This window comes from Lipophrys pholis, assembly GCF_963383615.2.
Source record: "Lipophrys pholis genome assembly, chromosome: 5".
Taxonomy (NCBI): domain Eukaryota; kingdom Metazoa; phylum Chordata; class Actinopteri; order Blenniiformes; family Blenniidae; genus Lipophrys; species Lipophrys pholis.
This window is the reverse complement of record NC_137628.1, coordinates 21878052-21949492: the sequence shown is the minus strand read 5'-3', so window position 1 is coordinate 21949492 and position 71441 is coordinate 21878052. Positions and strand designations below refer to the sequence as shown.

Here is a 71441-nt window from a genome sequence, read left to right as displayed (position 1 = left end):
CAGTTTGTAGACTTTCAAATTTCAGAATTTAAGATGAAGTGAAAACTTAATTTATAATTGGAACGAACAAGAACCATCTACTCAGAATGCACATGTGCACAATGATAATTCTTTGCTTTTATATCACACCTTTATTATATTATACCTGACTTACTACATTTAAAATGCATGTCTGACAGTGTGGTTGTGTTATCACTGAAAGGTCCGAGGCTTCATCAAGCAGGAGATCCCACAGCCAAATGGGCAGGAAAGCAAAGATGTGGTGGGCTGTTGCAGATTTCAGACTCTCTGTCAGAATTCGTGGTGAAATTTTGCCCAAACTTGTGACCTCTTCTTCGTCTTATGTGCTGTAGTACTACGCCTTTGGATTCAATCAGCCAGAACCTGCTGTCGCTGACCCTGTGGCTCCAGTTGTTGTTGCCAAAGCAGCCCCTGTTGCTCCAGTTGCTCCTGCTGCTCCTGCTGCTCCTGCAGCACCTGCAGCACCTGCCGCAGCTCCAGCTGCCCCTGTAAGAATAACTCATCATTTGCATTATGAGATATTTATAACTACAAGACCATTAAAAACTAACTAGAACAACTTCAGAAGAACTGCAGCAGGAAGTCATCTGAAGTTCAAAGTAGCAAAAAGTGCAACAGGTTCGTTCAGATAAGTGGGTGTTGCATCACAGTAAGTCTTCCAGGTTTTTCTGCTGAGTTGCTGAGAAACTCGACTCCTCAGCAGACATGTGAGACACTGCTTGTAGTCGAGGATGACTCATCAGAAGCCTCTGTCATTTCAGGCTGCCAAACGCTTGGGTGATGATGATGACGACGACGATGACTAAATAAACAGAGTCTGCACTCATCTTCACACACACACACACACACACACACACACACACACACACACACACACACACACACACACACACACACACACACACACACACACACACACACACACACACACACACACACACACACACACACACACACACACACACACAGGTACCGATAGACACAAAAACATCTAATCCACATCTAATCTCATGGAGTGCATGACATCAGTGACTATTTCAATACTCTTTGGTTAACATTAAAAAACAAAACAAAGCATCTGAGGAACATAAATGAGTTTCTTTTGTGGATGAATGCTCCTCACACTTTTATTTGCTTTTCAGGTGAACATTGGTGCAAAAGTAGCAACCTCCCCCAGTAAACAATGAGCAGCAAATCATGTTGTTTAATAAAAATTACTGAAAACATGCTATGGATTTGAATGAAAAGGTGCTCTATGCAATAGAAATGATGCAATAAAAATGGTGCTAAGCAATTAAGTGTGACTTTTTTGTGAGATCCTGCAAGCTGTTCCTCCAATATCTACATGCAAACACATGTTTTCTCCAATTGAGTCGGTTGTATCTGTCGTTATAAATCGAAAAGCTCTCATTCACCTTCTGTATTCTGATTCTTTGCTTCAGATAACTTAACAAACAAAACAAAACACAATTTGGAATTTTGCAATTTATATGTATATATATATATATATATATATATATATATATATATATATATATATATATGTATATATATATATTGTGCTGTCAATTGATTAAATAAATTAATTAAACACACAATTTTTTGTAATTAATTGCGATTAATAGCATTTTTTTCTTCTTAAGACTATTTATTTATGGATAATCATGGAATTAATGTATACTCAAATTCAAAGACTATTATGACAACTTCCTTTCAGCTTTGAGTGAACACTGTTTCTCTCCAAGTTCAGCAAAAAGAAAAAGAAACCATCATTATTAAAGTCACTAGCCGAGATAATATAGCAAAACCTAACGTTAGAGTGCAGGTTCACCACTTTGAGGATTTAAATATTTCGAGAAACAAAGTTGTAAACTTATCACATGAACAAAATGGCAATCATAAATTGTAATATCCACACACACACACACACACACACACACACACACACACACACACACACACACACACACACACACACACACACACACACACACACACAGGTTATATATATATATATATATATATATATATATATATATATATATATATAAAATGCATTATGTTGTAATGGCAGAAAGAAGAGGTGGCAGAGTGAAGGTGTGATCTGCTCTAGACAGTGTAATCAAACCCAGTCTGCTATTACGCAGAAAGTGGATTTGACCACTGGTCATTTAGTAAAGCTGGAGACTAGACACCTTTACTGCACCCACTCATTGGGTAACAGCACTCCTATCGACTGTGATTGGCTCTTAGGTGAGCACGGTCCCCTATAAAAAGTCAACGAACCTGGTGAAAGATACAACACGATCAGCTGGCATCATCCTGCTCATCACCTTCACTTCAGTAGTGTTTTTGGGGGGTTTAACAGCAGGTGAGTTATGAGGAACGTCCTTGTCATTTTCTCAAAGCTTTTCTGACAGGACGCAAACATCCACTGTGACTTTGACAGGAGTGATATAAATTCTAAAAAATGTATTTATTATCTGCAGGACCAACATGAAACTTGCTATCCTGTGCCTGTGTTTGGCGAGTACAGCCTGTGCTGCACCGGTAAGTACTAAATCGCCGATTTTCACTTTCAAAAGCATCTTAGATTCTTATTTTCCTTTTTTTTTTTTAATCATTTAAATGCTTCATAGGATCTCACTGTCTCTGTTTATGCTTGTTTTAGTTTCAGTACTTGCCTCATTACACGGCTTCCAGACCGGCTCCTCTCCCACAGGTGATAGCGCTCAAAGTGCACTCACTCTTTTAAAGTTCCTGTTCAGCCTCTGCTCTTGATTGTTACAATGTTAGAAATGGACATGAGACAAAATAGAACAACAACAATTTTGACAGATGTTTCATCATTTCAGATGAAAAATCCCTTCACTGCTGGATTCCCACCGCCTGCATTGCCTGGTGCTTACAGCGTGGAGCTCGTATGTCAAAAATCTTTATTCCTAAACGCTGCACTCATATTTTCATCTTTCACTCAGTAACCATGGCTCCTCCTGAGGTTTGAAGTTCTGCTCACAGTACACATGTGTATTTGTGTTTTCTTGAAGATTTACCCACACAGATTCGGTGCAGCTGCTGGACCGGGCCCAGCTCAGGTAACAACTCAACCATCCAGTAAGGTTTAGTTTGTATGAGAAGAAGGTGAAAGATTGCAGAAGTCAGTGTTTTTCTGCCTGGGTGACTGTCGGGGGATTCCAACGACCACAGGATGGGCTTGAGGCTTTGCCCACTTGGAACTCTCATAAATGAAACATGAATTAGACACTTTCCCAACAATCTAGAGGATATTAACTTTTAAAAGCTTAAATTTCAAAAACTCTTGAAGTGACCACTGCTTATACCTTTCATTTACTCTTTTGTTTTTTTACAGCCCTTTTCCTCCTATGGTTTAATCAAGTACTCCATTCCTCAGCCACCAGGCAGACAGAGCGTGGAAGTTGTAAGTGTTTATCGTTGCTTTATCTGTACAATACTGTGAACAACACAATACTACAAACAGTACAATACTTGTACGAGGCATTTTTCATTGATAATATTTTTGTATTTTTTCTCTATTGACAATTGCAGTACTACCCCTATGACTTCTCTCAGCAAAGGGTAAACTTTTCAGGCCTCGGTGTCAAATCTGTTTATCAAAATAGTAACAAAATTTGTTGTTGCAGTATTATTAACAAGCCTCTTTTCTTACAGATAATAACAAATCTTCCTCCCATGACAAATAACCCTTCCGTGCCAGATGTGAGATGTTATTTCTTCTAAACTCATTTCCATATTGTGGTGAAAACAGTTTTTATTACCCGCTTTAACTTTTTTTTCCCCTCAACAGATTCTCCCATTTGATTATCCTCCTCATGCAATTCCCCAGCAACCCCTGAATGTGAGCCGAAAAAAAAAAAACAGATCATATTTACCCACTGTGCTCCTCCTATGAATATTTTAGTTATTCTTCACTTTTTGGTCATATTTCATTTTCAAACTTTGTTTTTATTATTCTTCTTTTTTTTGTATAGAATCCAACTTTTGACATCAATACACTCCCATCCCAGGATCCTCTGCCACCACTCCAGGACCAGCCTATCCAGACAAGCCAGGTATGCATCGGTGTACATTTGCCAAGTATATACATCTAAGAAATACTGTGTATGTAACTCTATCAATAGTAACCATGAACTTATTTGTTATGTTTTTTCGTTTTTTTTCTGCACAGATGCCAACAAAGGCGTAAAGATGTAAACTGTTTTCAGGTGGAAGAAGCTTTGTTGAATTGCAAGTGAAACCATTACTAATTGCTTGAAGTAAATTGCTGAATTTATGATAAATCACATGATTTAATTTAAGAAACTCAGAAATTTGTTAAGTTATGACAGTATCGTCTGCATAGAATGAAACATATTTGTCAAGAGTGGTTTGCTTCTTTGTACCAGGAAAAACAATAACCGCTAACTAACTAGTAGTAAATGCAGATTAGTTTTGATGCTGTACATCTTTGTTAATCAATTCTGACCTGTTGTAATCTTTGAAGTAATAAAGTACGTTTTGAAGCATGTTTTGTTCACGTTGGCTGTTTATTTGTAAGAATCTAACCATGTGCAAATACAATGGCATGTGGTGAAAGTAGTACCTCGAGTCTCCTCTGATTCGAAAGCTCCATGACCATAGTTTTACTTTATCGAAAAAAATCTTTCCATCGGTTAGTATCGCCAGTTGGTTTAGTTTTTTTTCTTTTTTTTGTCAAAACCAAAAACATAACAGCAATGTCATCATAACACATTTAATTGTCTATCAATAATATATCATATAGTATGACATCACATGTGATGATATTATTGTCTGGTTATTGTCGGGTCATAACCATTTATCCTCTCTAATCTGGCACTCTCACCAGTTAACTGACCCCTGACACCACAAACCAGGAGTTATATTTAACAAGGTAACATCAAGCTTAGTACTGAGCTTTGAATATTATTAGCCTGGAAAACCTGTCATCACTGTCCTTGTCTATGTTTTTGGCTTTCATGAGACATCATGATTCAGTGACTTCTTCCACAGAAGCGAGGTGACAAGCAATGATCCTCACAGTCTTAAAAGCTCTCTGAGGCGACCTCAAGGCTGCAGCGCAGCAGCCAGTAAACCACACTGTGATCCAGGGAGACAGCATGTCCCCAATGGTGGATTAGTAGAATGATTTGAGCAGCTTTTGCTTCTGCTTGCTTTGATGGAGAAGTCTTGTGTTTTGCATTGGACCGATTTTAGAGAAAGTTGTAAATTTGACAGTGAAAAACACCTCCAGTCTCGCCTTTCTTCACAAGCATGGTTTGAAATTGATTCATCGCTACAAAAGTGGCATCTGTTAGAGTGATGAGTTGATCTTGTATGTATTATTCTACAATTACGGTACTCTACAGTAAACATATTTCAGTTGCACAATGATTATTTCCTTTCCAAGAACACTTCAGACAGTGCCATACCATCTGAATCAATGAAGCATAGAACATTAGACAAGAACAGTTTGTGATGTTAACCTGAGAACAAATCTAAGCTGTAAAGAACAAAATAAAAATCGCTCCTGGGAAGAATACCTCTCGTGATTATAAATGAACACTTTAAACAGATATAACACTAGCAGAAATACTAAAGTATTGTTTGTTGGTACAGTTCGCTCATTCAAAGCCATTCAGGTAGGCTGATAATAACCCCTGCCTATACACAGCCTGAATTTAATAATTGAAAATTGTTTTCTTTTCTACTCTAATTCTGCAATTATACTGTATCACTTACATTTCAATTTGGCCTGCAGTAAAGATTATCTTCAGGTATCATCATGTCTTCCTACACATTGTTAAGTTTTGCTCTTTTTAATTGAAGGTTTTGATATTACAGTCTATAATCAGGAAGTGGTAATGCGGGTTATCCTGGGCACTGGATGTTCTGTTGAGCTATCTAGACATTAACTATACTATGTTGAACCTCTTTCTTCATACAAACATCCAAACCCTAACCCAACATTTCAGTTCTTTATTTGTTTTCAATAATGTATGCCAGCTAAATATTAGTGTGATGAGCTTATTCAAAATAAACAAAAACACAAAATGCCCAAACCTTTAATGTGATGTTTATATAGATGATTGAAGTGAGCAAATTTCTGTGAGATTTTGTTTGAAAGCTTGGTGATTGTTGGTTTGGTTGGAGGAAACACTTTGGCCAACATGCAAGTGAAAAAAACCCTGCTCTCCACCAAAATATCCCTGAAGCACTATCCACAGGACTAGCACAGTACATGCGTTTCACATGACGTAGAAGCTTCAGTACATCACACAGCGATCATAAATCACCGCAGTGTTCATGTGAATTTCCCCACCAACACGTATCTGTCGCAGGAGGATAAATACCTGAAGGTTGGAGGATAAAATCCTCCTTATCATCGTTCCCCTGGGGACAAAATCCTGTCTCAACATGATGTAACACTTATCTCTTCAAAGCCACTTAAAATACATGTCGTCTCATGCTAGGATTGTCTCCTCTTCACATTTTTTTCCATCCTTGAAATTGAGATCCCATAAATTCGAAACCTAACATCGACTGCAGGAAACAGGGTGTTGAAAGTCATTCTGAAAGCTTCAGTTTAAATTTTAACAACTGCACTGTAATGGCCTTCTATGATCAAGTCATCCATGAATGTTTAGGAGAAGGATCTTCCTGTAACAGAATGCTGGGACTGACAATGGGACAATGTCTGTGTTCAGTCTGGTCTGCATGGCGAGAAAAGCACAACACAATGCAAAGTGATTCCAGTTCACGAAATGATCAAAAGCCAACTGACTGAGGCCCCGTTTACATGACAATGTTTCACGTGACAACATCTAATCCGTTAACAAAAAAGGGTGGGTTAACACTGCAGCAGCGGACACATTCACAACAATGTAGTTAGTATGCCGGGCCACGGGAGGGCGCTGTCGCTTGTTTTTGTAATGAAACAACACTAACATGTGCAGAAAACCATACGCTATAAACATGAACAAAATCGAGAGAACCCGACATTCATATGGAATTATGACGAATCGGATGCTAGAGGGGAGAGTCTCGACTATAAAACTACCAATGTGCACCAGGAACCTATAAAAACTAGAATACAAAGTCATACTACAGGTCTGCTATGTTTGTTTACTGGCGCATGAGTAGAAGGAACTATTTAAAATGTGTGTGTTTGTGTGTGTGTGTGCATGTGTGTGCGTGCGTGTGTGTGTGTGTGTGTGTGTGTGTGTGTGTGTGTGTGTGTGTGTGTGTGTGTGTGTGTGTGTGTGTGTGTGTGTGTGTGTGTGTGTTTGGGGAGGATTTTCACTATGTTATTAAAACAACTATACTTTGACTGCTTAAAAAAACATAAGAAGCTGCATATATATGCTTTAATGGATCACACAACAGGCCAACAACACAAATTAATGTAATTTGTAGCCCATCATGTCGATTATACTGCTTCAAAAATCAGCTGACATACTTTCTGAAATGTGTATTCTTCTTTATATTGCCATAAGCAGAAGTCTGAAGCTTTATTTGAAAAAAAAATTCACAGGCTACAGTCAAATCAGATCTCAATGGGTCCTTATACAAAAAAGAGGCTGCTGAATTAAAAAAAAAAAAAAAAAAAAAGAATATATACTGAAAATATTAAATATAAAAGTACCTTTCACAAATTCTATGTTACACAACTCGAAATTTGTTTTTGAAGAGTGCAATTTAAAATCTTCTTTGCCTCAGTGAGTCGTTTCAGATTTACTTTGGCATAGTCTGCTGCTTCTCAGGACGAAACGTTTCTGCAGTGGTCAGTGTGCATGTTTTCACAAACTCACTCAGTCAATATGGATTTGATGCTAATATTATTTTGGTTGATAGTTTTCACAGCAGAGTTTTGCAGCAATTGTCAGTCCAGCTATCGGTCCCATTGTTGTTTTATGTCTACTAAGTATTCATCTCTCTCACTGTGGCAGTGTAACCAATAGTGGACAACTTACAAATAGCACTTTTTATTACTGTAAAAGTAAAGTAAATGTCATACTTTACACTGCCTTGGGTCAGATTCAACCGTCTTTCAAACCAGATGTTCATTACTGTAAGTGTGACTCTGCTGGTTTGAAATAAAGAGAGATAATCTATAATGTCAAACAACAATAAGTGAAAAATATTTATCAAATTAAATCTAACTTTAAATCTTTGACTAATCATCTTTTTCTTGATCAAATTTGTATAATATTTACAGTCAGGGAACGTGAGTTGGGTTTTAAATATACATCTTAACTTTCCAATAACTGGCCCATCAGTTCAGGCCGTCATCAAGTTAATCTGTATAATCCAGCTCCATATGAGGGAAGTCAGTTTTCACAAGATTATAGTGTTTAGTTGGGGCAGTTTGAGGTGAAAACCTAAAAAGTTATTATTTCACAATATAAGTGGAACAAATGTCAACTCTGAGAGAGAGAGAGAGAGAGAGAGAGAGAGAGAGAGAGAGAGAGAGAGAGAGAGAGAGAGAGATGAAATGGGTTGGGGTTTTTTTAAGCAGAAATGTCTGAAACAGGAATGTCTGAGTTGCCATTTTAACGGAGTGAATCCTTCATTATCTGATTAGGAAGCAGGGAAAAAGTAAACAAAAGATTCTTCAGTGTTCAAAAATACCAGTGACATGCAACCACATGAGCTAAAATAAACACATAGATCAGTAAGAATCTGTGTGTGTGTGTGTGTGTGTGTGTGTGTGTGTGTGTGTGTGTGTGTGTGTGTGTGTGTGTGTGTGTGTGTGTGTGTGCGTGTGTGTGCGTGTGTGTGCGTGTGTGCGTGTGTGCGTGTGTGTTTACTATCCCACAATCTTCTCAAAAGTAAAGTTTACCCCATAACAGTAAATGTCATTGCTTCTATATTTCTATGTAACTATATTTCTATATTACATATAATAAAATTGTGCTTTTTTAGCAGGAGGTAATTGATTTGGCAGTAACTGTGACATAAAGTTTCCAGGTGGTGCTTCTGTAAAGGTTTCAAGTTGTATTTGGGGCGATGTTTGTTGGAAGAAACTGCACATATACGTCCAAAAACCTCTCTCAGGTTTTTATAGAAAAGAGTTATAAATATAGTAAACATTAAGATCATGCGAGGTTCATATGGTGAAAAAAAAAAAAAAAGGTCCCTGTGGTCTGAACTCCTTCCTGCTCCTTTCATCTGTCAGCACTCTCACTCTTTCTTCACTCCTTTTCGTTTTTATATATACATTTGAACTATTTTAAAGTCAACCTCAGTGGGGCCTCTCCATCATACCTATAGATGCCTATGTCAGCTTTGCTCCATCCCACTTGTTTTTCCTTGTTTGGTTGCAGGGCAATAAAGACAGGAACGTGTGTTCAGCAAACTTATGCAGTATGTAATTAAGTATAACAGGGGGCCTCAACCCTACATGCCTCCTCTTTTCAGTTTTGACATGCAAAGAGATTTCTTCAAACACATAGCTTTGCAGGTTTTACTGGATGTGATTGGCTATTACAGGGTGTTCCTGTGTATATATATATACGGCATTTTTGCGAGACATGGACCACTTTGCTTCAATCTCTGAAGAGAAACGGCTTCACCTTTTCTCTGCATCAGGAACAAAAACGGTACGTTTACTTCTCACTTGGAAACATTTTCCCACTCTATTACAGATGTAAATCCATACAAATAAATTGACACTAAATGTACATGTTTTTTTTTTGTTTTTCTTCACTGCATTTAAAAGACTTATATGTCTTCTTGAATATATATTTTTGCAGAAAGAGCCACCATGAAGCAGATTGTGTTTCTCATGTGCCTGCTGGTTGCTACCAAAGCTGCACCTGTAAGTCTTTCCTGATGTTACGTGTTATTCAGTCTGCCCACAAATCTCTGTATAAACTCCTAAACACTGTCTTCACGATGCTGTTTGGTAAGTTGCTGTTTCCTCACTTCCTTCTCTTAAATTGTAGGTCCCAGAGAGTGAAAGCACTGAGGTAACGAGAGCTTTTCTCTTCTTTTTTTTCTTCTTTCGGTGCAGTCTGGGGTCTGTCAGCTGTGGCATGTCATGTGATCTTTTTGTCATGTCATCAGTCACACACTATGATAGGCGTCTGACAGAGAGAAGATAATTGGCTTAATTGCTGCACATGTCTGGAGATGTCTGGTATTTATTCAGCAGGTTGCAGCACATGCTAATCAGGCCCTGAGGTGGATGGAGATGTACAGGCTGTACCAGCAGCAGGTAGTGGGGGTTCATCGATATTTCAATCAAACGTCAAACATCAGTCATAATCATGAATCTGTATTCTTTCAGGGAGTAGTCGGGAACCCCTTCCTTCCTGCTGCTGATGCGCCTGTAAGTTTGTTTGTGTTAGATTTGACTTGCAGGAGCCAAACTCTGCTATAGTTTGTGAAGTTTCTTTAGTCGCATATTCATGAATTGTTCATTTCTTTAGGTGGATCCAGCTGTGACTGCAGTGGTGAGGGGTTCAATCAGACATCTTAACATTCAGGCTGTCGAGACTTTGTCTGCAAAGTTTAAAATGATTATTTTTTTCCTGATGCAGGTTGAAATTGCGCCGGCCAAGCCAGCGGAGGTCCCTGCTGCAGCTCCCGTTCCGGTTGGCGATGCCTCAGAGGAAGAAGAAGAGGTGAGCGAGCATCTGCATTTAATCCACATGTACTCGTTACCCGTCTTGGAGCCTGTCAGAGCCCAAAGAGACAATCTTTGCACACATATTCCAACCTAAAGCCAATTTAGAGGCACCAGTTAATCCAACATGCAAGTGTTGGAACTGTGGAATTCAAAAAGAGAATTTGTTTGGCACCAAAACAAAGAGCCACTTTGTATTTGCCATTGCTTAAAAGTTTTCATGCTATCATTTTCCTGATCTGAAGAAAGTGAGATCGAGGGTGAGGTTATACGTATCCGGTATTGGAATGTGCTCGGAACCAACAGCACATCCTGGATTTCTGTCTTCATTCATAATTAACTGAAATAAACATTTACTTACATTTCCCTCCTTGTTTGAAGACTTTTTTTTTTGGCTCAGACACATATTGCTACCCGGTAATAACTCTATCTGTACAAAAGACACTACAGTTGATTCAGCTTGAGTAAAAAATTTAAAAGAAATGTAGAGTAAGATATAATTCATCAAACTCACTCCCCGACGGAATTAGCTGAGAAAACATGGGTGGAGGCTGCCTGTAACCACAGTAAAAACAAGCAGCTGGCAGAAGAGTAACAGGCCCACATTCATGAGCAGACACTGAGGCACTCTGCCAGCACTAAATGTAAGTTGGGAACATTGCCTAAAATAAGACTTGCAAATCCCCAAACAAAATTAGGATGTACTCAGCACCCCAGTGAGAAAATGTTTTCATCATTTTGGAGAATTTTGTTTTGAACCAGCAGGCACTTCGTCTCGTCAGGCAAGGAGAAGCACGGGCGCCGCTAATGACACTTAAGAGCCACGGCAGTGTGACAGCGAGCCGCCGTGCACAACGGCAGCACCCCTGAAGTCAAAGATTCAGATGTAATTTATTTCATTATTAACATATCAATTCAAATATGTTCCCCATATTCCCTGCCTCAGGATGGCGTCCCTGCTCCTAAAGCCGCCGCCGCCGCCGCCGCTCCCCTGAACTCTGACGAGGTAGAGGAGGCTGAGGAGGTGGAGGCGGCTGAAACTGAACCAGTTGTGGTGGAAGCCGAACCAGCCGAGCCAGCAGCAGACCCTGCGGCTGCACCAGCCGAGCCAGCAGCAGACCCTGCAGCCGCACCAGCCGAGCCAGCAGCAGACCCTGCAGCCGCACCAGCTGAGCCAGCAGCAGACCCTGCAGCCGCACCTGCCGTGCCAGCAGCAGACCCTGCAGCCGCCGTCGAGCCAGCTGTGGTTGACGTCCCCGTGGATGCTGCACCGGTTGACGCTGCTGCTGGTGTGGATGTGCCTCCCGTTGATGTGGCTCCTGTTGACACGGCCCCTGCAGCCCCCGAGGTGGTTGTTGATGCTGCTGCCCCTGCCGCAGCAGATGTCCCAGTTGCTGCTGACGCTCCAGCTGCTGACGTCGACGCTGCCCCAGTGGTTGCTTAGACTGATACTACAGGAAGGGCAGCAGACCCTGCTATACTGTAATCAGATAGCCCGTATTATCAGTACTTTGTTATCAGCTGTGAGAAGAGTAGATGAAAACGGCCACCGGTCATGTTGGTGAAAGATGTAAAAGAAAACAACAACAGTTGGATTGAGGCAACAGGCTAGAGAGACAATGGAAACAGTGACGTGAAACAACAGCATAGGTGAACCTTTCTTTTCTGCCTTTTCATAAAGTACTTTTCTGTATAAAAAGCATTACAGAGAGTCATATTTTTAGACTTTGGCAGCTCTGTAACCTTTCCAAGTGTTATTTCAAAGATTAAACATCTCCCACTGTAATGTGTTAATAAATGCAGAAATAAAACACTTTGTAATTCTGTATACTCTTATTGTGTCTGTGATTTTTTTTCTTTGTTTTGTTTAAATAAAGAGTAATTACTTTGGTGTTTGTATTGAGATCATTTTGTTTCAGCACCACAGTATAGCCGCCTATGTCAAGTGTGCAACCCATGCTGTTTTATTGAGCATCACATCTTTTAAAATTTAGTGACATTTCTGTTTTTGAAAAACCTTAAAGCGGAATTTGTTTAACAGGGTCACAGTATTTAAAAACCCTCACTTTATCAAGTAAAAAACATTTTCTGTTTTTACTTAATTTCTGCACAATGAGGCTCTGAAGCCTATTTTTACTCCTGCAACTGTAGGAGTAAAAAGGACAGAATGGTGCTATGGATATTTGCACTGCATTTCAAATCTATATGATTACATGTCATGTGCAAAATAAAATAATAGAATAGAATACAATACAATAGAATACAATACAAAACAATACAATAGAAAGACCCTCATTCTCCCCCACTCTGTCTGTCTGTCTTTTCTCTCCTCTATCCCCTCACCCCAACCGGCCAGCAGAGCGCCGCCACCTCTGAGTCTGGTTTCTGCAAGGTTTCTTCCTGTTAGAGGGAGTTCTTCTTTTCCACAGTCGCTATGCTAATTTACATGGATCTGTTGGGTTTCTCTCTGTAAAAAGCACCTAGATATTATTGTGTTGTGTGTTGTGTAACACTGGGTGTTATTTTTGATCAGGATCTGTCCTTTATTTCCCATGTTAAACACGTCTCCAGGACAGCCTTCTTCCATCTAAGGAATATTGCAAAAATTAGAAACGTCTTGTCCTTCAAAGATGCAGAAACAATTATTCATGCCTCTGTGACTTCAAGATTAGATTATTGTAACTCCCTAATGTCAGGAGGTCTAAACTCCTCTGCTAGGATCTTACAGCTAGTGCAGAACGCTGCTGCACATTTGCTAATCAGAACTGGAAGAAGAGAGCACATCTCCCCAGTCTTAGCATCCTTACACTGGCTTCCAATAAAGTCTAGAATAGAATTCAAGATCCTTCTGATCACATATAAAACTCTTCATCACCAGGCTCCGTCCTATATCGAGAAACTTCTAGAAGTGTATCACCCTCCACGAGCCCTTGGCTCTGAGGATGCAGGACTATTGGTAATCCCTAAAGTCCATAAAAGTAAAACAGGAGGCAGGAGTTTCAGCCATATGGCTCCTTTACTCTGGAATCAACTACCAGCCTCGGTCCGAAGGGCCCACACCATTAGTTTATTTAAGAGTAGACTAAAAACCTTCCTCTTTGATAAAGCTTATCATTAGGAATAAAATAGGAGCACTAAGTTGAGCTGCTCTAGGCCTAGACTGCTGAGGGGATTTTCTCTCTCCAGGTAAAGGGAGGAACTCTACATTTGGAGGCTCTGCTTCTTGTCTTTCTTTCTTTTTCTCTGTGTAACAACATTACTGTAGCCACCAGATACTGCCGCCGTCTGTTTTTCTCCCTGACAGGAGGGGAGCAGGATCCAGGGGATCAGACCCAAGACTCGCAGAGTGGAGTTACCACGGTCCTACTACCCGACCCCACCACAGCACCGTGACCCCACCGCAACGGCATGGCCCTTAAACTCCAGACTGAGATTGGTTCATCATCAGACCAACGCTCATCATAGACTTTTTTTAGTATTTGTATTTATCTCGCCTGTCTGCCATTCTCTCTCTCCCTCTTCTATTCCTCTCTCTCCCTGTCCTATCCCATGTACTTTCTCCCCCCAACCGGTCAAGACGGATGGCCGCCCTTCCAGAGTCTAGGGTCCGCCCCACCGTTTCTTCCTGAAGAGGGAGTTCTTATGAACTTTTCTTCCTGCGAGGGAGTTTTTCCTGGCCACTGTTGCTTGTTACATCTGCTTGCTTTGGAAGGGTTTAGTTGGAGTCTGTTGTACTCTATCATTGTAAGAGCGCTTTGAGATGTTTGTTGATGTGATTTGGCGCTTTACAAAGAAAATTGAATTGAATTGTTGTATTTGGTGCTATATAAATAAAGCTCAACTGAATTGAATTGAATTGTCATGATCCACCATAACTAATGGAGTAACTTCTCATGCAGTAGTGAAGAATAACACAATAAATAATCCTTTTAAAACAATGACCCCCCCCCCCCCCCCCCCCCCCAAAAAAAACAACAACAACCCAACAACAACAAACAAACAAAAAATCCTTAAAAAAACTAAAACAAACATGGCTAGACCGGCTACAATCTGCATAAAATTCTCAAGAATACGTACTGTCTATAGAGTCTAAATTAGGGTCTGGAGTAAATTATTGCACTTGTGGACAACAGTTAAACGCATGCTCAGCCACATGCTGGGAAATTTGCTGCTATAAAATTGCACACACTACAACAGCCAACAGGGAGAGCCACTGAACCACAGGACTTCTCCAGTGCACTGACTAATGGAAAAGGATCTCCTGAACACACCACTTATCACTGACAGAGGTTCGGATTTATTTTCACTCATGATTCCTATCCTTTTAATAGGAACCAGACCCACCTGATCTGAAATCTGTTCTACTGGGTACAACCTAATAGGATCAGAGCGGGATATGGATGAGAGTGCTGACTGAGCAGGAGAGAGGGGGAGAGAGAGAGAGAGAGAGAGAGAGAGAGAGAGAGAGAGAGAGAGAGAGAGAGAGAGAGAGAGAGAGAGAGAGAGAGAGAGAGAGAGAGAGCGCTGGTTTTTAAGTCTGCTTTTGCTCAATGAGAGAGAGAGAGAGAGAGAGAGAGAGAGAGAGAGAGAGAGAGAGAGAGAGAGAGAGAGACAGAGAGAGTATTAGCATATTGTCAGGACATACAGCTGTTTACACAGTTTTAATGTGGTAATGAAATGCAAGCCCCATGACGTAAACCATGAAAATTCAAAGTGAGGACATGTTTTACAGTTTAACAAAAAGTGGGGGAAGAGTTTGGAGTCAATCATGTAGTAGTTATGACTAACATTAGAGGGAACTGGCAAGAAATGAAGGCAAGTCAATGTAATGTCCCCTGCAGTGATGGACACTGGACTGTATCTATGTGGGTGTGTATATGTGTGTGTATGTGTCTGTCTGCATATTAAAACCTCTGCTGTTCCACAAATGAACAGGAAAATTACAGCCTGTTGCAGACAAGAAAATATAAAACTGTCAACCCCAGCGCTGTGGATTGGATGCCGACTAACAGGTTAACTGCATGTTGTCAAAACTTCCCTTGAAAGTATCCCATCTCTCCCTGCTGTGGATATATAAGGAGGATGAGTGACTGCCTGCCTCTCCTCTTCTCAGCCAACTCTAATCCTCAAATCCTCGTCAGGGTCACGGAGGCTCTATGACACAGTTAGTTAGACTCAATGCCTACAGGTGTCAGTTCCCAAGCTACATTTGGGATATTATTTTAATTACCAGGTCCATGATACCTGGTATAGAAATAATTACCTGATTCTGTGAATGGCTACCTTCCACACCTAAAACAAAACTGCACACGGATTAAAGAATAATGGACTTCATGCTACTTTGAGAAGTGGAACTGGTAAGTTTCATTATTGCAAAACTGGATCAGGTCATTGTTGTCATATCAAGTTCTCTGATCAGCATTTTCATTTGTGAAAATGTCTTTCCTGATCTGTTTTAATATTAATTAGAGTATAAAAGGAAGTTGCTTTTAACGTCATTCATGTGGATTATATTGAATTTAGTTTTATTCTCACAGCAATGATTCGTTACTGTATCTAAATAAATCTAAAATTGTCAGACAGGAAAATTTGCATTATCAAGAACGATAAGGAAGAAAGTTACAGTTGGTGTAACAGCGATGAAAATCTGAAATAAAATAAAATCTTTAACAAAGTTTTCAATTAAAAATAAAGTATGAAGCAGCAAACGGGGATTTAAGTTTCCATTTAAATACAAAGTGAGGATTTGATGCACTTTGCTGATTATATTCAAGAATAGCAGAGTCATGCAAGTACCAAAACTTTCCCAACAATTCATCCGAAAAAAAGAAAACATGGATTTAATGGTGTGACAAGTGACTGTTTTATCAGAGAAATTAAAAAAAAGAAACAAACAAACATGGAGTGCAACGTGGAGTAAAACCATTGTGCATGTGCAAGTATTTGACCTCTGGTTTGCCACCCAGCTGTCAACTTTGACTAAAATTTCCACTTTGGATTTGTTCCTGCAGGGTAGACTGCAAATCCAAATCTGCTGCCATGACCACTTCTACCGCCTGTCCCCACCTCGCAGTGCCCCCGCCCCACGCTGCACCACCACTCAGCACAGACAGTGAAGAGCACAGCGAGGACGATCTGTAAGCAAAACTTGAAAGACACTCTCATGCAAGCAGACAGCTCACAATGCATCAAGGAGAATTAAGACAATTGTCACTTAATTAACTTAATGTATAATGTTCTTTCCCTGTGACAGAAGTGAGCCTCATTCGAATCCTAATCGTCTGGCCAATGTGAATAACAGCAATAACAATGAAGAGTAAGTCCAATGTGAAGCCATGGAGAGATAAGTAAAGCCAATGTATTGCTGAGTCATTACAGGACGCTTTGTAAATATCCTAATTAATCCTGTTCCAGGGAGAAAAAGCAAAAAAGGAAAAAGGAAAAGAAAGACAAGAAAGACAAGAAGGAGAAGAAAAAGTAAATGTTTTTGTTTTATTTAAATCCTTTGAGTAGATTTGGTATGCGAAGAATATTTGAGAGTCACTTTTTCACCATGTCTCCATGTCCGTTACAGAAAGAAGGAACTGGAGAAGAAGGAGAAAGAAGAAAAAGAAGCAAAAGAAAAAGAGGAAAAGGAAAAAGAAGAAAAGGAAAAAGAAAAGCAGAAGGAAAAAGAGAAAGAAAAAGAAAAAGAGAAAGACAAGTAAAATCAACATTTTGAGGAATGCCCTCAAAATACTTTCAAAATACTGTTGTCAATGTGTTCATTTCTATTTCTATTCTTTCTTTTCACAGACCCAAAGAATTATTTGTCATTAATCCTGCTGGGAACTTGTATTACAACTGGCTATTCATCATCACAATGCCGGTCATGTATAACTGGACCATGATCATAGCCAGGTGACTCCAATAAATCAGTCATTCTTTCAACACTGCAGGTCAAATGTTCATATTATTCCATTCAGTAACAACAAGTGCTGCTCATATCTTTGTCCACATGGAGTTCTAACATATCTATTTCAGGAGCAGCTTGGCTTCGTGATGAACAATAGCTCTGTTCTCCTGAACCTAAGTGGCAGTTCGATTTGTCTTGAGCTCAATGCAGCGGCGAATGTTATGCGTTAGAAATGGATTCCACTTATCTAGTTCCCTTTCCATGCTTCAGCAGTCTCAAAGCCCAAAAGACTAGTCATACTCAACTAGTCACACACACGAGTGACGACTGCCATGCAAGATGCTCAAACACCAGATCTGATGATCCATGTCTTGCTCACTGGACTGGGCCAGAGGAGAGTCTGAACCTGCAACCTTGCGACTGCAGGATGAGCAACTCCACCGACTGAGCTACTGACACAGTTCCCCGTACTATGTTAGAAGCAACCATAGCAGACAAGCTACACGGACTTTGGCTGCAATACTACATGATATTGTGGTGGTATTGTTCAATATTATTAATTTAAAAACCTTTTTAACAGCTCGTGGTCTTCTGCTCCACACAGGGCTTGCTTTGAGGAGCTGCAGTATGATTTCTTGATATACTGGGTCATTCTGGACTACACCTCAGACCTAATTTACCTGGGTGATATGTTCTTCAGGACCAGAACAGGTAAAAAGAAAATGTCTCCTTTTAAACTGTGAAGTAGGTTGATGATGTCTATTTGATGATTAAATATGATGATGTCACTGAATATTCCTTCACTCAAGCAAACCAAGCACGTGTAAAAAAACAAACAAACACTAAAGCGTGGATTTGGCCCAATATTGACTTAAAACACATTATCATTTTAGTTTGACAAATTTTGCATAATTTTCAGATTTTCTTATTCAGAAAAGTGCACTTTATAAATAAAGAAATACAATACATCTGGATGACAAGAAGAAGTACAACACCCACCAAAACAGTTTTATTGTGCAATAATATACAAATGTGTGCCTTTTGGTGCAGATAAAAAAATATTTCCTCTCATGTGTGAAGAGACTCTAAATCGCCCAAATTGCAATCATTATTCAGCAACACAACAGAAAATAAAAGGCATGTAGAAATGTGGAATGGAAATAAATCCCATGGCCATTGACAATGTTTTTTGCGATGACTTGCTTATTACTGGTGCACCCAACTGATCACCTTTGAAGAATGCAAAATTTTCAGATTGAATACTTGCTATATTTTTTCTATTTAATCTCAAATCTAACATGCATTTTAAGCAGTGAATTACAAGGTTTTTCTGCCTGTTTTTTTTATTGAATTTTTTTGCAGGGTACCTTGAGCAAGGCTTGATGATTAAAGATGAGAAGATGCTGAGGGATCGCTACATCGCCAGCTTCCAGTTTCGTCTTGATGTTATCTCCATGTTGCCCACTGATTTTTTGTATTTCTTCCTCGGCCTTGATTACCCCGAGATCCGCATTAACAAGCTTCTGAGGATTGGTCGCCTGATGGAGTTCTTCACCAGGACCGAGACAAAAACCAACTATCCAAACATCTTCCGCATCGGAAACCTGATCATGTACATCCTCATCATCATCCATTGGAATGCCTGCCTATACTTCTCTTTTTCCAAATACATTGGTTTTGGGGCTGATGACTGGGTCTACCCAGCTTTGGATGATCCTGAGGAGCCTGCGTTTGGGCTGCCCGGGAGGAAATATGCTTTCAGTCTCTACTGGTCCACACTGACATTGACGACCATCGGAGAAACTCCGCCACCAGCCCTAGACTCAGAATTTTTTTTTCACGTTGTGGACTTCTTAGTTGGCGTCTTAATCTTTGCTACCATTGTAGGTAACATTGCCACAATGATTTCCAACATGAATGCAGCCCAAGCCCAATTTCAGTCCCGAATAGACAATATCAAACAGTACATGCAGGTCAGTGAAAACTCATTCAGAAATATAAGGAATTACATGATAATTTTCAACATTTGCTAAAACATGTGATTATTCTATCAATGGTACTGATTTCTTTTCTTTTGCAGGTTCGAAAGGTGAGCAAGGACCTTGAATTGCGAGTCATCAAGTGGTTTGACTATCTTTGGAATAACGGCAAGGCACAGGACGAACGCGAGGTGCTACGGTATCTTCCAGACAAACTAAAAGCAGAAATTGCAATCCAGGTCCACATGGACACACTGAAGAAAGTCAGGATCTTTGCCGACTGTGAAGCCGGCCTGCTGATTGAGCTGGTGCTCAAACTCAGACCTCAGGTGTTCAGCCCCGGAGACTACATCTGCAAGAAAGGCGACATCGGTCGCGAGATGTACATCATCAAAGATGGAAAACTTGCAGTTGTTGCCGATGACGGTGTCACACAGTTTGTAGTTCTTGGGAGTGGCAGCTACTTTGGTGAGATTAGTATCCTTAATATTAAAGGTAGTAAAGCAGGCAACAGGAGGACAGCCAACATCCGCAGCATCGGATATTCAGACCTCTTCTGCCTGTCCAAGGATGACCTAATGGAATCGCTGTTGGAGTATCCTGATGCCAAAGGCATGCTGGAAGATAAGGGTCGTCAGATTCTGATGAAAGACGGTCTGATAGATTTGGATCCGGCCAACATCAAGCCTGAGGTCAAAGAGCTGGAAGAGAAAGTCAATAAGTTGTACAACACGATGGAGCTGATGCAAATAAAGCTGAAGAAGATTCTTGGAAGTTACAAGAACACCGACAAAGCTCTGAGGCATCGCATTGCAGATCTGGAGCGCCTCACAGGAGAAGAGGTCGAAGATTCGGAAGAAGAGGAGGGAGAAGTGAAAAAAGAAGAAAAAGAGGAGAAGGAGGAAAAAAAAGATGAAGAAGTGGAAGATGGTGAAGGAGAAAAAAAGGAGGATGGGGAAAGATGTAGTGAGGAAAAGAAGGAAGAGGAAAAAACTGACAAAGCAAAAGAAGATGACGGAAAAGAGGAATAAAGATGCAGAATTTACCGAGGGGAAGAATGATTAAATCCATTGCTTTTATATGACAACAAGCAGTTTTTTTTATGTAATTACAATTGACTCAATTGCAAAAATATGTTTCTTACTGGATTTGTTTCAAAATCAGCTGAAAAATGTAAATTGAAGACAGAAAATCTGTTGAACAAAACTGAACAGATGGACTAAAAACATTGATACTACCTGATTCAAGAAAATTAAAGGGTGTTACTCTTGTATATATTGTACATTACAATGTTTACATAATGGGCGAGTGTTGCAAATGACAAAGTTGAATTTCGGTTCAAATAAAATATTGTATTAAGTTGCCGTCTTTATTGTGATTTATACAGCCACTGCAGGCAAACATTCAAAACAAGCCTGACACTCCCGACGGTGCGGTTCACATTGCCAATATGAGGATAGTACATAGCAGGGATTTACAGCTGATCACATGCTGTAAAGTAGCTTAGACTTGTAAATCATTGAACCTTGGAAGCTCTGAGATTGTAACACACAACGTGTCACGGTCCACCATGTCAGCACTGGCTGCATAGCTGCATGTGGCCGTGAGCTGGGCAGTGTTGTGTGAAGCTCACAGCAATCAACTGATTGGACTCATCTGCAGAAGGGACACACTCAGCCGGGCTTCACTCACTATATAAGTCAGTCTAGAGCCACAGCCATGGATGCTGGATCATAGACTCCTGTAACCTTCCTGGCTGCATTCTGCCCTCCCCAGTTTCAATTCCTGCAGTTCAGTTCTCTGCTCTCCTCCCGAGTCAATCGTGTGTGTATATTTGTTTCGTGCACGTTAGAGTTTTGTTTCATATTCTCCCGACTCTGTGCTTATTTCGTTCATACATTTTTTTTTAAATTCCCGAGTGTAGTGACTTCCTGTGTTTTTGTAGTTTTGGTAATCCTGAGTTCTGGTTGGCGTCTCCTTTCATGTGTAGTCTTGTGTTTTGTATTTAACCTCCTGCCCACTAGTTGGTAGTATTGAGTCTTTGTTGATATACCTCAGTAGAATTTCTTCTTGTTCCTTTTTTCTGCAAGCCTTGTGTTTTTGTAAGATTTAAAGTTTTGTAGATAAGCCTTCATTTTTTGTGTTTACCCATCTGTGTGCTGTGTTTTTTTGCTTTGCATCTGGGTCTCAGTACCGCCCGCGCAGCGCAATGATGATGTGTTTCTTTTTTTTCTGCAAAGACATGGTTAGCAAAAACATTCAATGCAATGAGAGAAGCTGAATAGCCACAAAGTCATAATGAAGGTTCAAAATGGAGTTAATTAGGAACTGTGAAAAACATATTGTTGACTAAAGTCTGTATATCTGCTTTCCTCTGAATATATATTTTTTATTCTAAATTCAACTTTTTTTTGTTTGTTTATTTTGAAGATATTAGAAAACATCTTTGTTCATATCAGACTGTTTTAGCAGCTATTGGTAGAGCTTTTAAAAAGCAAAGAAAGACACGGCTGTCTGGTAATAACAAAAAATGCTTGTTTCTTTATTGTTAACATTCTCTTCAATCATCAGGAATTCCCTCATCAAACTGCATCCAGAGTAAGTTTGTGAATATACTTTACCTACTTGCCAAATGCATTTGATCCACATTTGGGATGCACCAATACTGTATGCCGGTGATTTCCTCAAATTACTGCATTACTAAAAACTGGGATAGTATATAAACAAGCTGACAGTGAGAGGAGGCAAATAACTTTATAATATACATGATGGGATAACAAGACACGGCTAATACAATCACATTAAGGACTCATCAAAACTGAGGGGACTATGGACACATAGTTCCTTCAGTTTATAATAAGACACAGGTTAACAAAATGGGAGCAATCACAGAAATGGAAGTGCAAGAGCTCGGTAAAGTCTACTACAGAGACGTTACCATACACACAAATATATGATATATAAGAAATAGAATTCACAAGAAAACGAAATATAAAGAAAAAAAATTCATTTTCCTTTCTTACTGTTAATTTAATTATACTCAGTATCTCTGAAGTCTCACTCAAATATTCACCATTATTGGAAATTATGGCATAAAGGAAAGTTTGCTCATGACATGATTTTTTTTTGTAAGTCTTATAAAAAAAAAAAAGAAGAAGCAATGAACAACATTATGAGGGACAGAGTTAGAGAAGAAAAAAAACCTCAAAGAGCTTTAAGCTTTATTAATTGATTTTTGTATTCTTTTTTTTCTTCAAACGAAAAAGCAATGAGCAAATGTCTAAAGTGACACATAAAAGGCAGGTGTTGTGAGACTGCAAAGGCTTTGTCTGGCAGTGGCTTTCATTTATTCGAGAGAGACAGACAATGGTGGACAGGCTGGGGTTTACCATTACCAAGTGTTTCGTGTGTCTGTGTGTGGACAGATTGGTGTGTGCATGCATGCATAAAGCGCATTGCTTTACATCAGTGAACATGCTTGATTTGATTTTGTTCAGAAACATCAAAAGAACTCATTTTTTCACTTCAAACACTCATAAATCATCTTCTCTCATCAGCACACCACTGTTACAATTCCAATACAACTGACCAATTTTGGATCAAAGTCAAAGGGTGGAGGAAACAGAAATAAAAAGCACACACTTGCCTCCGAAAAACAGCATGAAAGCAGCCAAGAACACGGGTATTGATTGTCTTTTGTGTTGGTGTTCCTGTGCTGATCGCCACATGACAGAGTCACATTCCCAAGCTGGAATGTGTGAACGAAGTCAAACCAAGAAGAAAAGCCACTAATCTATGATGGCATGCATGGCTGAATGAGCATGAATTAAATGTTATGACCATAATGTACTTCCTTATAACTGACTGTGTGGCACATTGGGGGGGGGGACCAAAGACTGTTGTGATTAAAGAATAGACTACGATAGCAGTGGCATCACAATTAAAATGGTAGCATTTTATTTGTTAAGGGAGTGTCTGTTACAGAGATTTCAGTGGAACAAAACAACCAAAAAAACAACTGACCTGTTTCTCTGAGGTTTTTCCAGTTGACCTTTGAGTGTCATAATCCATTGAGGGGCCCGTTTCTCCTTTGAGGGCTGGTAAATTCAATGTGTTTTTCGGAAGCGTGAGTAAAATCACCATTTAAGGTGAAATATTAAGATTAATGTGTCTTTATGAAACTATGAGATGTCTTCCATAAGGAACAACCAAATAAAAGATATAATGCAAGCATGACAAGAATTGCACGTATTATAGACGCAGTCGTGGTCAAAAATAAATTCCTGTCTGATACCTTTCATTATGGCAAGGCAAGGAAGGCAAGTTTATTTATATGGCACCATTCAGACACAAAGCACTTCACCGTGCTTTACAAGAAAATAAAGGGAAGACATTAAAACATGTTGACTAATAATATTAGTCCTCAGCAATTAAGACTGTGAAATATTTTACATTAAAACAAAGAGATTAAGAAAGGCATAAAAAGAAGAATAAATAAAGTCAAAGCCTTATGAAAATAACTTATACAATGAGTAAAACATGTTGTTTATTAGAAAGCCTGAGCAAATAATAGTCTTTGATTGTCTGATTTCAATAGAAGTGAGTATGTCTTAGTCCATAATTACATCCAGAATTCTGGCCTGGTTTGATGTCCTGATTGACATGGAGTGAAGATGAGCACTGACCTTTAACCTTTCTTCTTTTGGGCCGGAAACAATTACCTCCATTTCTTTTCTTGGTTAATTTCTAAAAAGGTCAGAAACATCCACTCATTATTTTCTATCAATGCACTTTGTACCAATATATTGAGTTGCGTGTCATCTGCATGATTATGGTAGTAGATGTTGTAATGTCCCATGATCTGATAAGGGGATTAACGTTCCTTTGAAAATAATACTGTATATTTATAGCTGGTTCTTAAAAGGAAAATGAGATATTCGCAAACAAAACCTTCATCAGTTCAACTGATAACGCCTTCGCTGATAAAAGGTGAAACATTTTCAAAACTTCAAGGAAGGTATGGTACTTTATAGATGGGTTGTTGGGCTGGGATGAGACCATGTTAGTAAAGTAGTTGCAAAAAATAAATGTCTGTGCTTTTCTGCACTCAAAGTTGATATGCAAGTTTCCCAATAAGGTTGTGAGGTTGTTATGGTGCTTCGAGAAAAGATTCCCATAATAATGCCCTGTTCTCTCACAGAGTTCTTCTCAACTTCATACTGAAGCAGCTGTCATTGTTCATGGCAGAACTCTGAGTGCTTTGTTCAGCAGTAACATACGGTGGGTAAGGAGGTGTCTATTTTCAACCGTACAACAAGCCTGTGAAATACTCAACAGGGATATTTTAAGAGCTTTCTGGGGTCCATTAAGCCATCAAAGAATTTCCTCTCAAAGATTTCTCACATTGGCTTCAGTTCATGCTTTAGTTTTCACTGTATTTTTTATTCAGGGGCAGATGTGGTTCAGAGGCCAAGGAAGTAGACCCTGTCAGTAAGCTGTGACCAAAACACGTTTCAATCCTAAAGACACTTATTTCAAAATGCCACCTTTTACATTGAGTTCACAAGAGTAGAAACACACTGAGCAAGCAACGTCCATAGACGTCCTAGACATGTCCATCTGTCCAGGCCGTAGTATGGACGTCTATATGACAGCCAGAACTAGTTGACAAATGACACATAAAAATGGTGGCCATCTAAGACACCCAGAATCAATTAAATTTAATGCACAATGTCTGAGTTATGACAATTTTTTCCTTTGGTTGCAAGGCAGTGAACCTTTTAAGCCTACACTGAGAAATCCGCCACTTTGATAGCCTTTGATTTTGTGAATACAACTATGTACATGAGTAAATGTTTTAATGTCTATTGTCTCATTGGTGCAGTGGTAAGTGCTCTCGTCTAACAGAGAGAAAGTCTTGTTCAAATCCAGCTGGAGGGGTTTGCTTGTGTGTGTGTGTGTGTGTGTGTGTGTGTGTGTGCGTGCGTGCGTGTGCGTGTGTGTGTTACCTCTTTGTATTCAGGTTTCCTTCCACGTTCCAAAAACATGCATGCGATTGTAATTGGCAGTGCTAAATTGCCCCTAAGTGTAAATCTGTGCGTGTCCTTGTGAAAGACCTATGATCTGTCCTCATTCTGGCTTTAAATGTATTTTCATTAATGTCCATATGACGTCCAGACAAGACGTAAATACAACGTCCAAGAAAGATGTCTAAAAAACTGTCATTCTGGCCCCTCTTTGGACGTCTTCTGAATGTATAGAGATGACGTGTTTTGGACCACTTTTTGCTCAGTGGGAATAGACAACCGCTGTTTTGTGGCGCTGTCAAATGAAGGGGAGCTCCTACCAGCAATGATACAGCTCTTTCAGAAATCAGCCAACATCCTTTCTCCTACCAAAGATCCATGCTTCTTGACCCCTGAAGCAACTCACAGAATCAGGATTCCGGCACTGATGTGGCCTTTGCTGCCAACTACTGAGCAGACGGTCGACTGTGCGTCAGTGTTCTGAGTTTGAGGCTATATGAGCCAAGGTTTCTCAAACGCTGACTGCCAGCCCAAAGAAATCCAGCAACTCCTCACTGTCTGAGTCAATGAGGTCAACTCACTTCTGCCCGCAGTCGCTCTCCAGCTCATTGTCTGCTCCCAAAGAAATAAGATAGGTGGAATCGATGTCTTGATTCAGAAAAAGACACCTGTTGCTGGCTGAACGTCAGAAAACTTAGTACCGCGCCAAGAAAGTCGTTAAAGTGCAACAAAGCAGGAGATCATGTGACTTCTTTTACGTCTGTGGAGCCAAAAGCGTGTCAGTAACATCTGCTGAATGTAGTCATAAAAATGGCAAAAGAAAACGACACCCTTTCTCTCTTTAATTCCTCCATTTAATATTTTTCTATGCATGTTTTATTTAAGGGTTAAGGGTTGTCGGGAGCTGGAGCCAATCAGAGCTGACACTAGGATAACCTTAGAGGTTGCCTGTCCATCAAAGGTTTTTTTTTTTGGGGGGGGGGGGGGGGGTTATATAATGTCAGAAAAAAATTATTCAAGTGATACAAAAACATACACACTATAAACTTTATCACTCAGTCAAGTAGAACATTTTGCTTCCACATCACCCTTTGGGCTAGTGCGAACCAGCAGCTGGTAAACAACTGTCAACAGCTGCCGGTCACATAAGAGCCATAGTGATTGTGCTATTATGGCATTTCCTGATTCGTAAAATCCTTCAAACTTAGAAAATGAAGAAAACAAACAAAAATGTCCACACATTGCAATGTGTGGGGAGGCGTTACTACTGTTCAGTGTCGCAGAGTTGATTCTTTCCTATCTCTGTCCTGGGTGTTGGCTCCATATCACACCGGCGACTTTACACACTTCAAGTTGCCATATGAATGGCAGCCATTAGTGCACTGAGAGCACAGGTAGGAATCCAGTTCAGCATTTGATTGCATGCTAAAGACTCCTGCCACTGAGGTACACAGTGTCAAGGTTCATTTTTCCGCCTCAGATGGGCTCATCAATCCTCGCCAGTATACAGTCGTGACAAATGTTGCCTTTCAGAAATCGAACCCCAAAAATGGCTTCTGACAAGCAGAGCTCTTGAGTGTTGGCCTGGATCCCCAAAGTCAGGAATATAGTAGTAGTCATTCAGTTATCTGTGTATTTCTCGATGTTCCTGCAGCTTTTAAGATTCCGCAATCTGCCTCCAATGGCAACGTTTGCTTTCTCCACTTCTTAAGGGATGGGATCTCAAGGTACGTCTCCTTCAGTGTAGTTATGATGGAGCTTCCGCTGTGAACGCTGAGCTTCCCTGTGGGTCTCTTTTTACACTCTCACTGTGTTATTCTTGGATCTGACACCTCGCAGATTCAGTGGTGAGATTTGGAAGCCTTGTTAGAGAGTTCACATCTCCAGATATGAAAGTTAATAACCTCTGCCCTAAGATAATGGTGACATCTTGTCAAATGAGATGCTGAGAGCAAGCAAGACATTTCAAGTAAATTCCAAGCAGGATACCAACTGTTTTTTCAACTGCAGGTGCATCACGGGATGAAGTTGTTGATGATGAACTTACATTAACTGTCAAGAAAATACTGTGGCCATCATGAGCATGCCTCATCATGATATGAAGCTATAGGGAAGTGGTCATAGTTCAAACAAAACTAAGATGCTCTGGAACCCCCCTTGTATGTATTATGTGAGTTCCACAATAAGAGGATAAACCTTAAGTATGGCTGGAGTTTATATTTATTTTGCTTCATGAATTATTGCATTTCCATGGTATTACTTATATTTTCCTGTGAAATGAATCACCAGAACTGCTGCCTTTGCGTACTGCCTTTGCATCTTTACTGCTGCTTTTGAAGTGTACAATGAGAAAAAGGTGCAACAAGAACATTCATGCAATGGTAAACACTAAATGTTAACTTTTCAGATTATATATGAGTAAGTGAATGCATTCCAAATGCTTGTGGTTTAAGACAATATTTGAAAAATACATAGACAGTAACCAATAATAAATATGTGCTAGAATTCTGACTCAAATATATATGAAATATCTTGGGAATAAATGGTTTACTGTGTGCTACTGTGCTGGTTGGAATGGATAAGTCTCTTATTAAGAAGACTCAACCCTGCAATCAACTGTATATTTACTATGTTTTATCAAATGTTATTTTTCTGTAACTGCAAAGAAAAGAAAAGAAATTACAGGACCAGTAGGCTATTCTGCCCCCAATCATCAGGAAATCATTCCAAAATGCATCAGGTTATGATGCCTGCATTTTATAGAACAAGTATGCAGGACTTTGTTTCACCTGCGCCACATCTCTGGAGTCAAGAACATGTTAACTCAGAGTGACATTTAGAATGAAATCAATTGCATTTGTTCCTATCAGAGTAGATCATTTTAATTCTCTGCTATCACAGTGTCCAAAATAACTGCTTGAGAAGTCCTCAGTTGATTCAAAATGCTGCAGTGAGAGTCCTGACAAGAACCTTCAGGAGACATCACATCACCCCAGTATTAGCTTCTCTTCATTGCCTTCCTATAAAATCTAGAATAGAATTTAAAGTCTTTCTATTAACCTATAAAGCTCTTTACAACCAGGCGCCATCATATCTGAAAGAACCGTGAGTGCCATATCACCCCTGCAGAACACTTTCTTCTCAGAATGCTGGTTTACTGGCGGCTCCTAGGTTTTCTAAAAGTAGAATGGGAGGCAGAGTTTTCAGCTATCAGGCTTCTCTCATGTGGAACCAGCATCCAGTTTCAGTTAAGGAGGCTTACACAGGCTCTGCTTTTAAAAGTAAGACTTAAATCGTTTTCTATTTAATATAGCTCACAATTAGAGCTACTTCAGGCCACCCTGGACTATTTTCCAGTGGAGCTGCTAAAGGTTCAGTCTGCTGAACCTCTCCCACTCTACATACGTAAAGTGATATTTCACTAGTACTTGCCATCAACATTCTCTCTCTCTCTCTCTCTCTCTCTCTCTCTCTCTCTCTCTCTCTCTCTCTCTCTCTCTCTCTCTCCTTTCCACTGTCACCTATACTTGCTCATGTGGAATTGTTTTGTTGTTTTTTTCATTTTTCTGTAAAAGTGTCCTGAGAGAACTGTCTTCTATTTGACTCTCTATAAAATTAATTTTTATTAATATTGAACTAAATTGTTATGACATTCTATTTTGTTCAAGCTGAATGCAGATGTGACCCCGTGAGGTAACGGAGCGTATCGAATGTGCCCTGGTCACTGTGTCTTTCTACACACTGGCTGAAGTACAGAAAGATGGCTGATTAAATCTTTGTTTCTAGTCAACCCCTGTAAATTAGCTACGTACCAGAGGTCAGCCACCACTGAGGCAGGCTTTGAGGCCTGGCACAGAGGGCTAATGAATTCTTGTTTGGGAATGGCAGTGTTACAACATGTTAAACAGTTACAAAGTATGTAGTCTTACATCTATGCACTGCAATACTTTAAGTGCAATACATTATTTGATTATAGAAATTGCGTAATGTATGCAATAACGGCATAATCATGTTCAGGAGCAGCACCATCCAGCAGAGGTCAGCACATTTGTCTCACAAATACATGAAGACAAATCATGGATGAAAATCATTGGCTGCACAACTGCAACTAAAACACACAATCATAACTATATTATCTAATATAATCAATATTTGTAATATTGATATTGGTATCTATTGTATATACCTGGCTTTAAAGTGCAAAGCCGCTGTTGTACAAAATTGTGAATGCTGTATGGTTATGGATCATTTCTTTTTGTAGGCCACATGTAAATAGCTGACCATGGTGTGAATGTGTCTCCTCCAGAGTCTGTAGTCTCGCTTTATCCCTGACTAATAACTGTGGACGTTTTTGCTTCTAGTTTTAAATAATTTAAGATTCATTTGAAGCATCACATTGTGAAAACCTCTAAAAGTCTCGATGAACCGTGTTCCATAGTCTCTAAATTCCAATGATGGAAAATTGACATTCCCATCGACTCAGTTGTTATTGCAGTGGTTGTTAGGCTCAGATGTGGTACCTTGTGTGACGGTATTACAGTAAGAATAAACAGGCTCAAAACAGCAGTTGAAGGTATATTTTTGTACACATTCACTTTGGGCCAATACAACTCACCCAATTTGGAATAACTGTAACTTGAAATGATACTGAAAATACTGATGCAACATACAGACGGTGAATAAATCAAATCAGTATTCACTGTTTTTAGTTTTTAGTTAGTGGTATTTGTTCCTGTTTAATACGTTCACTTGCTCAAAGGACCTACAGTATGTGATTTCTGCTCCTGCTGCTCTCCATCTCGGAGTTGAACTCAGAGAGTCGGTCATTCCCAGAGAATCAGAAAGTGAGTGCTTTGTTCATGTCGCTCATTTAATACAGATGTACTGACCAGCCGGGATCATAACCTGAGGCTGTGTAGGTCATAAATCATGAATACTGTGTGTGTGTGTGTGTGTGTGTGTGTGTGTGTGTGTGTGTGTGTGTGTGTGTGTGTGTGTGTGTGTGTGTGTGTGTGTGTGTGTGTGTGTGTGTGTGTGTGTGTGTGTGTCCATTTCGAAATTGTATAACAAAATACAATAATGATTTGAGTATAGTTAAATGTAGGCGTGCTTTATTTGTATTGGCTCAAAGTTGGTAACTGCAGTGAAACTAACATACAAAAGAAGGATGGTTTTTACTTTTGAGGGTGGATGTTTAAATTTAAAAAAGCCATTGTCCATCTTTCTGTATAATATAGGCTCGGCTGCACTCAACACGAGCTATCGGCATTCTGAAATCCTGTCCAAATGTTTTCAGCAACACCAACATGCCCTCTGATGACATTTAATTGATTAGTGTGTGACAGTATGCATTCTGGTCGATATTCACTCGGCACACACAAAAAAAAACCGTCATTAAAAAGACAGTATAGCTCTCATGTGAAATATGTCTCCGGAAAATCCTTTTAATTAATGATATGTGAATGTGAAAACTAATTAGAAAATAACTGAATAGAAACCCTCTTTCATTAGGAAATAATCCGCCGTCCCTGGCAACATTTCGAATTGATTGAGGCAAATAGCCGGGAGCCCTGGCACAAGGTCTGACACAGCACCGGCACAGCTGGAAAAAGCCTGGATGACAACACTGCAGCTGAAGTGGCGCATGTGTCGCCCTCGTATTTTCACAATAACTATACAAACAGTGACATCTCATGACAGAACATTTAATTAATCAAGTCTCCGCCACATAGCATGCACATCGCCGTGCCATGGCCACACGGCGATCCCACGGAGCCTCATTAAGCAGGCAGTCGCAAGCTGATTCGAGGAGAGAAGAGACAGGGCTCAAAATTGAACGGTGCCTGCAACACATACAAATGAAGTGTTTCCTTTAACCTTTGATCTTTTGTCTTGGCCAGTGTGTATGGTGGAAGGTGTTAAACGTGAACTACACACTGCCTTCATAATATATATTCAAAATGCAGCATGAGACCTCAGAGGTGTAATTGTGCCGTGCGCTTGAAGTCTGAACCCTTTTTTTGTTGTCCCTTCTTGAATCTAATTGCAGGGCATTTGTTTAACCTTATATTAAGATGTTTATTTATAACTGTAAGCTATCGGATTTGATTACTGAGGACTTTACTTTCATGCCTTGTGCATCTTTTCTGTATTCAGGCTCTAGTGCTCTATAGAGTAGGGTTATACAGTATGTGAGATGCTTCAAGGAGTTTTTCAGGTTTCAGTAGCATAATTCGTGTTGGTGGAAAACTAAAGAAAACTAAAGACGTGTACGCTGTTTGACATTTTTTCTATTTAGTTTTTTCACAGATGTGAGGAAAGTTTTGAATAAACAGAAAGTCAACAGCAGGATAATAAGATGCAAAACCTCAGCAAAGAAAATTCAATAGTAACCATTCTACATTTGAAAAAAATTTACTAAACACACAAGCCAGAGACAAAATTAGGTATTGGACATTAAATGTTTCAGACATAAGAGATGAAATCATTAGTGGTCACTCGCAGGTGGGCTTTGATTGGCAGTGTTTATCTGGAACAATGCATCTGTAAATATTCTTTCAGTGAAGTTATGAAGTTTTTTTGGACATTGAGGGTGATCCCTGTGGAGTGAATAAGAAGAAACTCTGAACTGGTCAGTCTCTCCCTGCTGTATACTATCTACATATGTGGTTCTATCTTTATTCTTCCAACTTTCTTGATTATCTGCTGTGACATATTTTTCAGTTTGATTACCATACCAATTTTCTCTTGTCACAATCACATGCACTTAGATATATTTGAAATTCAACATTTTCCTTATTTCACTTTATTTTCAAGGCGATCCCATCAACAGAATCCAACCAGGTTTCTTTCACATGGCTGGGCGAGCAAGATTGTACGGATCAATGTCTTGGGAATGTGGGATCATCCTCGAGTAACAACATCTGCAGCACATGCTGACATTCCTGTTTGTCAGAGTAGAAGATAAACAACTGTTTATTGATATATTATATATAGAAAAATCCAGTTAACAATGTTGAAACAGTTAGTGATGTCCATGAGGTTGTCGCACATCAGCAAAAACAATTGTAAAGCTGTGTTGCTTATGTATTTCGGTGTGACCAGAATATTTGAAAGGTTTTCCCTGAGAATAGTTCTTATCATTGTGGTCCGAACCACCAAAGGCTAAACCACATATAAAAAGAATATTTTTGAAAATATCAGTGAATGCCAGTACCAGGCTTAGACCATTATGGCTTCTCTTTGTGTGAGTGCGTGTGCGTGTGCGTGTGCGTGTGCGTGTGCGTGTGCGTGTGTGTGTGTGTGTGTGTGTTATAGAACATGCTCCAATGTCTGGTCTTCATGTGGTTTGGTTTTTAATTTCTTTGAGTTTTTTGCCCTTATTAAGTCTGTTTGTTTGCATGAATCTCTCCGCTGTGGATGACCCTTCATCCCATTACTGTGCCTCGTGCCTTAATTTGTGCAAGCTGACATCCACAACAGACCCATGACCAAGCAGCTGCAAAAGACCATTTACAGCATGTCGTTGGACTATGGTCAAAACCAGAGTAGGATACTTGGTCTGTCAGTGAAAATAAATAAAAAAAAAAATCTAATTTGTTATTTAGAGTGGCATTTTCACTACCATTGATTTAATGTCAAAAGCACTGTTGTGAATAACAATTACCAACATGTCAGAATTTTTCGGAGTTACATCTTAGACCAGACCTTTAACAGCAGCCACACCAACTGAAAATGTCTCTAATTTTCTAATTTCTTGAACATTACAACTTAAAAATGTCAAACTAATTAACCACTCAGCTGGATGCCTCAACGAACTGTGACACCCCCAATGCATAGCTACTCGTTCAAATCCACACAGTACTTATAGTTGGTTGATGATCCGATTTGCGGGAGAAATTCTGCTATAAAGGTCATTAATCATCACGCAAACGGTAATGAACCAGCAATAGAACACACGGGTCCTCATTACCCCTCAATTTTAAATCGCACCTTTACACACACATAATGCATCCACCTCTTCAAAACACAAAGACACACCCCTACAGGCATCCAACGCTCCATGGGAGACCGGGTGGGGACTGTGGCTGCGGAGAGGGGGGGTCCCCACAGCACCGCCACCCCCTGCCTCTCTCTCTCTCTCTCTCTCTCTCTCTCTCTCTCTCTAAGCATTTCCACACCAGTTGTGTCATGTCAGTTTCTAGTAGAAGTTGATATGGGAGAAGATTCCAAATGTCTTCCTGTTGCATGAGTAAAAAAAACAGCTCTGACACTGAAAGCCTCTCAATCACACAATATTGTTGGCCTAAGCTGCCGAACAGGACAAGGGGAAAAAAACGCCACACAAAATATTTTTTTTTTTTTAAAAATCAAGTGAAGAAATGTCAAGAGCCAATCGAGAAACCTCATTATGGTTGTGGTCTCTCCAATGTGCAAATACATCTTGTAACTCACGAACAGATGGCCATGTTATCAGAAAGTTATACTGCCGCTCTTCAGCAACACCCACTTCATTTCCAAGGCAATCCCATCAACAGAATCCAGCCAGGTTTCTTTCGCACAGTGAAGCGAGCAGGATCGTGCGGATCTATATCATGGGAATGTGGGATCATCATTGAGTAACAACATCTGTAGCACGTGCTGACGTCCTTGTTTCTCAGTGTAGAAGATACATAACTGCTTCTTGAAATGTATGTAGAACAATCCAGTTAGCAATGAGAAAACAGTTATTGATGTCTCACATTGGCAAAAACAATTGCAAAGCTGTGTTGCTTCCGCATTTCAGCGTGACCAGAATGTTTGAAATGTTTCCCTTGAGAATAATTCTTGGAATTGTGGTCCAAAACACCATCTGCACATGTACAAAGGCCAAGTCACATATAAAAAAGAATAATTTTGAAAATATCAGTGAACGTGAGAACTGAGCCTTGGCCATCACGGCTCCTGTTTGTGTGTGTGTGTGTGTGTGTGTGTGTGTGTGTGTGTGTGTGTGTGTGTGTGTGTGTTTGCAGTAGCCCTATTATCCTGGACTGAAGAAAGCAGTTCACGTAGAAGATGGATGGGGTGGAGGAGACATTAACATATTAGGCCTGATCCACAAAATGTTTGGGTATTTCACAACAGGCACACATGAGCATGAAAGCCGATCTATGAATGGTATACACTGCAAAAAGAAAATTAAAAAATAAATGGGAATAAACCCCACGCGCTGATAGATTAATGTACAATGGCAATGTGATTTCCAATTCCAACACATGAAAAAGTTCATATTGTTTATGATTGTGTCTATTTTTAACATGTGCATGAAACCTGCTACTCAACTGGCTCACCACGACTTCACGATGAGATGATCTGTGTTGTATGTCTTCTTACGTCTTTCAGATTGTGTTTATGTTTATTTCTTCTTTTTTATTTGCTGTTAATGCTTTGACGTGTTTCATAACTTTCTCCACCAACATGCCCGACTCCGCATGTTTGCGTTTGTGTAAGCTCAATATCCATTACATATTATACGGTGCACTTAAGCTAACTCAAACAATACTGTTGACAACAATTTTTTTTTTTTTTAATGAATTTAAAAGGGCCCACTATGCGCTATTGTTGATCGGTGGACATTCAGTGTGCTTCATTTTATTCATGATCTTAGTCAATTAGACCCACACACTTAGTTTTCTTTCAGAAATCCAAGCAGGAATTAAATAGATATTATGTGGGCAAGCATCGGATGCCGCTATAGTACAGGCATTCCTCTACGTTCCGTGTAGGATTTCTGCACACATGGCTATGTGAATCCTTTCAATTACTACATCAATAGCAAGACTTGCACAGCTCATTAATAAGTCTGGCTGAGATTGTACATTGGGCAGCTGAAGAGACCCTCAGGGTTTTAATTGTGATCAAAGACTCAAGTGAAAGCTGCTGCGATTTAGGTCCATGTCCTCCACAAGTCATCGCCTCCACATACTGTATCTTGCACACTGCTGTGGCTGCTCATGTCTGTAATTGAGTTTTTCTTTTCCCTATTACCCCAGAGCATGTCTGGAGGAACTATGGATTTAACATTACTTACAATGTGTACCTTTAAAAACGATATTTAGTCACACTGTGAGAGCACATAACAACACACACACACTTACACATGCCAACACCCATCAATATGCATACTTAGAATCTATGAATTCATACAAATAAATCGCTGGATGTTTTAGGCTCCATTCTCATAGCACACACAGTCACTTCTCGATAAACTTTTGACTGTGTTTGCACACCCTGCGTCAAACCCTCAAAATGATGTTTTATTTGAATTTTGCCATTTTCATGTTGAATGAAATACCAATTCAGTTGGCATACATTAAGAAAGGCATAAAACCCGATGTCTTCAGTAACTGAATCGCCAGTCACTTTAAATCTTAAATTGATGAAAGTGATACTTTGAATATGGCTATATTTATTCCTGCGCCACTTGACCCATTCAACAGAACCACTGGCAGGCATTCTGGTAAAAACGATGACAACATCGCTATCATTTCAAGGCAGGAATTTACTGTTTACTCGAATTTATTGACGTATTATTACGACACTGTTTGTGTTGTCTTTCCCGTCTTTAATAAGATGTGAATGTGTGGGTCATCTCAGTTGTGTCTCAGCAGACTGTGTTTCCAGAAAATCATGGCTGACTGTGACATTTAGTCTAGTTCTATGACAATGCATTTTAATTGCTGAGTGTTTTTTGAATGCAGGATTAAAAATGCTGCTGCTTTGTTACAGCTAATCCTATTCCTTCAAGGGGAAAATAATGATATACCATCACTTTAAGCTTTTTCTTGTTTCTTTCAAACTGACTGTTACGAGTCAATACCAACTACAGAGCACATCTTTTTTTATTTTTTTTGCAGGACACTACCATTTATTTAGGGTTAGACAATGGGATTGTGAAATCCAGGGAGAATTTTTGTTTATTGGAAGATTATTTTTAATTACTATAAATTTTAAAATATAATGTCATTTTGGTCAGCTTTACACTCCATTTCATATTAGTAATGTGTAGTTGTTTTTTTTTAAATAGACAATACAAAGGCAGATATGTGAATAAGGAAGTGTTGAAATATTCTTTCAACCTTTATTTTTTATTTCCGTCCTTTATTTAGCCAGAACAAAGAGACCAGCTTGGTCAACTATCTATTTGAGCATGAAATAAGATGTCTGCTGACTGGAAAACAATAATGTATTTCTTCAAAGAATGAAATTATCTGATGGGCACCTGTCTGTAAAGTGAGAAATGCTGTTGTCTGCTGAGAAGCTGTAGTGGGCTAATTAGATCTGATCAGTCATGAAAGGCGTGTAAATGTAACCCGTGCAGAGGTTACAAGAGCACCCAGGGCAAATGCAAGCAGATGAACGAGGTTTATCTGATGTGAATAGTGGGATGTCTGGGGGCAACTTCAGGATGTTAGCTGTGAATGTGGGTTTGACAGAAAAGGAGGAAGATCACAGGCATTCTACCAGCAATGTGATAAAGCACTGTACACTGCCAATATTTCCAGTGCAGCATGGAGCTGATTTTAGACTGTGATAAGAGAGAGGTTGAGATGGCGACATTGGAAAAAAAAAAAACATAAGCCACACAAATGTTGAATGTTGAAGAGTGACGCCCCAGAAGGGATAATGGCTGTGAAAAGCGAATGAGAGGTGAGCTTCCTGCAATATTTCAATATCCTGTCTGGGGCCCCTGAAATGCTGCTGACACAAGATCATCCGCTCGGTTACAGGAGATAAAAGAGGGGAAAAACAAAACGCGGCGTGCATGAGACTGATTATGAACCGCGGAGAGTTACAGAGGGGGCCATGCGTTATTCATGAAGTTTAAAACAGCATTCACAAGTATCAATCAATCTCTTTCACTATGTGTGCCATTTGTGCGTCACTGAGTGCGCACGGCGCACTGCCTGCTGCTGCTGCTGCTGCTGCTGGAGGAGGAGAGGCTGTCCTTTCACACCCACATTCAACAGGCGCTGAAGGATACTTGTTTCGTGCACACTTTCTCCGTGTTATTTAATTTTGAGCTGAAAAGTGCGGGATGGGTGCAGATCGGGATCTTGGACAAATGATGCGTATTTCTAGGGCAGTTTAACTCGCGCGTCATGGCGCCCGTACGCACTCCTCTACCGACACTCCAGCTTTGCACTTAAACAAGTAGAGACGACCACTAAAACAACATAGCCCGCTACTTGAGGGGAGGGAAAAAAAAAAAGCAGAAAAAAAAAAAGGAGAAGAGGATGGCAGCTCCACACAACGGATCAAACATCACCACGAACTACACTAACCAGTTTGTGCAGCCGCCGTGGCGCGTCGCGCTCTGGTCCGTCGCCTACAGCTCTGTGCTGGCGGTTGCGGTGTTTGGAAACCTCATCGTGATATGGATCATTCTTGCCCACAAACGCATGAGGACGGTGACAAACTACTTCTTGCTCAACTTGGCGTTTTCTGACGCGTCGATGGCCGCGTTCAACACGTTAATAAACTTTATCTACGCTGCTCACGGGGAGTGGTACTTCGGGGAAGCTTACTGCAAATTCCACAACTTCTTCCCGGTGACATCCGTGTTTGCAAGCATCTACTCCATGACTGCAATTTCCGTGGACAGGTAAACACTGCAAGAATAATGTTTAGTCAGTGATGCCAAGTTCCCCCAGTCATCCACTCCAGCCCCAATCAGTGATGTGGAGATGATTTGATTCGTGTTCCGTGAAGTAATTGTGTAATTCGTCTATATAAATATGATAAAGAAGCACTACAAAACCACAAATGCAATTATGCACAAGTGTATGAATGCATTTTTTTTTATCCGCGAGGTATGACAGTTACAGATTTTCCATCTTTAAGAAGAATATTTCTTGTACTCATTCTCATTCATCAAAACGAATAATATGAAACACAACTCATGAATATTTCAGGTGACGGTATATGTAGGAAAAATATCATTGTCACTAAAACAGTTTAATTGCCAATGTTTATTTACATGACTTGAGTTTTCTTTCCTTCTTAGGACATTTTGTTCATCATTGTTTCATTGGACTCTGCTGTGTTCCACCAGCAGTGATGGAACATTGTGCCTGAAAACAAATCTCAACTGCATGCAATCTCTTGCTTGATGAGAAATTGCTCTCTGTTTGGCAAGACTGTTGTAATTAAAGTCGTTTATATGAACTTTTGCCTTCCATAGGGAGTTCATAAAGTTCACTGCTGGCATCTTTAGCTCTGCCATCACACTATTTAGTCATAGTTTTTCCTTCCCGCTGTTTTAAATGTGCACTTATTTGCATTTCCGCTGGAGACGTCGGTACTTGTTTGTGATTTGCATTATTGTGCCGGAAAGGCAGTTTCACAGCAGGGTGACTGCAATCTCACCCACTACGGACCTACTGCACAGATTTAATTTTACGTTTCATTGCCAGTGAATCAGAGACCGAAGCTGTTGTTAACAGAGTCTATGTTGCAGTTGAAGAATCTGTATGTGGCAAGACCCTGGAAAAGATAACCCCTTCCTCCAAGCTTTTACATGCTCAGACTCTGCTGCTCTCTGTCACATGCACTCAGACTATTTATTATCATTGCTTTACTGTATTTTCTTTCTGTCCTGGTTCCTTCATCTATTCCTCCTTGGCTGCCTCTGTGATTTCCAGCAATGTAGGTGCACTCTGCACCATTAGCCATCCTTTGATTCTGATCAGTGGACCATCAAACGTCATAATGTTTGAATCAAAGGATTAATCTGTTGAATGAAGCAGCCTAAGACTGTACATATTGAAGAGAAAAGGCATTTCAAAGCTGTAAGCAAGTGCGGCGGGTGCAGTGTGCACACATACAGTATGTGTCACAGTGTGCAGTTGATATCGTGTGAGGTGTTTTCCTCCTCCAGTGCTTCTCCTTTACACACACAATCGGAACAACGGATATCCCCAGGCTGTGCCCATTTTGGCCTCGCTGGAGCAACTTTGATGCATTTGTATTTTTGGTCTGTAGTGTCCATTCAAGTTTGTCATCCGTGCACTGAGAAAGAGAACATTGGCATGACCTACATGATGTAGATGTAACCTCCGGTCATGCTTTCCGTAACCCCAGTGTAGTGTTGTCTCCACTCTGATGTCTTGAAATGGCATGAGGCCACAGTTCGTGATCATCTGTGAATATGTCCTTCCTGCTAAGTCTCTCAGCCGTTGCGTGTTTCTTTGGGCATTGCCTTCAACGCAGCACGTTTCTGTGTGAAAGGTAACACTAACTACAACATGTTTTGTATTGTAACATTTTATGTATATATATGGAATACCCACAGTATTAGTTTTCTGTTTCATAAGAGTAAAAATGAGTGACTGAAAGATTTGATTATTTTTCTAAGGTGAGCCAAGCCAACTCTTGGCATTTAGTTGTTTGCCTAATGTGTCACTATTCACACCAGAAATCTCATCCAAGGTAATCCCTGCTGGTGGTGACAGAGCCAGCGTTTGCTTAGTAACGTCATACCATTGTGGCCTGGCATCTAAACAGCATTCTGTCTGAACTCTTCTCTGTGCCACTTTTCACAAAGTCACTACTTATGTATTGATTTTTTATTTTTTTTTTTATCATTCAAAGAAATCTTTTGTTATTCTGCAGGTGTAGTCCAAAGTTTACTTAAGCTGATCTGATATAGTGATTTGAGGTAAATGTGCTTCGATGTGTTTGAATATAAAATACAAGTGTGTGTGTGAGTGTGTGTGTGTACGAACAGGTAAAATCCTTCCATTAGCTCATTCAAGTGTGACTGTCTTTCAGAGGGTTCGATCAGCAGCCATTGTGCTGCTTGTTTGAGCCTAAATAACTTTGCGGCTCTGGCACATACTTGATTGGACATCTTAAAGGGCCCAATAAGATTTTATAAGTGCAAAGCAATCGCTCAGGAAAAGACAAGGTGGCTTTGTTGTGTGTCCCACCCCCCAGAGAAATTCATTCACTGAGGTTCTAAGACACTACAGTAGATAATGTCTCCATCTTCAAATGATTCTTTACTATCTTAAAGTGATTGAATTAGCATCTCTAAGCCTGTGTGATCTGCAATTGGAAAAGCCGGGTTGCATCCTAAGTGGGTCCCTGTGGCTCATCCTCTGCTGGCCAGGTTTCAGTGTTTTATTGTGTCGTTCAAACAGAATGTCATCAGTGTTTGTTGGAACGATTCGCCCGTGATTTTCCCTGAATATTAAATAACATCATGTTATCAGGCACAGTCAGGCTGGCTACAGAAAATCTCAGCATAACTTCAAATATATATATAAAAAACTAAAATTATTCAATCTTGATTTAAATGAATTATTGATCACATACATATCGTGTGTCTCATACAACAAATTCACACAGTGTCACACAAAATTTTTTACATTTCGTATTATTCTCTTTTCCTCTTGTAAAACAGTATTCATACTTGCTCATGGGGACATGAAAAATCAGTTAAAGATGAAGGATTTAGCAGTATAAGATTGCGATGTAACTGAGGAGCTCACATTCTGAAGCCTCACATGTAGAAGATAATATTTGGTATTAGATAGCAACAAGCTGTCATCTCTGGAAACATCCCCTAAAAACAACATCACAAGGCAATAATGCATCACAATAGGGTTTATGGTTTACTACAAATTCATGCAATGAATAAGTTTATCAGTATTTAATGTTAATGTTCCATAAATTTTAAGCTGCCTATCTCTTTGCTGCAGGTACATGGCCATTATCCATCCTCTGAAGCCTCGTCTGTCTGCAAAGGCCACCATGGGAGTCATCATCTGTATCTGGAGCCTGGCCGTGATTCTGGCCTTCCCACTCTGCTACTTCTCCACTGTCCGGGTTCTGCCCCACAGGACCCTGTGTTATGTGGCCTGGCCCCGCATGAAAGATGATCCCTTCATGTGAGAATAATCTCCTTGTTTATACCAAAAAAGAAACACGCCTTGATAGAAGGTGGTGCAACTAATCCCATTCCAGCAGATTTGGTGCATCACTTTCAGTTCAATGCAGCTCAACTTATTTAGATGCTTATACGAGGTGATTATAATCATGTCGTACAATTTGAAAATCATTGCTCATTATAAAGTGAGCAAGACGGAGCTGCATAATCGGGAGAAAATGACAATTGTGTTGTCAGTCGGCTGTCTGACTGCTTGTGGATATCTTAATGCTTCCTGCATTCGAGTTGCATTAAGCTTGTCCTTTTTCCAACTCAAAGCAAGAAAGTTGGCAACCGTGATAAATTGTTGCATCAATGTTTTCACTAAATACTTTGTTGTATGTTTCAGTCATTTTCTTTAATCACATTTTTTTTTTTTTTTATGCTACTGTGTATTTCTGCAACAGGTGCTATGTGAGCAAATCGAGGATTGTGTTCCCATTGATGTGTAATTACTCTGAATGTAACTGAGACTTTGAACGGTCACAAAATTATTGTTGTACCTTCAAATATGAAAATATGAAATGTTGAATATGATTGAATTCTGTTGGCACCACCCAAAAACCACAGGGACTCTATTTTAAAAAAGAGGCTGAAGGTTGTGGTAAAATACTGGCAAATTAACTCCACTGGAGCCTGTTTGAATATTTATTTTAATTTATTTTTTACCAAAGTACCAAATACTACTTGAATACCAAAAAAGTGTGGATTGTAGTTTAGCTGCTTCATGCTGTGGTGAACAGGCAAGTCATCACAAGGAAACAAAGGATCTCATTTGAAAGAAATTCACGAGCATTTGGTAAATTGAGGTGAGTTGTTTGGGGTTGCGAGGATTGCACATCCCTCCTTGAGGTGTCGTGGATCTAATTCAATGAAGCCAGTGAGAGGCTGGCCCCGCATGACAACTTCAGTCACATTCTGCATCCCCTAACCTTAGTTGTATGGCTTTGTATTCAATAAAGTCATATTGCATTGTGACCTATGTGAGATGGTATGTGTTGTTGTATTTATGCTCTCAAAGGAAATTGTGTTTTCTGCAGAGGGATTGAAGTTTTAGCTGAAGACGGGTGGGAAACTCTGGATTTGAAGGGATCAGTGCCATATATTGGACATTGTGCGTATTTTAAATGAGAGTAGCAGTGATAAGTTACTTTCACACACGCACGCACGTCCATTTATTCAAGCCAAATATATGTTTTCTTCTCTTTCAAGGTGCATTTCGTAAGAGTATCAATTCATGGATTATTTTTTATACCATCATAAAAATATCTATTATTGTTAGGATTTTACTCTGTCTGTGTTCAGATTTGTGTCTTCACATCACAGTCCACGTCAGTTTGCTTGCATCAGGAGGGGTTTTGCCTCAGGTTAGAAAAGAGAGAGAACCCCCCCCCCCCCCCCCCCCCTCCTCCCCACCACATCTAACAACATCTGTCTAGAATGAACGTGTCCTTGTACAGCAAATGTTTTTTGTGAAATATTAATTTCATAAAATGATGAATGAGTATGGGTGTGAAGGAAAATTTTGATGGCACCGAGATTTCTCTGCTTCTGTGTTCCTGTCATATATTATACTATACTATACTATACTATACTATACTATTGTCATAACATAAACTCACTCTGCACAAATACCAGCAGTTTGATTACAAGCATATTATATTGTATCAATTTTTCATCCATTTGTCTTGATTCCTTCACCAGGTATCATATCATAGTGACAGTTCTGGTCTACGTACTGCCTTTGGTGGTGATGGGCATCACTTACACCATCGTGGGAGTGACGCTCTGGGGAGGCGAGATCCCTGGAGACTCATCTGATAATTATCATGGACAGCTGCGGGCTAAAAGGAAGGTAAGCATGCATTTCTAACTATAACTCCAAGACATGCCTGACACTAAAACACAGAGATGAGGGAATAATCTGCATTTTCGCTCCATTTGAAACCTCTGTTGATTAAAATAATTACTATGTTACTACAGTATGTGTTGGGGAGAGGAAAAGAAAAACATATCATGGGCAAATAAGCTATTTAAATGCATATTGTCTTTGAGGGAAAATAATTTGTCTATGTATTGTGTTCATTTGAGGGTAAAATCACTGGGCAGCTGCTGTGCTCAATTATGCACTCTCTGCTGCTATACGTGTACCTGTAGGATTTAGAATTAAGCTACTATCTCAGTTGATTTAATTACTGCGACTGAACAGAAGTGTCCCAGAATCCCAGAACGCCGTCATAGCAAATTAACTGTGCATGTTTGATGTATTCTGCATTTTATGACAGTTGGTTAAGTGTATCCTGCTGATACTCAACCTGGAGAAACAACAATATTCTGATAATACATTGCAGCATTGAAATTACAGCACCTTCCGATAGGTGATGGTTTGCTACGTTTTGGGTCTGAAAAATAAAATGTTCTAAAGTGTTCTGTTTTCAAATTAACCAAATTAACATTATATGAGCTTTCCAGTGTTTTTTTTTTTTTAATACTCATTAGACCATGTTTGCTGCAAGTGCAAGTCTCCCTCATCATCCTCAAATGAAAGTTGGCAAAAGATAACATAAATAGTATTTTCATACACATCATCAATAACAAGGTGATGTTGCAATTGTTACAGGTAAAGAAAGAGAGAAAGATTACTTCAATTTGCCACTGAAAAAAAACCCCATTATTGTGGACTCAGCTCAAAAAGTCAGGTAAAGTTGTGTTGGCTGTGAAAAGTTTAAAGGTAGTGATAAATCTTCAGCTCCACCACACTGCAGCGAGCAAAAATGATAGCTTTTGTCAATAGTAAGCAGCAGGTATTGGCCTGTCACACACTTCAAGGAAAGAAACCTTGATTCTAAATAGCACAACCTTTGTGACTGTCAATTATTGTCAGTCAAGTGCTTGTTCTTTCATCCAGACAGGTACACACTCTAAAAGTCACCACCAGTATCTGCAGGCAGTTTGAGACCAACATTTCTGAAACCAGCTTTTATCCTTTGGGCTCCTAATGCTCCTCATTCTTACGTGTTTGTTACAGTGAAAAACTTACTACTGATACAAAGAACTACCAGCGCATCTTACAGCACAGTTCTTAGTCACGAAGGAGTAATAAAGACAAACAAATCGTGACACTTCCTGCAGCATCATTGTCCTTTTGGGATGTTTTTATTACCAATAGTATTGAACTGCATGGTTATGGATTCTTGGCACATTACACCATCATCACTTTCTAAATCTTCATTTCTGTTGTGTTCCTCATATCCACTATCAGACTCATTCATTTAATGTAAAGTGTTTTTATTGGAGTGAGTTTTAGGACATTTTTAACTCTATAAAGTACAGAAAGGAGGTGTATTTGCAGGAACCTCAGGATTAATTTTTTTTTTAATTGTGAGAGAGAATGGTCTGGTTCATGGTCTGGATCTCAGGCCAAATGTACATTTGATTTGTGGGCCATTCGTCTGTGTACTTTGTTCTATGCACAGCCTGAGATAAAAATTAAACACTGTGTTCTTTGCCTCATTAAAGAACATCATCATCTTCAAAAGTATAAGCATAAAACGTCCTTACCGAAAAACAACGAGATTAAAAAAAATCTTTTTTTGGTTGCCTCCAAACTACAGACCATACCAAATGTAGATATTTAGGAAATATTTGTCTTGCTGTGCCATCAGGGATCTGGCTCATTAATCACACATTCTTATAACCCCAAATGTACGACCAGACTCACAAAAAAGATTTATCTTCGTTGACAAGGAAATCGAGAAGTGTGGTTAAAGGCATTGGGAAGTTACACACAATAAAGATTTTTATTTCCTCCCCATTTAGTGCACAAACTCAAGGAATAAATCAAAACTTGTGGAATCGTTGATCTTGGAAGTTTCCTCAAATGAGCTCAAACAAACAAACATTTGCTCAACACTATGAATATCTTCCCAAAAGCTTGAAACGGGCCCAGATTCTTAAATAGCTGAACCGCCTTCATTCACAGCCAGTTCACATGGACACAAACACAAATCCTGTGTATCTATTTTACGCCGAGTCATTTAAACAAGTGTCGGACTAAAGCAAACACAATTTCAGGGAAACCTGGATCTTTCCTTAAGCACACACATCCTGCACTGAAGCTACTGGCATTGTGATTTAACGGACAATGAAAATCACTGCAGCTTCTACCCAGGCCTCATTAGAAATGTTAGATGTGAACACACGGTTTGCTGCGGCCCAAGCTTCCCTATCGTGGCCGACAAGACGCCACTGAATGATGTGCTTCAAATTGCCTTGTGAAACCAGTAAGTGGTTGTCCAGTGTTGAGACCAGTGTGCCGCATTACCTGAATGGAAAACATTACTGCTCACAGTTTTTTGACACTGCGGTATGGTTTCCCTTCGTGTTCCAGTAATTGCTCTCATTCTGTCAAACACCTATAGAATTGATTCCACTCAGTACAGGCTCCAACTTCCTGTGTTTGACTTTCCCCTTCCCCCTAAACGTCACTATTAACCTCTCTACGATTTTCACTATTTCTGAGTCCTCCTGACAGAAAATTGGTCTTTTGGGGGTTCTTAAGATCAATAACTCAATTGAATATTTGTGCATCTGAGTGTGGATATGGATATGTGAATGTGTGAGCGTGAGCATGTATAATGTGGAGACATGTTTTAGGGAAAGACTCTGGTTATTTCAGCTAAAAAAAAACCCAAAACAATCTAATGATGACTTAATAAAATCAGGCTTTATCTTCAGTCTCTGATCTGCCCTCGTCTCTAGGGGTTATGGTTCAGTCACACAGCTGGTACATTAGAATTGTGAGGTTAGTGTTCACAGACTCTACAGAGAAAAAGGAGAACACCCCGAGGCAAAGTGCTCAAGCGTCACACTGGCCGGCTCTCAAGCTTTTCTATCTACTGTAGTCCAGATTCCTTACGCATTTCTTTAAATAAAGAAAATTCAGCTAACTGAGCGGAAACATCAGAACAGCACACACACACACACACACACACACACACACACACACACACACACACACACACACACACACACACTGGAAGTCTGCTTTGTGTATGAGGAGATTCCTTTAGTTTATAATATTCCTGTAATAATACCCATTTTCTTTCTTTCATTTTGTAAAAGTACATCATGCATTAAGTTGATCTTTGTTCACTTATAAAGGTTATATCACTGCTTGTGGTCATGATTGATACATGTATGGCTCATTGCCTGTGTCGTTGCTTAATGTTTCTGAATAATTCAGTGGCCTGCACTCAACAATCATCCTCAAATGAGACTCTATGAATCCAGAATATCCTGATTTATTTTCAAGTCAGCAATCAATGGCCGCTTGTGTGTCAGTTCACCGGCTATTCGATTCTGGCGAACATTTCACAGCTGCCACACATTAGAACAACGGCTGAGGGTAATAATTCGATATAAGTTTAATCAGCACAGACTGAGTTTGACATTCAAACCTTTACCACATATGATTAAACTGCCTTTGTTACTTTCTCGTATAGCAGTTTAGTCCACACTTTGTCACATGGACACGTGAAGGTGGCGATTTAACCAAATGAAGACGACTCGTTCTACCAACGGTTTTCACATAATTAGTAATTTAACTGCTCGATCTGCCAACTCCTTGCTTTCATTGAAGTGGATTGTAGGATGTTATTTACCAGTCACTCATAAGTAAATATAATCTTAAACCAGTGACAGTGAAGAAACTTACGGCCAGATAGCTCAGCGACAATGCAACTTGTCAACACAATGCTGAAGGTGAGAAGAGACTGAAGGAACAGATTGTGCAGCCCCGTTTTTTACCACTTCTTGCACCTTGCAAGTCGGGTGTCACAAGTTACAAAGATACAAATAAGAATACCACTTTCTAACAATACAGGTTAATACTTTTCACATAGAGAAACACGGTAATGCCAGGCAAAGAAAAAAACAAAATGAATGGGAGCTATGCACAATGAGGGGGGAGTCATCTTTAGAAAGCAATCCTATAGTATATCATTCAGAAAGAAATTGTGTAACTGTGATCTTCACCTGCACAGATAGACATTATATTTGATGTAACCGTTTACAGGGATGATGAAGTACTTCCTGCTCAATATTGTGGGGATTGTAGTCAAGGTCACTAAAATTGAATCTGATGGTATAAAAAAGCAGAAAGTATTGTACAAGCACGAACATTGAAGGGAGTTATGATTTCTCAAGATTCCTGAAGAATTTGCTGGTCCATCCCTCAACTGTCTTTAATACTTCTTCGCGTGGGGGATGGAGCTGATCCCAGATGACTGTGGGTGAAGGGAGGGCCTGTCACAGAATTTACTGGTGTTTCAATGTAATTTCCTGGTTGACATAACCGATCTACAAGGTGATAAGCAGCAAGACCACCATCACTGTGTACGCTGTCTTTATATTTATTGAACCAAAAAATTAATCCCATATTTATATATGTATTCTGCTGTATCACTGTACACCAGGTGTGCTCATCCATGCCCCAGCCTGAGGCTGTATGTTTGAAATGTCAGTCCGGCAAGCAGCACTAATCACCTGTCATAATGCGGCCATAAAGCTCTTTAAGTCAATGTGTGTTCAACTCATGTTCTATAAGCACCATCGATCGGTCATCTCCCTCCTGTTGACGTCTGAAGTACTGCGTGTTGTTGAGTGTTTCTGTGTGGATGTAATGGTTTCAATGGATTACCTGACAAGATCAGATTGTTCCACAAATGAGGTACAACAGTGTTAAGCTGCAGTGTATGCCCGGTGCCACACTGACAACCAGACATAACAAATAGTCTTAGAATCCAAACTGGCTGGACATGTCTCAACTGAGGTTAGAGAGGCGTGTGTGTGTGTGTGTGTGTGTGTGTGTGTGTGTGTGTGTGTGTGTGTGTGTGTGTGTGTGTGTGTGTGTGTGTGTGTGTGTGTGTGTGTGTGTGTGTGTGTGTGTGTGTGTGTGTGTGTGTGTGTGTGCGTGTGTGCGTGTGTGTGCGCGCGTGTGTGTTGAAAGGTCATTTTAACAATGTGGACCGGTGATTTTCGTTTGTGAGTTTAGGATTTTATGTTCTGTATGCTCCTTCGCCTGCTGTGCTCGCTCTTCTCACCACCGGCTGCCTCAGGCAATAATAGAATCCGTACCATTTTCCTGAGCCCATACGAATATAATGTACCTACTGCAGGTTTATGTCATGTTGTGTCATATGTCATGGGTGAAGCACTTTGATTTTTTCTAACCTCCTGTTGTCTTCATTGTCCCTTTTTTCGCAATGGTTGTTAGTACCTGAGGACTAAAAGCACTTTGTTCAGACATAGAAAAAAATAAGATTGAAATTTAGAAATATTATTAAAATCATTTCTTCAGTGCTTGAAGTGCTGTTATTGTACCATGCAGAAGTAATATTTGGGTCTTATGTAAAACAAATGAGAAAAAAGGTCCTTAAATATGAACAAATCCATAAATTAACATATTTGGATTTGCACATTGTTTGTATAACTACAGTTATCGGACTGGAAGATGTCTGAAAACAATGTTATTTGACCAAAAAGTTCCCCTCCAGTTCTGCTTTAATTTGTTTTCTTTATTAACCCGTTCATCTGTCACTCTTCTGCTTCGCCTCCCAGTTACATTCAGATGAACTATTTGTTCGATTTGGTCTTTACTGTGTCACGCTCAGCATTGCTTGTGGGATTCATTCTGCTGTCACACCAACAAATGATTCATCATTTAATGAAGTAATGAAGAAACATCAATCCACTGCTGCAAACCAGCCCCTAAACCATTTTGTTTGGACTCGGTATCAAATTTATGTATTAAAAATGTCATTATTGTCAGAGTTTCATAACCTTTGGCTTCCTAAGAGCAAGTTAGCACCATTTTAATATGTTTTCTATGACTTTGCCTTGCTTTAGTTAGGAAGTAAAACACAGTGGTGATTGAGAGAATCTTCTACTTTACTACACAAGACAAAAATGTGCAGATGTTGTGGTTTATGAAATCTGCTGCAAGGCTTGCACAAAACAATAACACATTACACTGAGCAATGAAGGCCCCTCTTATCTACCTGCATCATTTTTATTAGTTTTGGATCCTTGTGCATCTTCTTGAGATAGTGCAGGCAATCCCTCTGACTCAATTGCCTTTTTTGTTGGGGAGTTTTGCACAGGCTCGTGACCTCAGATATGGTCTCCGGGCTTTGATTTACTTTGATTTTGGATGAAGTATGTTTTGGAACATACTTCGTTCTAATAAACAGCATGCACTGATGGGGATACTTGGATAAGGAGCAAACTGTCTTTCAAGGCATAATGTATGACCAAGTGCAGTTGGTCAACTGATTCAGTTTGGTTTGCGATGCCTCCCAACTGGACAGCTGAAGATATGCCCAAATGTAAAAAGTATGCCCTATAGCAAGTGCAAATAGATTGTGCTTTCATTTCGCTTGCATTTAAGCATTTAGAATAATATAATCGGTGATATCACAAGCAAGCAGAATTATTGAAACTGGGGATTTTCCTGCCTAAGGAACAGTTTATACAGGAATGATCTGCTTGAAATGGTATTGTTTCAGTGTTTATTTGCTATGTGTTTGCCATGGATGCAGCACATGAACATGCTGGTCGAGGAAGGTGTTGAACATGCTACAGAGTGCTACAGTATTTAAATTAGAATATGGAAAAGGAAAAAGAATAGCACACGATCCACCTGTGAGATTTCAAAACCAATGCTGTAGGATAAAGAAATACAACAGAAATTCAGAGAGCATTGAAAGAAGAGTTTCAATACAGAACATATGTCGTCACGAAGCCTGTAAATAAAAGAGTTGGGGGGGGGGGGGGGGGGGGGGGGTTGTTGAGAACCCCTCTCAGCTCAGAAACAACAGCATTTCAAAGGGCTGAGCCAAATTGCACACCCTTTTCAAACACAATGACGCAGTCATAAATGAAATAAAGGATTTCAGACATTGTAAATGACATTGTAAATGACATTGCACATTGCGCGTTATTCTGTAAGCATTAACTCTTCCCAGTATTCTGTGTGATTGGAACACATACCTGGACTATGGATTAAAGTGGATTAAAGTGCCTCTAAATTGTACGTAGATGTGAACATGTGAGTTTCTCTCCCCTTGTCCTGTGAAAGCCTGGCCACATTCTCCGAGCTGCGATTGGCTCCAGCACCCAGTAAGCCCGAACCATGTGAAACGGCAGAGAAGATGGATATTGATTTAAAAAGTTAAAAGTGAAAATATTTCGAACCTCGTCTTCTCTGGCAAGTCATTCCAGAGTGACTGACCTAATTTATTTCTAATCTTGACTTAGAAACTATAGGCCAGGAAGCCTGTATTGCATTTCTGCTCACATGTTGTTGAAAGCTCAGTAATTACCTCGACGTATCATGAAAAAAAATCCATCGTGCTGTTACCTTTCCCTGTCAACCATTATATGTAATGGTGTAATTGCTTGATAAATTGGGGTGCATCACCGGTTGTATATTTCAGGTGGGATGCTTTACGTTCACATCAACAAAGGAGCACGTAATCCTCGTCCGCCCTTTGACATTTAAAGAGAAAAATGCCACCCTACTTTTTGTTCTCTTTGTCCTCTTTGTAGGATTGATATGAAATAGCCGTTAGATTACACCGTGATGTTTCTATGGGGCAATTTTGGTGCAGGCTGCCAATCTGTAGTTAACAAGTGGGACTGAGTATCAATACTTTAGGTGCTGCACTCAGACAAAAATGGCCTTACTAATAGTACCTGCAGGAATAAGTCAGCTGCTTGCAATGGTCTTCCCTGGTTACCTTTCCTGGTTCCATAATTATACTGCATATCCATCCATCCATCCATCCATCCATCCAATACCCTTGTAGCGCCGTATTATGTCGTATTTTGTAATAACTTCTGACATATTGCAACAGTTATTACAGAAAATGCAGGTTAAATGATTAAATGCGTTCAGTGGCACTAACAATCTGGTTTCATTTACTCAAGAAAACAGAAATGGCTGGTGGAAATACTGATTGGCTTGTTACTTTAAAACATCTACCAGCGTCAATGGCAGGTGAGCTAAAAAGTTAAACGTGATTTACAGCCATTCATATAATTCTAGGCCAACTGAATCTTAATTTTTTCTCATTGTTAAACTCAGAACCATTTATATGGATAAAGGGCAACGTTTATTACATAATGCACCAAATTATAAAATTTTCTTTAAAAAAAATACATTTCGTAATAACTATTGCCATATAAAACAAGTTATTACAAAATACGTTCAAGAATTTTATTTCAAAATGCGGCAGATTATTACAAAATGCAGCGTTATTACACAGTGAGTTAAAAATCTATTACATATTGCACCATTATTACATAATTTGGCACTACAACCCTCCCTATAAAAAATAATTGCTATCCTCATAAAAGTCATCTTGTTAAAATTTATATACTCAGTAAATGTCTCTCGCTCAATCTGGCACAAATGTTGATTGTAGATGTAGATTGACTTGTCGCGAGCAGCTGTTATAAAGCAGCCGTGATATCCAGAGGCTCCCTTTTGTGCTTGTATCAATCATTAGAAAGGATTTTTCTAAGTACCACCACCATTAATGCAGTGATCACTTGCTGTGCTTTTGCGGCACGTCTACAAAAAGTATTGTTTGTTCACATGGAGTGGAACTAATTGAGCTGCCACAGGTCACATAGCAGTAAAGTAACTCCTGTGGTGGTGAAATTATATCGTAAGTTAGAGACAGACTTTCCTCTTGATTCACCTTCCTGTCCTTGTACGTCAATGTCAGTCATATTTCGTTTCAGATTATCATTAGCAGCATTCACAGAAAGAATAGCTATCTTTTTTCCTTTCTTCGTGAAACTTTTAAATATGATATGACCATTTTCGAAATCATTTTTAATTGACCACTTTTGATCTTCTGCAAAGTGTACTGCCTAATGCACCGTTTAAACCTAGTAATCACAATACAATGGCCCATATTTCAGCAATCGAAGCACAGTTCTAACAAAAGGCATCTTAGATAAGTTTTCTTTTCCACACCCAAGCAGTACATTCTCCTCCAGTTCAGAAAATGTGGTACAGAGAGGCAAAAATGGAAAAAGTAAATTCTACAGATATTATCCAGTTAAATTGCTTTTTTTGTAGGTAAAATATGTTTTGTTGTAGACCCTTTCTACAAAGGATTATTGTTTAGCGCCATTCATGTGTCATTGTTGTTATTATTCCAGTGTAGAACTTATTTTTTCTAAGAGTTGTATAAAGAGGTATGACACTGTCCTTTTGAGGTCGATTCGAGACTATTTCAATTTCCAATATGTTGTTCCTCATTTATCTCTTGTTCTGTGTCCTCTGTCAGAGCCCATTGATGTAGGAATTTCACGGCCTTGTCTAATTGGAAAACCGTCCGAGGCTCTCTAATGGTGCACTCTTAGATTCTTTCACATTTGCAATTGAATGTATTGTACAAGCATCAAAGTATTTTTCTATTATTCTAAATGAGGCATTATACTAAAATTGAATGCAGCATGTTCTGCCTCTGCTTATTTGGCTTAGACTTGGGTTTTTTTATGTCCACATCGTATTTATTTTGCAATCTATTTCTTCCTTTTCAATTTTCATTTATTCGTGAATTATGTTTGTTTTAGGAAAGGTTTCTCCTGCCTTTTGATATGCCCCGCCAACTCTAACAAGCCAAGATGACATCTGGAGTACAAACTGTTATTCCTGCAGAAAATACACAAGCTGCAGCCTTATGATTGCAGTTATAATAAATACTCCTACTACTGTAGAAGGGTTTTGACCAATAAAATGTGTATTTATGATTGATGGTTTGTCACAGAGCAACAGAAAGTAATTGCAATCGAGAGATAAAAAATGTTTTTATAACTCTAATGCGCCAACCTCAGAATGCAGCACTGTACAGAAAATGTAAGAAATAGAGAGAAAGCTGCTTTCTCTTTCGCTCTCTCTCTCTCACACACACGCACACACACACACACGCACACATGCACACACGCACGCATACACACATACACACTCTATCAATGCTTTTAAGTTGCTTTGTTCTGCCCTCAGTTGCATTTCGTTCTCTCAAGGATGTAAAAGGATGTTGGAAGGACACGATGTGTGCAGACCCGTGAATCAGGCAGACAGAGAAGATTTCTATGACATCAAGATTAAATTACTTCCATCATGTGACTAATATCGGGTAGACAGTACAACCTAAACGCTTTGTCCGGGAATAGGGCAGATATATTAGAAGATGAGAAGCATATGTTTTGTGACTTGAAATAAGAGAGGACTCCGAGTAGTTTCCCAAATCACAGGAATATTTGAACAATTCGGAGGTCGAAACATCAAAGTCAATCAACTTTATTTTAATCATAGTTCAACATCATCGTCACAAAACATACCTGAAACTTTTTTTTTTTTTGAAATGTCAAGCAGCCAATAGAACATTAGGATGAGTTGATGTGAGTTGTCTTTGAGAAGTGGAGTTTGTTTCATGACACTCAAAGTCACTCTGCATAATGGAAATAAAAGACAGCTGATAACAACAAAAATGTTTGGGATTAAAGTTTCGAGGTGGGATTTAAAAGTTTCCCAACGATTGGATGTTTGAAACATCGAGTGTTAGGGGTTCTTGATGCAGGAGGCGAAGCAGCAAAAGGTTCTGCTCCCCTCCCTGCAGGTCCCTCTTGTTCTCCAGTGTTTAACACTGGGACAGGAGGCGCTCTGCGGCTGATTGCCACATTCATCCATGCTTCATTGTTCACCAAACACTTTAAATCAACGTTATATAGGGCATGAGAAATTAATGATGTTGTTTTTGTATTAATTGGAGATACTGTTGAACTTTTCAAATTTTTCCAAGAACTCTATAATGAAAACATTTCTTTTAATTTGTGTACTCCCTACAGTCCTCCTGCATCAAAATTAACTAAAAGTTAATCACTGTGAACTGAAAGTACATTGAACAAACAAAAAACAAACCTTAGGAAATATTTCTTAAAACAGGATTTTTCAAAACATTTATATCTCAATTTCATATATTTTGTTGGTCCGTTGAGATTTCAAAATGCAAAATAAATGCAGGATATCGAGTAACTTCCTAAACGCAACCATAGTTTTCAGACTTTTGTAACTGAGGACGCCTTTAAATATGTTCGAATTCTCTGGAAACTTTGAGAAAAACTTCAGGAAGTAGCTATAGCTTCAAACTCATACTTGTGCCCGTCCTTTTAAAAAGCAATATGGACGCATCGTTAATGTCCACCCATCCACCCTCTGACCCGCTTGACTCAGACGATGGTTCAGAGGGATTGAGAATGTCCCACCCAGCACAGGGCAAATGGCAGGACAAACCGAGGACAGGCAAGCTTATGACAATAAGACACAATAAATGATGTCCATTTCAGGCCGTTGCAGCACACAGGAGCAATAAAGCAAAACCTGCTTTTCAGCTTTGGAGTTGACTCTTGATATTTCTAAAAAGTCAATGCCAGATGACCTGAGAGAGCTGGGGAGTCTTTACAGACTACTTCTGAAATGCACTTATATAGTACCAGGACATTGGGAAAGTGGAAAAAGACATGTCACAGACAACTTCACATGAATTTGCTGATACAGTTCAGTAACAACTGTGATAGTACAGCACTTGTGTGTTTTAGTTCTGTATTGACCTTCGGTTCAGTCAAATAGTATTCTTGGATGAAACCTTTTGGTGAAAACTTGTCGATTCTTATAATCCGAGAACAAGATTTGGTTTTTGTTTTGACTCTTAACTTCTGTGACCTGCTGATCTAAAAATGTTTCTGCGCTCATGCGCTTGAAGGAAAACAATCTGCAACTTTTCCATTTTATATTCTTTGTGCTTGTTTTCTCAGTAATGATTTTTGCATTTTACCATCTTCTCATTATTGTATCCAGTCTGTTCTTTTTTTTTTTTTGCATATTGCAGGCCAGCGATGGCATTATTAAGGCATCTACACTAATTTCCTTTTAAGTGATATTCAAATGCCTTTGTTTGTTGAACAGACATTACAATTCTTATCAGTAGAACTTTGTTAATTACATTTATTTTTGAAGGGGGGGGGGGGGGGGGACTTTGATGCTTATTTGTTTTTTTTTTGTCTATTCATGGCTCATCGTGTTTAATCCCAGTGACTAGTGTGATCTGATTTAAAGTCTGCTTTCATGCCTGTCAACATTTCTTGTTTAATTAGCCCTCTTGATGAACGAGTTGGTGTCAACCCCTCTAATAAGATTTCTTCTTATCTCACTGGCTGAAGTTTTTTTTGTTCCCCTCATAACAGGCTGTTGTTTGTCCACACACGAATATTCCTGGAGCATAACATCAACTTCGATGCCCTTGCATGACTAAAACTTGGTACTTTTACATCACATTTCTTCTTTCTTTGGTGTTTATGAGCCAGTGTCAAACTGAGCTTCATGTTTGTCTGCAGATTTTTTTTTAATGCTTTATCAAGCAGCAAGCTTTTCATCGTTGTGTCTCAAAGTGCAGCTCATTTTAAGAATAAATGTCACTAATATTTCTGAGCATAACTTACGTTGTATACCTCTTTTCTTGCGATCTTCTTCGAGGACTTAAAATCAAAGTTTTGATCGATATCAAGCCTAAAAGTCATCATGCGAGTCCTCATTTTCTCTCCTCTCTTCAGCATGCCACTCTGTGTTCAAGTTTAGTCCTTCTCCATTTTCTCCTCGCTTCAAAGAAAGCTAGTATGTGTTGAGAAGAAGCTTTGTCTCTTTTCATTCTCGGTCTGATTCTCACCAGAGATCCTTTCAGTAGCGTTAATGTAGCAATGTGAGGAAAAAGACCACAGAGTCTGTCTACCTATTGGACCTAAATGTTTTTTTGGCCAGCACAAGCTGTATTTAACTCCAAACAAAATAAGCATTAATACATCACCTTGATAAGCTTGACTTGCATTTATAAATCTCTATGGGTTTCTAAAACTAAACGCTCCATTTTATTTTGCTGTTTTTGACTGTTAGTGTATAATACACAGGATTTCACGTGTCGCTGCCAGCATGTCAAGAAGGTCTTTATGTGATTCGTACAGACCCAGTGAGACTTATTTTTTCTTGTATGGAGCGTCCTCATGTTCACGATTTCACACTTTTTTCCCGGTGGGGTACATAGTCGACTTCTCAGCATCTCTAAGAGTGCGTGGTGAAGCAGACACATAGTTTTAATACCCCGTGTGTATACACATAATTTGTAAAGGGGACTCCAGAGATCACTGTCAATCTAAATAGGGAATGTTTAAACAAGGCCTAAGAGCTCTCAGCAAATGTGTCTCCCAGCCTCAAGTTTATTTACAAGTTGAATCTTTTGATGAACTTGAAGTTTAGCTTTTTTTTAAACGATGTCACAGGCTAAGCTTTTACTGAAAGTATTATCAAGAAACCCAAAAGTGCCACTCGTGTAGCAGAGCTCACATGAGTTTGTCCTGTGTAGGCAGTGTCTGTCATTATTGTACACAAACTCTCAGAATCGCATTTAGCTGCAGTCACTCAGCATGGCATATGTTTTCATTATCATAAAAATGAGCTCTTAAAGTGTTTTCGAGTCAATAACGCAAACGTCATCATGCCAACCTGCTGTGAAAAACACTTTCTAGGACATCAAATACGTATGTATCAGTGCACCACAGAAAGTAGTTCCCGACTCGAGTACGGAGCTTTTTCTGTAAACGTCAGTGTCAGTCTGCTTTGCAAAAACACTTTTGCTTTTTGTAAATGCATATATTACCAACTATGTCGTATTAATCATCATGTTCAGTGTGAAAGAAACTGTATAAAGAAAAATAGAACTTGAAATGAATAGATTGACGATTTGTTTTATACACACGCATATATATGGCCATTTCAGACCAAAGACAAGAAATGATGGTGATATGTCAATATCTGAAGATTGATAGCAGACAGCCAGTATCATATTTCTTGACAGATAGTCTTTTGAGCTGAGCTCACAGTATAACAGCCTCTAACAGCCCATAGAAATGCAGAAAAAAAACGATTTGTCCACATTCTCTGTCTATTTTCATACCAAGCTTGTTTCCTGCATTTTAACAATGGCTCAATTCTTGGAAGCTTTATCAATGTGTCTGTGTGTTTATCCGTATGTTTCTCACATCCTTGGTGTTATATGTTGTACTTTGTTTGTGTCTTCGTGTTATTCCCCTTTGTGCTTCCCTTGTGTTTTATTCACTTGAGTTTCATGTCTCGGTTCATGTTTAGTTTATGTTTTGCACATCTCCTGTTTTATGTTGTGGTTCTCTACATGTAAAAATCCATGCCTGTGTTCCTTTTTGTTATTTCTCCCATCATCTCAAGTGTCTTGTTGCTCCACCCTGAATGCATTTCACCTGATAATTACTATTTGAGTATTTTCAACTGTGCCTCATTGTCTCGTCACACTCTATTGTGTATATAAACATTTTGTCCTCAGTTTGTAATCCTAGCTTTGATTCCGTGTCTGTTTTTTTCTTTTTCTTGCCTGTTTATCTCGGTCTGCTTCTCCGTCTCATTGTGAAATACTTTCTGTTCTTTTTTTTTGGGGGGGGGGGGACAAGTGTTTGATACTTTGTCAGCAACTTCATCAACAACTACCCAAACACGCTTTGCCTGCATTTGACACGGGAGTTGTAAGCACACACACAAAAAAGCTGCTACACTACAAACAGCTCTGATTGATAATAGTAACACTGTAAAACAGACTCACGGCTCATCAGCTCCTCCTCAGCTTTCTTCCTTTAAAAGACTCAAACCCTTGTTTGGCGGCAGTGCGCGTCACATGCGTTTACACTTCACACAAGTCGTTAGTCACATCATCGCTTTTTCACTATCACTTTTTGTAAATGCATCTTTTGATAGGATCGAAATAGAAACGTTTAATGTGTGAACTGCCAATAAGCCCCAAATGCTGATTGAATACTTTGCCACCGGTTAGCAGCCACCTCGCACAGTTTGTGTTAATATCATAAACTCCCTTGAAACATGCACTCAAAACCGAGGGTGCCAAGACTTTTGTTTGGATTACAGGAGGGACTCGATGATGTCTGCTTTGTCTCCAGTCGTGTGACTGCTCGCAGCACCTCTGCAGCTTGTCTCTGGGGACCCACATGCTTATATGGATTTTTGTACCACCCAGATGCAGCTCACTGAAGACTGACACAAAAAGATCACCTGAAACATTGATAGATACTTGTCTGAGTCTTTTCAGATGATTATGCTCACTTTTTTCTTTTTTCAAAGTAATGATTGGAAATATGTTGAGAGATTATTTTATTAGTAGTTGCTAGTTTAACTATAAACAGACCAATAAAACTTGACAAAACAATTCTTATTTTTTTTTTTTTAACAACTCTGACATTGTGAGAACTTATTGTGAGATTCATTTCCTATATTGTTTTGTCTTAAATACTTCATCAAAAAGCACAGAAATGGAGAGATAAACTCCAAAGCGGTGATGCAGGCAAACTTCATGTGGCCAAGATAAAGTCCAACACAATGTTCTCCGATTAAAATATAATAGAAAATGTGAAGACATATCTGTGTGATATCTGGAGATATTGTTTGGCATAATGCTAGTTATAATCTCTGCTGTAGATGACAAGGTTTAAATTAGATGATACGGTCAAGATTCAGTTCAAGGTGATGAGTCTGCTGCTGAATATATTCATTTAAGAATTCTTTTACGCTGACATTCGCCTCATTGCGTCACAGGCAAATCATTGTTCTATACTGAGTCTATGATTATTGCCACGGTCAACCATCCTGGGACAAAAAGCTGAATCAAATGACCCGACAGACCCGTATCTGGATTTCTCAATGAAGCTAGAGCACTTGGATCAGCATAACACAGACACACAGAGAGAACATGCAACGTCCACAGTTATAAACCAGTGCTCTTCATGCCGGGAGCCAACAGCGCTAACAACTTTCCAACATGCCAAATGATGCCACTGTTGCTAAAACAACATAAACCTAACATATTTGCAAAATGGATTTTTATTTTTTTTTTTTTAAACATATTGTTCAGACTTGCCAAATGAAGGATTTCAATTAACCCTGGGGTAAAGATTACAAGTCTGTGAAACTCAACCTGCATAATGAGTAGGAAATGTATTGACAGCATCTTCAAAAGCACAACAGCTTCATGAAAGCTCCGTTCCTCACTCGCCACTTTCTTTAATTCACTTCATGACTTCATTTCACTTTTTCACGATTCCGATCATAAACACACACCGCTGCGTTGACTGTCTGTGAGAGGTGTAATTCCAAATTTTTCTGGCTCATGTTCTTGTCATGAAATGTGCACGTGGATTCCGCTGTGACTCGGTATCTCATCAGTGGAACCGGAACGTGCTGTTCTGCTCCCAATTAGATGCATCTGTTTGTTGTAGGTGCTGCTAGGTGCTGCCCAAACGCTGTTATTAGGAAATTCCGTGCAAATACATGAATCATAATTGTCCTGCAAAACAGCCATCATTCTTCAGATGGTATCACAGTGGAAGGAGGCCGGATGTCTTTTCTCCATTTTATCTAATATCCTTCTCCTCGTATATTCAGCCTGTGCATGTGGCGTCAGTGACTTTTTTTTCTCTCTTTATCTCATCGTTTCTCGCTCCTTCCGCTGTAGGTGGTGAAGATGATGATCATTGTGGTGGTGACCTTTGCCCTCTGCTGGCTGCCTTACCACATCTACTTCATCGTGACGGGCCTTAACAAGCGTCTGAACAAGTGGAAGTACATCCAGCAGGTCTACCTGTCAGTGCTGTGGCTGGCGATGAGCTCCACCATGTACAACCCCATCATCTACTGCTGCCTCAACAGCAGGTGGGTTTACGACAGTAACAAATATTTGCATTTTAATTGAAGGAGAATCAACGCTGTGCCTGCCTGAAACATTACATTTTAACTGTGACTTAGATGTGTAACAGTTTGAATGATTTTTGAAGTATGTGTTTGCGGGAAGTACACAAAAACAAGGTGGTGTAGCGTGTACACATCTTGTCCAGACACAAAAGACAAACAAATGTAGCAGCATTAGTGCCTTAATCTTTGTAAAGAAAGTTTTGATCTAAACAATAGTAACACAGCTGTCCACTCGATACTGTGTCAAGACTTTGCCTTTATTTATGCTTCAATAAGCAAATTTTCTCTGATGTTAAGGATGCTCCATTTCTGGATTTGACCAAATGTTTTTCATTAAGAGCCACATATAGAAAAATATGCAAAGAGCAAAATCACTCACTAAAGGTGGTGTATATTAGTTCAATTCTATTCTATTGAAGTAAACAATCGCGATCAAAATAGGTGAGCCATGACTCTCGATTGCAGGACAGAAATTAAAAATGTCTGTTTGGACGCCTCTGCTCATTTTATGTCTCCATTACAGTGGCAGCTGGTCCTATCGAAGGACATGGCTCAACATGTTTGTCATATTTAAATTTTTGTTCACAATTATCCAGTGTCTTTAATGCAAAGTCTTAATAATGAGATTGGGTCTCACTTTGATAATGACACTAGAAAGATTGTATTGAAGCTTCCATGGGTATTTAGATGCCTGCTCAAATAGGACACAGTTGTCAGTCTCCCTGCTTGTATGTTTTCATCGTCTATATGAATATTTGAAGGACCTGATTTCCCAATAAAGCACATATGATCTAAACTGTCTCAAAAGGGCATACGTGGACACAGTCATTGTAAAACTAAACCTTGAAAAAGGTGCTTATATTCATTATATTATTTGGAGAAACGCAGCCTTCAGTACTTGTTATGTTACGTCAACTTTATTCATTGCAATTTATACCTTGTGTGGTTTTTAGATAGGTGAGGAGAAAACAAAAATCAGATATCATTAATGGGTGGAAAGGTCAAGGACTGTCTGGCATCCGTTTGAAAATGAAATTATTTGCAAAGCACAAGTTAACTTTTGGGACAGAAACAGGACTTGGTCAAAAAGGCAGAATTTTATGACATTTTATTGATTGAAGTTTAGACATTTCTCTGATGTCTATTATCTCGGACAGAATTGTTTTGACTTTAAACAATTCGAAACGATCCACCATAAATCAGGCTCTTCTCCATGTCCACCATGAAAATAAGCCTAAAGCGAAACCATGACCTTACTTTTCAAACAAGGGAAGGTGTTGATGTGACATTCATGAGACAGATTGGGCCAGGAGGAAGCCATTGGGTTCGATTACAATGCAGAGACAGACCCTGCTTCTCGGTCAGTGAGAAGTGGCTCATATGAGAAAGGGACAAATACTATTTACACACCATGGGGAGCACAAAACAAAGACCACAGAGAAAGAAAATAAAACAGACAAGACACAGGAATCCAATCATTTCACGACTACTCATGTGTGGCGAGAAACCACTAACCCCCGAAGGTTCAAAATGTCCATTATAACAACTACTGCTATAACTCTGACTGAAGGTATACATTTTGTTCAGGAGCTTCCTCCTAACATAAATATCAGAAATGTCAGAAAATATAAAATAAATGGGAGAAAATGGTGGCATGAAGAGTTCAAGCTAGACGAAGTGAAACTTGTTAATCAATTCAAAGAATTTAACTAACCACAAACTAAAACTGCTTTACAACAACATACAACAACAAATGGCCTATTTTTGTCACTTTCTGGAGATTTTGATGCAAATTACTAAACACATTTTTTACATCTGAATACACACAGTCTGATTTTAATACTCTGAAGGCAAGGGGAATAGTCCATTTGGATTTCTTCATATTCATATTTGCTTTTTCCATAACGTTTGGGCAGTGGTGCCTTAGAAGTTAAGCAGGCTTGCGATTGGGAGTGAGCAGATAGAAATCGCACAGCTGATGTGTCACCACTGTGGATTAATGAGCATGGCCCTTGACCCCCATCAGTTCCCCGGAGCGCTGTAACATGGCCACAGCTCCGCATCCTAGAAAAGGATTGGTCAATGTGGAAAAAACAGGAATCTCCTCAAGGAGATTAATAAAGTATGATTAGTCAGTCACGTTTGGAAGATCTTTACTTGTTCTCTTCATTATACATATTCCTGAGATTTCTGTTTTCTATTACTTTTAAGATCTCCAGAGCACTTCCTCCAGCCTTCTATATTGCAAATTTACCATCAAAAAAGGTTCTTTGTTCTGCCTGAAACTAGCAAAACCTCACACATCAATTTATGCTATTCTGTGGGCAATATGATTGGTTCAATATCCATTTCAGTTTTGTCATAGAGTTACACAGAATTGGTAGGCAATGACAACAATGATCCATGCAATATGTATTTCAAAGTAAAAGTACTGGACGGCAGGTGCAGACAGACCGTTTCTTTTTCATATGTTGTCTGTGTGCATCTCTTCCCTCCATCTTCTCGACGTGCCGTCAGATTTCGCGCCGGCTTCAAGAGAGCCTTCCGTTGGTGTCCATTCATCAAGGTGTCCAGCTACGACGAGCTGGAACTCAGATCCACCCGTCTGCACCCAACGCGTCAGAGCAGCATGTACACGCTGTCCCGCATGGACACCACCATGGTGGTGGTGTACAACCCCGCCGAGGGCGAAGGCGGCGCCGGAGCTGGCTCAGGGAGGAAGCCCTCCCTCCCTGCCAGGAAGAGAAGTTACATCACATCTCGCCACTCGGAGATCAATGGAGGCAATGAAAGCGTCCCCAAAATCCAAAACGGAAGCGCTCCAAACGCTAACCCCGAGGAATTCTCGTGAACGGGCGCTTCACAGAGATGCATGCAGCGCAAGGCTTTTCAACATTTGCATGAAAATAAAGTTCCATACACATGCGTCACACACTGTACATAGAAACAGTGCACAAGGTGTTTGATGTGCTTTGACATGGAAGAATTATGGAGGCAGATGTGGTCGCTTCACCATTCAGAGAGATTTGCCCAGTCATTGTCCATCTGTGTAAGGAAATACTTTGTGAAGCTACTTGTTCTTAGCGCAAACTTTATTCTCGACAACAAAGCCAGCATTTTTAGGTCACTCCCAGAATTCAATTAGGATCTGTCTTCTCAAAAATGTATTAAAGGTTGATTAAAGACCACTTCTCCTTAAAATGCAGTTCCTAATCTTATTAAAAGCTCCATGTGAGCGCTTATTTTTTTAAACGGTAGATGACATCTCTGTGGGCAAAACAATCACCCAGCAGAAGAGTTGCAGCATACCAATGACTTTGAAAACACTGATAAAGACATTTAGCTGATGCTGTCAGCTGCAAGGCTAATGACTTTTTTCATTACCAAGTAGAGAATATGAAAGAAGTGGAAGGCATATACTATACATTTTTAATGTTGTGGTGAGTAATACCTTACGTAGCACATTGTACAGTGCCATTCGTAACTCGTTACTATTGACCTCTGTGTTGCATGGTACAGGTAGCCAAATCAGAAAGAAATAAGATTTTGTGTTTGATGCACAAGTGAAGGTTTGTCGGAAAGCAGCAAATTAGAAGGAAAGGCTTTCGCTGTATTCATAAAAATGCAGATTTTCACCGAAGGAAAAGACATGATATTACATCAAAGCCACTTTAAGATGTTAGGGATTATTTTCCCGAGAAAAGGTTTCTGAATACATAATTTTTTCAGCCAGATTCAACATTGCTTGGGTTTAATCAACCCCAGGGGAGAAACCTGAGTATGCATGAGAATGGTGAGACCCTCCTTCTCACAGAGGAGAGAACACGCGATTGTAATTCGGTATGTGAGGATTTTCATTTCCATCTATAGTATCTACAGAGTTTGTGTCATACAGATGAGGGACGCTGCATCTATTTCCCCCTGAAACGATTGGCGAGCGGCTGCAGACTCACCAATGGAATAGCATCTGATTGAGCTCTATCGGGCTCTGCTTGTGGGTCTGGGTTTGACCTTTCGTTATGTAACTCACATAAGGAACATTTCCCTGTGACTGTGGCATCAAGCCAGGGGTGAAATCCACTATACACTTGCAGCTGGTCAATAAATAGGATGCTAAATGAACTTACTGAAGGCAAGCCAATCACGGGTTAGAGCTTGAATGATTTTAAAGTTTAAAGCTAGAAAAATATTCAAAATCGCCCACTTCTGGCTTTAAATGCCTTTCTGTAATGATTTATAGAAATGAAGAACTGTTCTATAGTACAGCTGCTGGTGTGTATGCTCTGTTTTTGATATGTTGTTATTTTGACCGCGTTGTGTGCATACTGAGTGTTAAGATTGCCACCAAGACGTTTACCCACTTGTACTAAACTGAATTCACAGTTTGAACCATACTGTGTCAAGTACGACTGAATAAACTGTACTGCATGAACAGATTCCCCTCTGGACCAGCAAAATGGTTACAATCAAATAGGAAGAAACTCATTTTCTAGCTTAGTTCACTGGAAATAATTGTAATTTTTCATTTTGGCTTAAAAAGAAAGTTATAATTGGTTTGGTCATTTATTACATGTACGTCAATGTTGGGGAGGGCACATGAAAATTATTTTCAGTGGAGATTTAAGGAGGATTTGGACTAATCTTTATCATTGTTTTGCTTTAGAGACAAAAACTTAAGAAGCCTTTGGGACAAATCTGAGCGAGCAAATACATTATTAATGATCAGGACACACATCGCAATGCCTTTTTTTTTTTTTTTTTTTAGATCTGCTGCTTCAAACCATGGAATGAAGAATTGAGCTGACATAGAAAACGTTGGTTTATTTTTACATGCACGGAACCAGTAAGAATGACTTATTAATCCTTGACGATGTACCTATATTGTGTTGTGACGACAGGAAATTCCCCATTTTACCACTAGAATATTTAAGGGGAGCATTTTTTTAAAAACTAAAATAATGGGGGGAAAACAAGTTTGTATTATTGCAGTAAATTTCACTTACAGTTTCAGTATTTTGTAATTGTGTTCGATGTTAAAGCATTTATACTCATCCAACATTCTGCACACTTCTCGCAACAAAGCCAATAAGAGCCTAGATTGTTCAAATCCCCTGAACGTGACAGCCATAAAGACTTACTCTAGTTAAATCCTGATCATTGCTACCAACCGTTTTGAATGTTAGGAGACTTCATGAAAGTATTTACTCAAGAATGTGAAGAAAAACTCATGCATTTCAGTGTTATGCATTTTGGAGCTGTTATTCACTGTATGCCAGTAGAATATATATTTGTATGTGGTAATCAAACTGCTACTGTGTTCCTTCTCTGTAAAAAAAAAAAAAATGTGTGTGTTTGAATGTACAGCACAACGTGTGCCTCTCTCTCTGTTAAGTGGTGACTGTGTTGTTGTCTTTTCAAATGATGGCTTATTTAAGCATGAGCCTCACTTACTTTCTTTCTTTCTTTCTTTGATTTTGCTTATTACAGTATGGTCCATTCTTTCCGCAATCTTTTTTTTACTAAATATGAAGCAATTCTGTCATTGGTCTCCTTTCGTGAGACTCACTCGAAAATGATTGAAACGAAGTAAAACTATTATTGATGTAAAATTTGAAATATGTCGTTAACTTGAGGAGTTCCTAAAACGCTTTACAATTGATGACATGGAATAGCTTTAGACGTACAGTAATCTTATTTTGCATCCTGAAGCTTCTTAATGATGTTCTATTGCGCTGCATTGGTCCTTACTGTAGCTTAATGTGGCTGTATTGAGGTAATATATTTTTTTTTCAGTTTCATGAGTGTTTACCAGTGACATGACATGCGGACATGACATGCCTCTTGCAACTCCTCAAGACAAAACAAAAGAGAAACTGTTACGTTTTGTGTTTGTTGTCAGAAACAAATAAGATTATTGTAATAATTTGCAACATTTCAACATTTTAAGGTTTTGAATTCTTTGTTCAGACCTTGAGAGACAAATTGCATCAATTTAAAAGCAGGCGATTTCATTAAGCCTGCCCTCCCTCATTGTCATATTCAGACAATTTATTTTGGAATTAGGTTTTCACTTTAAAAAGCCCTACCCTTTTCATAGCAACATTTAGTTTTCTGATTGTCTTTTGCTGCTGTAATCATCAGCTTGTGAAGTGGAAGCTAAAGAGGTGAAATTCATCCTGCACCACTAGGAAATAATAGGAAAATGAATTCCTATCGCTTCACTTCGGAGGCTAAAGACACAAACTTGAGCAAGCTAAAGGAAAAACGAAGTAACTTTGAAGAAATGTATATATTATTCATTGCTCAAGCAGCGTTTTTTTTCACCTCAGCATTAATTCTCCATGTCTGGAAAATTCTTTCCGAAGATTAAACAATCTCATATCCCTTACCAATTTCGGATTATTTTATATTATATTATAATGCTCACATCATGAATAGACCTCACCCACCAGAAGATAACATTTCAATTAAATGTGAAGTAGCTTAGATTGTATTACCAGTCTTTTTTATGTTTAGAAAACATATTACCAAATAAAAATTTTCTTGAGATTATCTTTAAGCTGCACAGATTAAACGTGTGATTTTTAGCATTATTGAGTTATCCAACATATATTTGATATAGGAGTTAACCTGTGAAAGTCACATTAACTACACAGATCATCACCAGACAAATTTGAAAAAATCAAAAATATCGATCAAAAGAAATGTTGTGGATTATAACAATAATTTGACCTTTAATAAAGTGCCAATATGTGTTGTTTTCTTTTGTCTTGAATTTGTACCAAATTATGTAATAAACCACTAAGAGTGTAGAAACAAGATCAAAATTGATTATGGGATTTTTCATTCACTTATTTCTGTCAGGCGAGATATTCAAAGGTACTATATGGGGTACAGTACAGTAACTCAGTCAACTTTAGAAGAAAACTTTGGAACAGTTTTTTGTGTAGATTATACATACAGATTTGTGTAGTTTTTCACTGGGACTGGCATTCATTTTAGCTGAATGAAATAGTTTCTTTCGGATTGTCTTTTTCCCAAGTACAGCTTGGTTACAATGTGTCAACTTGTTTGACAAGTATTGCTCGTCCAACATATCAATATTCAGCTTCCAGGTGATTCATAGAGACCATGAAACAACTGCTTTAGCTCACATGTAACCTGTGATAGCTGAACTCTCCTGGATGGTTGAGCTCATCAAGGTTTGCTTGACAGCTCACCTCCGTCATCACCACAGCAATCCACTACTGTGACTGTCTAAATGTGTGGTCACGTTTTTTCAAATCTCACATTCCTTCTCCAAGCATTCATGAAGAGAAGCCCAAAATACTTGTCCTGTTCCACTTGGGCAAGGTTCTCCCCCCCTACTGAGAGCATTCATGGCAACTTCTTTAGCGTAAACTATGGACTCAGCAAACTGTTTCAGTGCATGCTGAAGGCCCTCATGTGATGATGGTAATCGGACAGCATCGTCCACCTAACGTAAAGACACAACCCTTTGGCCCCCCCCACATGACACCCTTTTCATGAAGATCAGTAACAGAAGGGAAGACAAAGACCAACTTTGGTGAGGTCCAGCGCCACCGAGAACACGTCCAATTCTTTGTCAAGCATGCATACACAGCTCTCACACCAGAAGTACAGGGACCCCGGTATGCCACACTGCTGAAGCGCCATCAAAGACTCTGGAGACATAGATGTGAACGTTTCCCAAATCTACAAAACACGTGTTGGACTGAGAAGTGTTATACTCCAATAATTGCACCCCAGAAGCAAAAAGTTCTGCCACCTGTGAAGGAGGAATGTCTGCTCGGGTCAAGAGATCTTCAAAGTGCCCCATCTCCTGTTGGCATTCTCATTTGAGGTCAATGGTTTGCCCTTTCTGAGCACAGCATTAGCACTACTACCCTTCTGAGCTGGCAGAGGATGCCCTAGAACCCCTTTAAAGAAGTTTAAATTCTTCCCATGCCACAGATTTTGTTTCTCTAACTTCGAGCACTGAAACTCTTCGATACATTACAATGAACAGTATGCAGACCATCTCTGAATGCAAAAAATGGGAAACCTAAAAGAAGAAAAAAAAACTGTACTGTGTGGCGCTGAAGCAAAGTCAGGCAACAGTGTGAGTCAGGTGAGTATTGAAAAACTGTGCCTGGTCTGATGAAGCTCTATTTCTGCTGCAACATTTGGTGGTTTGGTGGATGGTAGGCTCAGAAGTTGGTGTAAACAACCTGAACTTATTGATCCATCCTGTCAAACAAGCTGCTGCTGGTGGTGTGATGGTGTTGACTTAGCCCACTTTTGCCCCCGAATACAGAATGAGCATTGCTTGAACACCAAATGCAACGTGGAGACTGCTGCTGACTCTCCTGTTATGAGCCCGCTGCAGTGTGGTATTTGACATTTGACTTCTAGGCTTTCTTGGGTTCACTGGGGTCTGACATAAAAAGAAAAGCTTTCAAGCACAAACGAAGAATGAATCCAAAAACTTTGTTCACGTTCAAAATACCAAATACAATTTACAACATTTACTGTAGAAACAGCAAGTGAAAATCCAGATGAACACGAGGGTCAACGCAATGAGCAAAACCCCTCGCTCTTCCAAAATGTAAACACACACATTTTCACAGGTTCGAAGGTTCGATCCTCCACCTTTCCACATGTCAAAGTGTTTTTGAGCAAGTCACTGAACCCCCAACCGCTCGTAATGGATGGACTCAGCGACCATCCATGCAGCCAGGGCCCCCGCCTCCACTGGTACATGAATATGTGCGTGTAAACATTGTAAAGTGCTTCAGGACCTGTTGAATCAGTGTAAAAATGCACTATATCAGTGTACTCCATTTACTAGTTGCCATTTGTAACAACGACGTCATCAGCAAGGTTTCTTTCTCACTGACACCACAATGTCCTGGAAAACAGACAAATTTCTAACTTGCATATAGCCCAGCCTGCTGGTCTGTGTCAAACCACTTGGCAGGTCGGTTGTTTTAGGAACAGCTTGTTACCCACCACAGTGGTAAAGGGGCATAAAGCTGTCAATTTACTTAACAGTGTTGCTAACAAAATACACACTTTATGTGCGGTAGTTAAAAGTGTTTGTCTCTGCCCGTTCTCGAAGAAAAACATTTTTCTTTTCCATTGTTGTCGTCATTTAAACAAAACATTGAATGAAGAGCAGAGATGAGCTGTCACAGCAGTTTTGCTCCACTTTTCTTGAATAATTGATGTGTGAAAACTGCTGAGCCATTTCTTCCTCGTCTTTGTACCAATTAACAAACCATCTTCTCTGCCACAGGGAATCCTTTGTCACTTTGATTAAAGAAAAACTTTCTACAGTTATATCTAGCCTATAATCACGAATATTTTCTTTCGGTTGCTAATCTGAAATAATTAGTCATTAATTGAGATAATAACGCTCCTCCTCTGGGGAGACGAGATGTTCTCCGTTGTGTTTGTTCAAAACAGAAAATGATGTGTCAATATCGGCTGCGGTTCATTGAACTTAACTCAGACTTGTTTGTGACTGTTATCGCTTTGATGGTTCTTGCAACTATTTCCTTCACGTTTCCAGTCAGGAAGAATGCCACAATATAAATGGATCTCCTCAAGGTTAATGTTTTCAGAAAGTAAATGAACACGCACTTTCTGGACTGTGAATCTGAATTAAATCACATTCTGAAATATGACGTTTAATCCATTTATGCTGACTGGATGTCAGTGTGTCATGAAATCTATGACCTGATATAAGATGACAGAGTGAGTTGCCAAATTTCTGGACTATCCTAACTCAGAGTTCAGATATCTCCCTGTAATATTTCCCCTATTTGACAGGACTTTTTTCACGATAATGATTTTCTTCATTGTGACACCTCTTAGTGTATGGGGGGTGATGTTAAAACATTAAAACATTAGGTGAGTGTGTCTTTGAATTGGCCTTTGGACCCAGCTGGTTCTTCACATTTTGCAACACAACATATTTTGTGTCATTTACTTTATTGATTTTATCATATTATATTGTTAATTTGTGCAACACAGCCAGCTTTTACAGTTTATTACATTTTTTGGGGGGTAATTAAATCCATGTATAAATCAATTTTGACTTGACTTGACTTGTCTCCAACATTGCAGTTCTCGATGGTTGTTGCTGCTTCCTGGTACTTTGTATGTATTAATGATCAAAGAAAGGTACAAGTCAAGTGGTGAACCATCAACAGAGTCATGGAAGGCCAAGAATCACTGATGCAAGACAAAAGCAGAGGTTGGTCGGTGTGCTTCAATCTAACAGACGAGCTCCTGTAGCTCAAATGCTGCCAAAATGAATTTAGGCTCCATCAGAGAATAAAAACATTTGAGTTTGTTGCTCATCGGGGCATTTTTACAATATTAGACAGATCTTCTTGATGTATGAACCATTTACCAGTCGGATATTTTACTGCGATACAGAAAATACAAGACACTCTTTAAAATGTAAGTTGTGCAGCAGAAAAATCTGCAGGTATTGAACTATTGTTCATTACATACATAAAATAAACATAAACAAGTGAATTACTTAATCGTTACATTGACTTCAAGCGCAATAGATAGGAGTGATAAAATCTGCCTCCATCAGCTGTAAGTCAGATCGGTGGAAGCGAATGAGAGTCTTATTAATTAGCCTGATAGCAACATGAAAGGAAGAGAAGGCTCTTACATAAGCTTATTTTTACACATGGCATTGTAATGACAAAGTGGGTAATGAAATAAAAATGCAAAACATCGCCTTCTTTCTGTCTACTTGATTTTCTTGGAGTCAAGCTTATTGATTCCATTAGACGCCTTCACCATTAGAACATTAAATAGCTAGACAACGGTGAAGAGTTTAAATGTCTGATTGGTAAGGGACTGCTGAGACGAGCCTGAAAGATGCATTGACATGCACACGCTTGCATCCTGCATCCCCGCAGCGCGCAAGCTGGCGCAGTGAAGAAT

At 39.4% G+C, this 71441-nt stretch overlaps 5 protein-coding genes across 6 annotated transcripts in view; all 5 read left to right on the top strand.

Moving 5' to 3' along the window:
* Window positions 1-989, top strand: part of scpp7 (secretory calcium-binding phosphoprotein 7) — a 2016-nt gene extending 1027 nt beyond the window's left edge. Inside the window, exons 6-8 of the mRNA XM_080463374.1 lie at window positions 203-262; window positions 354-509; window positions 783-989. Coding sequence (XP_080319500.1) covers window positions 203-262; window positions 354-509; window positions 783-827 — 261 coding nt within the window. The 3' untranslated portion in view covers window positions 828-989. The remainder of the gene's footprint in view (window positions 1-202; window positions 263-353; window positions 510-782) is intronic.
* A 1336-nt stretch (window positions 990-2325) lies between these two features.
* LOC308109662 (uncharacterized protein) lies at window positions 2326-4567 on the top strand. Its single transcript, XM_080463373.1, has 11 exons — window positions 2326-2392; window positions 2511-2571; window positions 2693-2743; window positions 2877-2942; window positions 3069-3116; window positions 3392-3460; window positions 3589-3618; window positions 3712-3759; window positions 3848-3898; window positions 4032-4112; window positions 4229-4567. Exons 2-11 carry the CDS (start codon window positions 2518-2520, stop codon window positions 4244-4246), a joined length of 516 nt encoding a protein of 171 aa, XP_080319499.1. The 5' UTR covers window positions 2326-2392; window positions 2511-2517; the 3' UTR covers window positions 4247-4567.
* A 4855-nt stretch (window positions 4568-9422) lies between these two features.
* enam (enamelin) lies at window positions 9423-12578 on the top strand. Of its 2 annotated transcripts, XM_080463367.1 has the most exons (8): window positions 9423-9659; window positions 9813-9877; window positions 10005-10028; window positions 10211-10276; window positions 10349-10390; window positions 10491-10514; window positions 10602-10685; window positions 11634-12578. In XM_080463367.1, the coding sequence occupies exons 2-8, from the start codon at window positions 9824-9826 to the stop codon at window positions 12129-12131; spliced, it is 792 nt and encodes a 263-aa protein (XP_080319493.1). In that variant the 5' UTR covers window positions 9423-9659; window positions 9813-9823; the 3' UTR covers window positions 12132-12578. The 2 variants fall into 2 exon arrangements, with proteins under 2 accessions (XP_080319493.1, XP_080319494.1); XM_080463368.1 differs by lacking the exons at window positions 10211-10276; window positions 10349-10390.
* Window positions 12579-15789: 3211 nt separating this feature from the next.
* cnga1a (cyclic nucleotide gated channel subunit alpha 1a) lies at window positions 15790-20925 on the top strand. Its single transcript, XM_080463358.1, has 9 exons — window positions 15790-16044; window positions 16699-16824; window positions 16941-17003; window positions 17102-17164; window positions 17262-17390; window positions 17483-17587; window positions 18187-18293; window positions 18945-19555; window positions 19663-20925. Exons 2-9 carry the CDS (start codon window positions 16727-16729, stop codon window positions 20590-20592), a joined length of 2106 nt encoding a protein of 701 aa, XP_080319484.1. The 5' UTR covers window positions 15790-16044; window positions 16699-16726; the 3' UTR covers window positions 20593-20925.
* Window positions 20926-37489: 16564 nt separating this feature from the next.
* tacr3a (tachykinin receptor 3a) lies at window positions 37490-64899 on the top strand. The gene is made up of 5 exons (XM_080464585.1): window positions 37490-38230; window positions 41331-41519; window positions 43262-43412; window positions 60235-60431; window positions 62988-64899. The coding sequence occupies exons 1-5, from the start codon at window positions 37863-37865 to the stop codon at window positions 63319-63321; spliced, it is 1239 nt and encodes a 412-aa protein (XP_080320711.1). The 5' UTR covers window positions 37490-37862; the 3' UTR covers window positions 63322-64899.
* Window positions 64900-71441: the final 6542 nt, after the last annotated feature.

Excerpts from the sequence above, each read along its gene's own strand:
- LOC308109662 (XM_080463373.1), top strand. The coding sequence starts at position 2,518 with ATGAAACTTGCTATCCTGTGCCTGTGTTTGGCGAGTACAGCCTGTGCT. Across the intron at positions 3,117-3,391 it reads CTGGACCGGGCCCAGCTCAG|CCCTTTTCCTCCTATGGTTT; the intron begins GTAACAACTCAA and ends GTTTTTTTACAG. Across the intron at positions 3,461-3,588 it reads GCAGACAGAGCGTGGAAGTT|TACTACCCCTATGACTTCTC; the intron begins GTAAGTGTTTAT and ends TGACAATTGCAG.
- enam (XM_080463367.1), top strand. The coding sequence starts at position 9,824 with ATGAAGCAGATTGTGTTTCTCATGTGCCTGCTGGTTGCTACCAAAGCT. Across the intron at positions 10,391-10,490 it reads TTCCTGCTGCTGATGCGCCT|GTGGATCCAGCTGTGACTGC; the intron begins GTAAGTTTGTTT and ends TCATTTCTTTAG. Across the intron at positions 10,686-11,633 it reads CCTCAGAGGAAGAAGAAGAG|GATGGCGTCCCTGCTCCTAA; the intron begins GTGAGCGAGCAT and ends TCCCTGCCTCAG.
- cnga1a (XM_080463358.1), top strand. The coding sequence starts at position 16,727 with ATGACCACTTCTACCGCCTGTCCCCACCTCGCAGTGCCCCCGCCCCAC. Across the intron at positions 16,825-16,940 it reads GAGCACAGCGAGGACGATCT|AAGTGAGCCTCATTCGAATC; the intron begins GTAAGCAAAACT and ends TCCCTGTGACAG. Across the intron at positions 18,294-18,944 it reads GTTCTTCAGGACCAGAACAG|GGTACCTTGAGCAAGGCTTG; the intron begins GTAAAAAGAAAA and ends ATTTTTTTGCAG.
- tacr3a (XM_080464585.1), top strand. The coding sequence starts at position 37,863 with ATGGCAGCTCCACACAACGGATCAAACATCACCACGAACTACACTAAC. Across the intron at positions 41,520-43,261 it reads ATGAAAGATGATCCCTTCAT|GTATCATATCATAGTGACAG; the intron begins GTGAGAATAATC and ends TTCCTTCACCAG. Across the intron at positions 60,432-62,987 it reads TACTGCTGCCTCAACAGCAG|ATTTCGCGCCGGCTTCAAGA; the intron begins GTGGGTTTACGA and ends ACGTGCCGTCAG.